Here is a 72,089-nt window from a genome sequence, read left to right on the forward strand (position 1 = left end):
GACTATAACCATTTACTGGGATTTGATAAAGGCATGACTGAGGTGTCTATGAAATGGATGAAATAATCTGTTTTTGAGTTTGCCTTTATATGGAAGGGATCGACACTACCAGGCGCCCGGGTTCGTAGAGTGTGCCAGATTATTATGAGATAGCAAACTACCACCTGAGAAACATGTCTTGTAAGGAAGTATCTTACGGACAGCGCATGTAACTATGCAGTGTGCTCTCTTGTTTTGAGCATGCTTAATGGTATGGGAATTCTCTGCTGGCAAATATGAATATTATGTTTACTGCTTAAAGGCCAAGTTCACTCCAAAAATAACTTACTCTCAATAGAAGCAGAAAAATCAGACAAACCAATTCAAAAAAGGTTGAGCAAAATCGGATATCTAATGAGAAAGTTATGAATTTTTGAAAAAAGTCTGTAAAACTATGGAACAATGAAAATCACAAGACAAATTGGAAATTCACTACCCACTAATTATTTTCTTTATATTGATAATACAAATCTTCACACCGGCATCCAAGTTAGATTGATAGTAATATGTTTTTGTGTGGATGCACTAATGTAGAGTAATTTTTTCAGTTAAATCATAAAAAATATGACTTTTGATGAACTATTTACTATTTAGATAAAAATCAATAATTATGAATATTAAATATTCATAAAATAGTATAAAATTTTCAAAGTTTATAAAAGATTTTGTGCAATGTCATGCATGCAATATGATACAAATTATATAACCTGGGCAAAGGCATGGGGAAGTCAAGTTTTGGGGGATAAAAAGAGAAATTAATGGGATTAAAATATATAAAGCAATAGATAAATAGTGAGGACATGACGTCACAAACAGATTACCAAATTGGTAATTTGTGTACTGATTTCTATTGTTCTATCGTTTAACATACTTTTTCAGAAATTCTTAACTTATTAGTTATCCGATTTTGCTCGAACTTTTGATTGGTATGTCTGATTTTTATTCTATTGAAAGTAAGTTGTTTTTGGAGTGGACTTGTACTTGAAGTGCTATATCGATATCACCAATTACCAATAACATACATAAAATGAGCTGTAAAAAGGTACATTAGCATTTGTCTACATCAATAACCCACTTCTTGTAATGGCCAAAATTACACTGATTGAATCATTGCGCAGCACAAACAGACAACCATTTGGTACAAGGGTCTGAAAATCAGACTAACACTTAATGGATCGTGTCATTGCAATCACTAAAGTTGATTTGACAACTAATGATCAACATTTTCAAGCCCTTTCGTTTTGAGGGAAGTTCTAAAGTTTTATCTTTCAAATGCTGTTGCAATTTAACCTTTTAATTTTTTTGGCCTGCGAATGGGACATTTAAGCACTAGTATAAAACCAACATATTATTATTGTTATTATGAAACTGTAACTGTAACAGATTCGAGAGGTTCTAATAAAGGTATCATTATTTTAAAAAGGTTGTGAAAGCAGTTAAATTGTGTAAAATTTTGGGGGATTACAATGTAAGAGAAAAATGTAAAAATCTCTGAAAAAGTTCTGAAAAATTATCAATGTTTAGGAAGTAAAGGATCATTTTCAATTCTATTAGGAGTGATAAAAGTACTATTTGTTCTATGGTACAATGAACAAAAAAATAACTGTAGTGGGTAATCTGGAAGGAATACCATGACAGTTCTCATCAAACTTTAAACTGATTTTACAATACATGTTAAAAGTGTAATTGTACCTGAAGGATTTTTTTTTTCAACGAAAGGAAGATAAAGCATACAGAGTGAAAGTATAATATAAAGATGCAAGACGTATTTTTGTTAGTGAGTGACAGCTTATTGGCAATGAGCATATCCGTATAAGAGAATAAACTGATTTTACAATACATGTTAAAATTGAAATTGTACCTGAAGAATTTTTTTTGTCAACGAAAGGAAGATAAAGCATACAGAGTGAAAGTATAATATAAAGATGCAAGACGTATTTTTGTTAGTAAGTGACAGCTTATTGGCAATGAGCATATCCGTATAAGAGAATAAACTGATTTTACAATACATGTTAAAATTGAAATTGTACCTGAAGGATTTTTTTGTCAACGAAAGGAAGATAAAGCATACAGAGTGAAAGTATAATATAAAGATGCAAGACATATTTTTGTAAATGAGTGACAGCTTATTGGCAATGAGCATATCCGTATAAGAGAATAAACTGATTTTACAATACATGTTAAAATTGAAATTGTACCTGAAGGATTTTTTTTGTCAACGAAAGGAAGATGAAACATACAGAGTGAAAGTATAATATAATGATGCAAGACATATTTTTGTAAATGAGTGACAGCTTATTGGCAATGAGCATATCCGTGTAAGAGAATGAGCTGAATGAATATAGAGTGAGATGGTGGAGGAATGCCAGAGAGGAAGAGAGAACGGAAGAGTGTGGAAACAAGAAGGAGAGACAGTTGGGAGGAAGACAGAAATGTAAGGGGAGATGGAAAAAAAAAAACTAATGGAAGAGGGGAACGAGTGCCAATGAAGAGAGAGGGAAGGGACGGGGAAGTAAGATGTTTTTTTTGTGTATTTGTGTTTTTACTGATAAGTAATAACAGAAACATCAAACACAAAAATAACAAACGAATATTAACATACCGGTATATACAATGGATAAAGTCAAAGAACATGTATCATAATACATAGGGTCTCTTATCATGTCTATTTACATAAAGTGAACACAGATTATTCAATTGGGATGTCAAATTAGAAGACCATTTTTTTTTTAAATGTAAGCATTACTTGTCCTTCTTTGTGCAATTTTATGCCATGTATCGTAACAGCTGCCTGTATCAACTCCAAATACAAAATTAAAATCTGAATAAACAGTAAAGTGTCGTATGCACTTGTCCATGGCATCAGTGATGTTTATACAAATTAACCTTCTTACATTCACCAAACTGAATCAAGTGCTTTCACAAAACAAGTGCTTGATGGGGAAGTAAGATAGGGAGAAAAAGACAGGGTTGGTGGTAAATACCGGTGGCGAAAATTACCGGCGGTAAATACCGTCCGGTAAATAAGATGGGCGTCCGGTAAATATGTAAAAAAACAGGATTTTAATTCTCTATTTATTAATAATTTTACTTGTTTTTAGCCTTAACAACTGAAAATGTTGTTCTGAAATAATTAGTAGCACAACACTCATAGTAGAAAAACACAAACAGATTTATAAAATCAACACTGCATGCATGTACACACCCAAACACACATACATGTACACAGGGGCGTACGCAGGGGGGGGGGGGGGGGTTTGGGGTTCAAACCCCCCCCCCCCTTTGGTATTTTTATGTGTGTAAACCCCCCCTAAAAAAAAACCCCGCTTTGTTTTGTTTTGTTTGTTGTTTTTTGTTGTTTTTTAAATAAAAAAATAAAAAATTATGCCCAGGGCTAACGTAAAGTGACCTTACCCCCCCCCCCCAACGAAAAAAAATGTCAAATTTTCAAATTTCGAGACAAAAAAAAGAAAAAAAAGTGTCCGCTTACCCCCCCCCCCCCCCCGAGCGACTTTTCGGTTGGCTGAGTCTTTGCGATTTTTTTTTGGACTACCAAAAAAAAAAAAAAAAGTTGGGGGGGGGGGGGGTAAGGTCACCTTTTTTAGGTTAGCCGTGGGCATATATATATATATATTTTTATTTTTTTTTAATAAAAAAAAAAAAAAAAAAATCCAAAGGGGGGGGGGTTTAGGTTTTTTTAGGGGGTGTTTACACACATAAAAATACCAAAGGGGGGGGGGGGGTTTGAACCCCCAACCCCCCCCCCCCTGCGTACGCCCCTGTATATATATGTTCTCTTTCCCACCGTGTGCCCCCCGGCCCCCCCCCCCCCCCCCCGGCAAGAAATTCCTGGATCCGCCCCTGCATGTTGCGCTTTGTAAAATCTAGCTGAAGCTAAACTGTCTGCAGAATCTATCAGTTCTTTATGTAAATTTCACTTTAAATAGACCTTATTGCCGATGTGGGATATAAAACAAATATTAACCTCCTTTACTCGGGCAATGGATAAACTATCATCGCCTTGGTGTTCTCGGGGCTACCATCATCCCTCGCCTTGCATCATGCATGCAGACGAAAGAGGAGGGTCTAAGCTTGACAAATAGACCTATAAGATGTGTCCCTCATAATTAAGTGATTAAGATAATTCTCGGGGTTTTTTTTGTGGTACGCACGTCTGTACAGATATAGGGCGGGTCACAAGTGTGCGTTTTGCAAACCAAAGACGTTATATACTAGGCGCCGCCATATGTGCGCGCTAAATCAGTATAATAATAGCGCGCAGGCGCTGCGCTAGGCTATAGGGTGCGTCGTTTGGAGCACACCTGCAGGTCTATACTGAATATTCATATCGTGACGTCAGCCGTCGCGCCCGCATATATATGAGCTAGCGCGCGCTAGCGCGCCGTATATATACCTCGAACATCATGATCAGGATATCGTGTATGTTGCATACGATACGGTAGCGGTATATACCTAGACCTACTTTACTAGATCTAGGCTTAGATCTAGTTAAGCTGTTTAGCTATATAATATCATCATCATCATCTGACATCAGCAGCAGCAAAATGTCCTCTCCCGACTCAATGAGGATGAGTATAGTAATGAGGCTGATGTGCCCGACCCTTCTCCGCCTCCTCCGCCTCCTTCCCCTCCTCCGCCTCTACCCCCTCGCCCTAGACCTAGGCCGTGGACCGACATCTGGCACCCTGTGTCTGAACGAGCTCCTGCTCTTGGATGGGTCTCAACATTTGAGGAAGCGTGTGAAGTAAAAAAAAAACACTTCGAGGTTTTTTCCTCTCTGACGTTTGTGTCGGAGAGGCATACCGTAATTCCTTTCCAGAAGGTGAGTCATCTTACCTTAAATTCTTAACTGCCTTGTTTGTTTAAAATCATCTAGAATCTAGGTCTAGATCTCGATCAGTAGCAATATGGAATGCTGCCTTTGGCTTTGAAAGCCTATTCACGTTACCCTCAATAGTGCAAAATGCACCCAAAAATTACCCTCCATAAGAATTTTATTTTAATACTAGGGTCTAGTCTTGACTAAGTGCTGAAATGTTGAATCGACGATGCTGTAGTCTATAGATCTAATATAAATGAAAATGATACCCTTTCCAACATCTTTTTTTGGGATGCGGGCATTCATGTTGAGTGTTCACTAAAACAAACTTCAATCAATGCCCTTTTTTTTCCCCCATGCATGATTAGGACCCAAACAAAAGATCAGATTTTCTGATTCCATCATTGAAGGTGATGGTACACCTTTCTTTCTGCGAGGTCGATGGGAGTATTCATGTATGTTTGGGCGAGACAAGCATGCAGCCAGGATCAAGAAAGCAGTAGAGGAGGAAAAAAGACAACATAAGGTAACATAACAATGAATCTTGTTCAGATGGACTGAGCCCCTCAACTGCGTGTCTGTTTACATGCAGTTGAATCATGACTACATCAATCATCCTTTTTTAATTAATGCAAATTATTCCATGACTTGAGGTCCCATCTGTAGCTGTAGATATAGATCTAGATCTAGATACGTTGATCCAAAATGTTAAATTAAACAAAACCACTAGCTATACCCCTTCTTCCACGCGTTTACACTTTTTCCATTACAGCTTTGTTGATGAGTGATCAAAATTGGTTTCGGGAAAGGGAACATAAATTGAAATATGTTGTATGTCAGGTGGTTTCATTTGCAGTGTTTATGGCCTACCATGAATGTTGATATTTTTTTATAAGCATTCATTCTAGGAGTAATTCCAGGCCCTTAGCCAGGGGGGGGGGGGGGGGGGGTTCAGAAATTCAAATTTATAGGATTTGGACAATGTTACTAAGTCCTTTAAGATCTGGTTGACAAATTACCATCAAAACTGAACTTACTGAATTATCAATTTAGGCCTAGCTGACATACAAATTGTGCAATGGTTGAGGTATCATTGTTGACCTTTAACTGCACGTATGCAGTTGAAGATCCACATAGTTTGTAAATAGTTTTATTATGACTATTATTATTATTATTATTTATTCGGCAATTCACACAAAATATAACAATGTAAATATGAGTAGACAAAAATTAAAGGAATGTCAATTATAAATGCACAATCTCACTGGCGGTCCTCTGAGTGCATCAGTTGGCTGCCAGGGAAGAGGAAAGCAAACTTAATCACTGTAATCGTAATGGTCCCTCTTCCTGACCAACTGGTGCAGCCAAAAGACCTGCAAAATCTAGCATGAATGTTTAAATAAAATGTAAAACATTTCATAAACCACAACCTGATAAACCAAACAACTAACAAAAATAAAGCACAAGGAGAAAATGAAGTATGATGTACTAGTTCATGACACGATACTGAGCTTAAAAATGAGGAATTAACTCTGGCTTAAAAACTATTGCATAAAATGTCAAGTAAGGAAACTTCAGCATTGTAGTAAAACTTATAAACCTATCAGGAATGATTTTACTTTAGGTTATATTATACAGTTCTTGGTTTTACAAAAGTGACTATGTAGTTTAACATGCAATTCTTTCCCCTTGTATAACTTTTACTTTACCCAAAGGCAACAAAGGGAGGCTCCGACAAGCCACATTGAAAGAGTGCAGCAGAAAGAAGTTTGCAGGTGGCAGAAAGCACACAACAAGTAAATTATTTGTCTTTAAAAATTTGCTAATCGTATCTGCAAAGAGGGTACCGGTATGTAAACAGCAGCAAATTTGGGGAAGAGCTACAGTTAATTTAATTGGCTTTCTCATTGATTACTTTTTTTTTTTAAATTCTTGTACTTGCATTTACACCTTTCGTGTCATTTTACTGAAGGAATAAGGAATAGAACGTCATATTGTTATTCAGTAATGTTACTGGATACAGGATATGTGCACTTCCTGACAACATGCTCAATGAAGAGAGATTTTAAAACACATAAGGCTTAAATGGTGACATACACAAAACAGTACTATGGGCTATATTTACAAGCCCTGCCTGAAGTTGCTTTCCTTCTTGTAAATACACATTCTGTATCCCCTTTTCTTTACGAAAAGTATACCAGTATGCAGATGATGCATACTGGAGAAGGTCAATAGTGTAACTAGCTAAAGAAAGTCGTATTATGACATTATATTATAATGTAATTGACAACCTCTTGATAGAATCTGTTCTATAAATATATATTTATCATTTCACTTTCCAAAGTACTGTATAGAAATTATGACATCAATCATGTTTATGTTGCAGGCATCATAATTCCTGAATTGGAGGGGCTCAAGATTCAACCGCTTCCTTCACTAAATGACGACAATCGTTATTCAGTATGCGGGGAGACCCTTGAGATTAGAGATTTCAAGTCCTTGCAGTTCCCTAATTGGATAAATGACAAGGTAATTTATCTATCAAAAGATGTTATTATTATCTTACTATAACCAAATATGCATTTGTATCATTTGTAATCAATATAATGCTGAAGGCTCAATGAAGAAAGAAATGTTGAGCATGATTTGCATTTCAATGAGTATAAATGGTTTATTGTAACATTTTCATATATTTTAGATTTCTGTACAGTTTTGTCAATCACATTTCTTGGGGAAGGTGGAAATCATATGTATTGTCTCATCTGTGTAGCAGGAGTGAGATGCATGTCACTTCTCAATTTATTGATCTTACATCAAAGATGTTATGACATATTGGTTGGCCATATTATAGTTAGAAGTCAGAGGGGATTTCTCTGACTGTTTTGCAATTATATAAATGATAATTATATTGCAATTGTACCATGACAAGACAGAGATATCATTCTTTCAGTAACTTTGAAAATGGTTGATTACAGATTTCTCTCTTTTTTGGTAATTCTTTAATTAGTAAATTAGCAAATTAATGCTCATGAAAACAATACTTGCATCACTTTGCACTTTACTGGATTTACCCTGTGGCATACCTCCACTAGGCATCAAGGATGTTGACAGAACACCGTGGTATCTCGTCACCTGTACCCTTTGGTGTAACAAGCTGCAAATCCATGGGAGGAGTGCTGGACGGGCACCCATTAGGTGAAGCTTGCTAACAGCAATGTTGTGGTTCACTAAATCAAATGCCTTGGTGAAGTCAGTTATCACCATAGTTGACACAGTCTGTGGCTTGTCTGCATTACTGTGCAAGGTCAACAAGGTAGTGGGTAGTGGAGACACCTTGTCGGTTGCCAAACTGCTGCTTGTTGATTCCTTGACAGTGTCACCGAACACCCACCAATAGGTCGAAGTTTGTCAATAGCTAGTGGAGATTCCTTGGGAACAAGACAGACAGTTGACTTCTTCCACTGCATATGGACTACTCCTTCGAGCAAGGATTCATTGATGACATCACAAAGTGGGGAGCTCCTTTCATGGATCAACTCTTTGACTTTTAATGTGACCCATGGCTTATTACGATGTACCTTAATTCACTTGGAAGGGAAATAAAGGTTGTTCACTGAGTTGAGATCACTGTAGAAAGCTTCACACTTTGCGTTTGCTCCATTCGCATTATATACTGAAGACCAGTCATGATGGACGATCCAGTCACCAAAGCATCTTACGTCCGTTTGATTTCTGTGTCTTACTTGGTTGGCTTTTGGATGCCATATTACTCCATTGTGGTCACTACGTCCTAAAGGCAATATTAGTTGAACAGGGGAGTAGTGCAGGTGTAAGTTGGTGATCTTATCCAAAATGGCATCTTTTTGTGTTGCCTTGTTAACAACTTGTTTCAGTCTATGACTATTGATAAGTTGCATCAAATCTAATCGGTTAACATCTCAAGTATGATTATTCCTGTGTCTTAATTGATATCTCGCAAAATTCTCATCCGTAGAGTTAATCAAGTGTTGAATGCAGAATGCTACTATCTGGATGATTCGGGGGGTAATATACACCAACGCCACAAAGATAGATGATACAGTGCGGGGTAATCAGTGTGGCTGTAGTCTGATCCAGACAACCTCAAGTTTGGGTGGTACGCTGATAAATGGCACGGGGGTGTTGATCTATGCCATCCAAAAGTGTGAAAAGTGGCTTTTCTTAGCTTACCTAATGTTGCAAAGGGTTTTGAATCTGTCATACTGAGCTTTGACAACTGACCCTACCCACAATACTAAATGTTACTCAGAATTATGGACGTCTGTAATTATGAACAATTTTTTGAAATTAATGGGTCTTTTCAAAGAAAATGTTACGGTATATGTAGTTGTGCATGCAGTTAGGGCTTCAATATTACACCATATCACAGACACTGGTAACATGTAGGAACGTGTATCTCAGATTTAACATTGTTAAACGATCCCTTTAAAGGTAATACAAAGTTTTGGGAAATTTTGAAAATTGGGTGGATAGTGATTCTCTACAATTTTGATATATTTGGATGCCCCTGTGAATGTTTCATAAGCACTAGAAAATTTAGCTCCTGAAACACTTCTGCTTGATGAATTTCGAATAGCCCTGTACAATGGTAGCTGCGACCATGAACATCTCAGAACATGCAGTTATGATATATAATTTCCAAACGGAAATAGCTTATCGGTCAATTTCAGTCAAGAAACATTGTTTTATAGCTTAATTGCTATATTGACCTTGAGAGGGAGCTATACAACATAAATAGTTTATTATTTACAATTTCATAATTTGGACTCGATTTCAACCGCGACAACGATCACTGAATATTGTAGGATCCCACATGCTTCCATTATGTTCATTTGAACCAAATTCATGACCCCATACCAAAACGTTGTATTACCTTTATTAAATCAAACAATACTACAGAGAAATGTTTCTTCTTTAGAAATGTGATAATTCGTCCCTGTTTTCACGAAGTGACGGTAGTGAGGAAAATCATAACGCAAAGTGAATGCAATTTTTTTTCACTACCGTCACTTCGTGAAAACAAGGACGAATTAATAGACAGCATTATAAAGTTATATGTCTCCATATTATATTAAACTCTACTCGGGACATTAGCTGGACATACAGAAACAGGGTGCAGAAGCAGGACCCTTAAGTTAAAATTTTGATTTATATTTTGCTCATCCCTAGCTTGATGTTGAGGATAGATGTCCAAAATACTTTGTTTAATCATAAAAGAGAAATTTTAATATGAATTTTAGTGCAGCCATTGATCAATCGGTTCAGTGACCATTACTTACAATGCAGGTTTTAACAACAACAAGAATCATTTTTTCTTCTTTTCTTTTTGAATTAAAGAAAAAATACAAATTCTAATAAAACAGATGGTGATGTAGCCTTGGATGTCCCTACTGAGGTCCAGTATATTTACGTTTGCTCCTTTATTACTCAGCATGCATAACAATAGCTGGACACAAATATGTCCTGCAACTGATAGTGTCCATGCAGTATTATGTGATTACAGTAAGTGATGTGGGGACATTTTTGTAACATCTATGAAAATATGTTTAAGTGGTACATTTGACATGTTCAGGATATAAATCAATGAGCTTCAGCGACCTGAATTCCTTTTAATGCTGTAGCACTGGAAAGGCAAAGTCAACCTCAACCCTTAACCAAAACCAAAAAATGAGTTTGTATGTATTCAAGTTTCCATCGAGTAACATATAATATTCAAATCCATGAACAAGTTATAGTATTGGTTATCTGTTCATTTCAACAATTCATGTCATAGTGAAAATAATCAGTTAATAGGGCCTGAATATGAAGTTGTCAAAAGCAAAGGGAAATATGTCAGAGCAAATAAATATGATTTTTTTTTATTTTTTTAATTGAACGAAACCCTTCATAGTTTCATTGAGTGCTGTTAAAGATGATTCCTTTTTTGCTCATATAGAAACCAGCATGAGTATTATACATATGTGTTGATGTGATTTCAAGGTTATACCCATCATGTCTTTGTAAAGTTTGTTTTGACTGACAACCGACAAGTATTCAACTCATGCTTATTGTAGATGTAGTCAACACATTGGCTCTAATGAATGCATCAGTAAGTGTTTCAGTATATGCATTTCTTATTTTTTTCAAAAAAAATTCAAAAAAAATAATGATAGTCAAATTGGTAATTACGTGTTGTAATTTGAGGTTTAAGAGTTTAGACAAATATATATAAAAAATATCACTGAAAACAAAATAGATATAAATATAAATATATATAAAGAAATATATGGCTCATAAATTCATTTTAGCATGAGCTATTGAAAAGCCCAAATACGTCGTCAGAAAGATGCTACTGTCATTCGTTCTGCTCTCAATTGTATTTTAACCCAACCCTGCACGCAAGATGGTGAATAATTGTGTGGTTTTTGTTTCGTTTTGTTTTGGGTTGTAATATTTTGTATGGCCAGCCATAAGAACTTTGGGGGGAGGGGGAGCTAACATAATAAAGGGAAAATAGATTACTTATTTTTTATTATTGTTGTGAAATACTTTATATTGGACACTTGATATTTTATATTGTCAGACTGGGCATATTATGTTTAATACTAAAGTCATTTGCTGAAAAAGTTAAATTTGTAAAATCCAATACTGTATGTGGTATCAAAGGGTTTGCAGCATATTTATAATTTTTTTCTGAACCAATCTTTGAAAGAAAACAAATTTTTAAAAAATTTTAAAACTAGTTCTGTGGTAAAGCACATTCTATTTTTTATCAGGTCACATGCGTCACGATTTTTTTCTTCCAGTGTAAATTTGAGTTGATGGAGAAGTTTGTTAACATAATCTTTGTTAAGTACATGAAAATAACGTTCATCGGTTCAGTCTAGAAACTCCACACATAATCTTTCTGATACATTACCATTTTATAATGTGTAACTTAATGGCAATATAATAACACTCAATCAAGCAGAATATTTGTTTGTGATCTTTATTTTTTAGGTTGTTGAAATTGATTTACATGTAAATGTTTATGTAGTTAAATGTTTAAAATGAGCAAAAATTAAGTGGGAACAAAACTTTAAAACATGATCTTATCAAGTTTTATGGAATGAATGGTTAGAACGCAGTTTTTTTGAAGATACTACGGTAAATTATGACCATACACAACAGGTCGTATGAGCTGCACTAGTGGTCGGGTCTGTGATATAAAGAACACATTAATAAAGGAGCAGAACTAGAGGTCGTATGAGAGCTAGAGGCACTGGTGGTCGGGTCTGTGATATAAAGAACACATTAATAAAGGAGCAGAACAAGAGGTCGTATGAGAGGCACTGGTGGTCAGGTCTGTGATATAAAGAACACATTAATAAAGGAGCAGAACTAGAGGTCGTATGAGCGGCACTAGTGGTCGGGTCTGTGATATAAAGAACACATTAATAAAGGAGCAGAACATGACACAAATATAATTGAGAAAATATACATATATTAGCAAGTGTAATTTATGGAGCACACGTAGCGGTCGATGGAGCACATCTCCAAGGCGATTTATATAAACGGACACAAAATGATAAAAATGAGTCAGAAATAATATATCTACATCAATGCTTTCTCTGAGGAGATGTATTAGTGCGATTCCAGATGATATTTATTCACATGACACAAATATAATAGAGAAAATATACATATATTAGCAAGTGTAATTTATGGAGCACATGTAGCGGTCGATGGAGCACATCTCCAAGGCGATTTATATAAACGGACACAAAATGATAAAAATGATTCAGAAATAATATATCTACATCAATGCTTTCTCTGAGGAGATGTATTAGTGCGATTCCAGATGATATTTATTCACATGACACAAATATAATTGAGAAAATATACATATATTAGCAAGTGTAATTTATGGAGCACATGTAGCGGTCGATGGAGCACATCTCCAAGGCGATTTATATAAACGGACACAAAATGATAAAAATGAGTCAGAAATAATATATCTACATCAATGCTTTCTCTGAGGAGATGTATTAGTGCGATTCCAGATGATATTTATTCACATGACACAAATATAATAGAGAAAATATACATATATTAGCAAGTGTAATTTATGGAGCACATGTAGCGGTCGATGGAGCACATCTCCAAGGCGATTTATATAAACGGACACAAAATGATAAAAATGAGTCAGAAATAATATATCTACATCAATGCTTTCTCTGAGGAGATGTATTAGTGCGATTCCAGATGATATTTATTCACATGACACAAATATAATTGAGAAAATATACATATATTAGCAAGTGTAATTTATGGAGCACATGTAGCGGTCGATGGAGCACATCTCCAAGGCGATTTATATAAACGGACACAAAATGATAAAAATGAGTCAGAAATAATATATCTACATCAATGCTTTCTCTGAGGAGATGTATTAGTGCGATTCCAGATGATATTTATTCACATGACACAAATATAATTGAGAAAATATACATATATTAGCAAGTGTAATTTATGGAGCACATGTAGCGGTCGATGGAGCACATCTCCAAGGCGATTTATATAAACGGACACAAAATGATGAAAATGAGTCAGAAATAATATATCTACATCAATGCTTTCTCTGAGGAGATGTATTAGTGCGATTCCAGATGATATTTATTCACATGACGCAAATATAATTGAGAAATATACTTGTATTAGTAGCAAGTGTATTTCATCGAGCACAATCAGCACATGTAATAAAAATAACAATAATGCTACGCTATCCAAAGTGCTTTGCATTGCATGTATGTAGCCATATGTAAAGGACTAAGCGGCGCATGCCTGGCCTGATCGTGACGTCACGATATGAATATTCAGTATAGACCTGTAGGTGTGCTCCAAACGACGCACCCTAGGCGGGTTATATCGCTAGCGCGTTTAATTTGTCGACTAGATCTCTCGATCTCAGATGCTATAGCTATAGCGCGCTAGCTAGCTGGATGTACTCGACTAGGCCTAGATCTAGACTGACTTTAGCTCATTGGATGGAAGGACCCGAGCCTGGATCTATTCTAGGCTAGGAAGATCTATTCTAGATCTAGGCCTTGGCCTACTTTAATTATTGGAAGCTGTACCGAATTCTGATTTTGCTATGGCAACCATGAGTGTCTTTGTCATCTTAATTCTTTTCAACGCTATCCTCAATTTCAAGACAGTCGGACCAGCAGCAGGTAACAAATTTGATCGTCAATCTGTCTATCTTCTGAGTCTATAGGCCTAGATCTATCTAGGCCCTAGTGCCCTTTTTTGTGGTAAAGACCAAAGTTCTCTCGACTCTGGATCAACCTTATCAATATCATGTCTTCTTCTTCTTCCTAAAAAGTGCAGGCTTCATGAAAAGAAGATTAACGCACTGTAGATGATGATAGCCTAATTGATGATGATGATGATGATAATGCTAGTAGGCCTATTACTAATGTCTAGTAATGATGATGATGACAGCGATGACAATAATGATGATAACGTCTAGTCTAGATCTAACTTAGACCTAGAGGTCTATAGACCTCTAGACTCTAAATCTAGACTAGACCTAGTCTAGACCGAATTTTCCGTCTCTTTCGTTCGTTAGCCTCTTATTGGGGTAGGGTCGGTTCTCTCTTTAGAGACGGAAGCCGTTTATACACATGTCCTTGCTAACGCCACGGCCAGTTCTGGTCGTAGCGTTTTGCCCCCAAAATCCCCCAAAATGTCATTTTACCTCGAGCATGTTATATTGTAAATTAGGCCTAGATCTAGGCTATAATAAATCAGTTCCACTTACCAACTTGACTGAAATAATCAGTTTAATAGTCCCTTTTTAGGAAATTATGGGTCAAAATCGGAATCCATGTTGAAAAAGATTTTCAAAATGGATTTCGATTTTGACCCATAATTTCCTAAAAAGGGACTATTAAACTGATTATTTCAGTCAAGTTGGTAAGTGGAACTGATTTATTATAGCCTAGGCCTAATTTACAATATATCATGCTCGAGGTAAAATGACATTTTGGGGGATTTTGGGGCAAAACGCTACGACCAGAACTGGCCGTGGCGTTAGCAAGGACATGTGTATAAACGGCTTCCGTCTCTAAAGAGAGAGCCGACCTTACCCCAATAAGAGGCTAACGAACGAAAGAGACGGAAAATTCGGTCTAGACCTAGTCTAGATCTAGCCTAGAAATCTAGGCCTAGAATAAAATAATGTCAGCTCTTGACTTGTCTTTAGCTTCTCGAATTTTTCTAGAACTGTCTCTAGACTCTAGACTAGATCTAGATCTATAGACCTAGATCTAGATCTAAACCGATCTAGCCTAGGCCTATCTAGACCTAGTCTAGGCTATAGTCTAGACCCTATCTGATATAGGCCTAGATCATAGATGAGCCTAGATCTAGCCTACCCTGGCCTAGACCGACAATTTCTGTCTCTTTCGTTCCTTATCCTCTAGACTAGTCTATTCTAAATTATTGCCTAAAGGCTAAAGTCTAATTTGGGTATGGCGCGGCCGGCTCCTCTCTTTGAGACAGAAACCGACCATAGGTCTGCTGTGCAAACTTTGATGGTTTGATCTAGCCAACAAAATAGTCTAGATCTATTCTAGGGTCTAGATGTTCTAGGACTAGCGGATTCACATCCGTTGCATTTAGACCCTAGACTATTCTGGAAACCATGGGTTAAATCATTCCATTAACTCTTTGCCCGCTTCGTTCGGCTAGCGGAACATACAGCGGGCTGCCAACTTCGACTCAAGTCACATTTCATTCACAATACACACGGAACGCATTTAATTCTATTGTACGCACACACACACAATAGTAACACGTGCTTCGCATTGTATACACATCACACTTCATTGCACCGCTTTCGCAGACATTGTTTACATTGACATTTTACGAGAAAAATTGAGTTTTTGAAACTGCTTTTGCAAATATTCTGATGAGCTAGGATGGCCCCTATTAGGAGGAGACGGGACTTCTTCACTGCTGATCAGGTACGAGAACTTGTGATGGACCCTGTTCCAACAGCCGACTCTGATTCAGAGGAGAGCGAGACTAACTCTGACGAGGAAGATGAGCCTGGTCCCACACGTACACTTTTGCGTAATCCCACAGAACATCTTTTCAATGAACTAACTCAGGACATAAACCTCCATAACAAAGTATTAGATATAAGAGGTATAGAATACCCTTCTAAACGAAAACTTGGATACAAAATGTATAGTTGATAATCTCAAAATGTATGATAATATACATTACAAAAAAAAAAAAAAAAAGGCTATTAATTTCTATACAATATTGCTACACAAAGTTTTTCATTACAGTACACCAATCAAAAGTTATTGCGAGTTGAATAAGCATAGTCCATGCGGAACCCCTCCTAAGGTGGCACCCTAAAAACAATGTGGCACAGGGGGGATTGTGTACGTGGCGGGCAAAGAGTTAAGGTAAACATCAAGGTAATGGACTGATAGCAGTCGATCGCGATAACGGATAAGTGCATTTTATGGACAAAGAGTAAAGTAATAGCCAGTAAACTTCTATTATAGATCTACATGTATGTAGTAAGTGGTAGGACAGGATCAAGTGGGAGAAGAGTAGCATTGGTAAATCTGGACAAATTGGTTAAGTCTGGACAAATTCCTCAAATGTTACAGAAACTGGAAGATTGTCTACATGCCATTCGCTCCTGGTTGACTGAAAACTTTCTTCTCTTGAACGACAACAAGATGGAAGTGCTACACCTGTTTTCTCACCGAAGAAGAAATACAATAGAACTCCCTCCGATTCAAATAACAAATGGTTCTGTAAATTCCTCCAAAACAGTTGTTAACTTAGGTGTCACGTTTGATCAAAACCTTTCAATGTGCCCCCATGTCCTTAGTATCTGTCGTAAAGCATCCTTCGCCCTGAGAAATATTGGTAAAATTCGTAAATTCCTCTCCAAGTCATCCACTGAAATCCTTGTCCACGCATTTATCAGTTCACTCCTTGACAGTTGTAATGGGTCAATATTGCTATTCATAAGGACCGCTATTCATAAGGTTTGCTATTCATAAGGTCCACTATTCATAAGGTCCGCTTTTCATAATTGGAGAAAAGGGTCATTATTCATAAGGGTCATTGTTCATAAGGACCACTATTCATAATCAAAGAAGAGGGTCAGTATTCATAATATTAGAAATGAGGGTCGCTATTCATAACAAGAAATGAGGGTCGCTATTCACAATAGGAGTAAAGGGTTGCTATTCATAATACGAAATGAGGGTCGCTATTCATAATGCAAAATGAGGGTCGCTATTCATAAGAGTCATTATTTATAAGGGCCATTATTCATAATCGATGAAGAGGGTCGCTATTCATAATAGGAGAAGAGGGTCGCTATTCATAATAGAAGAAGAAGGTCGCTATTCATAATGGGAGAAGAAGGTTGCTATTCATAATAAGAAATGAGGGTCGCTATTCATAATACGAAATGAGGGTCGCTATTCATAATGCAAAATGAGGGTCGCTATTCATAAGGGTCATTATTCATAAGGGCCATTATTCATAATCGATGAAGAGGGTCGCTATTCATAATAGGAGTAGAGGGTCGCTATTCATAATAGAAGAAGAAGGTCGCTATTCATAATGGGAGAAGAAGGTCGCTATTCATAATAGTAGAAGAGGGTCGCTATTCATAATACGAAATAAGGATCGCTATTCATACTAGGAGTAGAGGGTCGCTATTCATAATACGAAATGAGGGTCGCTATTCATAACAAGAAATGAGGGTCGCTATTCATAATAGGAGTAAAGGGTTGCTATTCATAATACGAAATGAGGGTCGCTATTCATAATAAGAAATGAGGGTCGCTATTCATAATACAAAATGAGGGTCGCTATTCATAATAGAAGTAGAGGGTCGCTATATTCATAATAGGAGTAGGGTGTCACTATTCATAATACGAAATGAGGGTCGCTATTCATAATAAGTAATGAGGGTCGCTATTCATAAAGAGAAATGAGGGTCGCTATTCATAATAGGAGTAGGGGGTCGCTATTCATAATACAAAATGAGGGTCGCTATTCATAATAAGTAATGAGGGTCGCTATTCATAAAGAGAAATGAGGGTCGCTATTCATAATAGGAGTAGGGGGTCGCTATTCATAATACAAAATGAAGGTCGCTATTCATAATAGGAGTAGGGGGTCGCTATTCATAATACAAAATGAAGGTCGCTATTCATAATAGGAGTAGGGGCCGCTATTCATAATACAAAATGAAGGTCGCTATTCATAATAAGTAATGAGGGTCGCTATTCATAAAGAGAAATGAGGGTCGCTATTCATAATAGGAGTAGGGGGTCGCTATTCATAATACAAAATGAAGGTCGCTATTCATAAAAAGTAATGAGGGTCGCTATTCATAAAGAGAAATGAGGGTCGCTATTCATAATAGGAGTAGGGGGTCGCTATTCATAATCCAAAATGAAGGTCGCTATTCATAAAAAGAAATGAGGGTTGCTATTCATAATAGGAGTAGAGGGTTGCTATTCATAATATACGAAATGAGGGTCGCTATTCATAATAAAAAATGAGGGTCGCTATTCATGATACGTAATGAGGGTCGCTATTCATAATAGGAGTATGCGGCAAGTCTGGAGCAAAGTTTCATCCTGCCGCAGATCTGCCGCGGACTGTTCCTGTGGCATACTGGTATGCGGCAAGTCTGCAGCAAAATTTCATCCTGCCGCAGATCTCCGCAGACTGTTCCTGTGGCATACTGGTATGCGGCAAGTCTGCACCAAAATTTCATCCTGCCGCAGATCTCCGCAGACTGTTCCTGTGGCATACTGGTATGCGGCAAGTCTGCAGCAAAATTTCTTTCTGCCTCATACTTCGGCATACTCTTTGCCGCAGATCTGCAGCAGGTCTGCGGCATACTTTTCACTTTCAAGTATTAGAGAAAAATGATGATTTGTTGTATCATTCTCGACTCTTATTTCTTGTCTGAATTCAGTCCCCCTCCCGCCCCCCCCCCCCCCTCCTGCGCAAAGCGTGTAAGCTTTGACCTTTCATAATTTAATGAAATTATTAGAGAGAGAAGACAATTCGTTGTACCATTCTTGACCCTTTTTCCTTGCTGAATTTGGTGATCCCCCTCCCCCTCCGGCGCGAAGCGCGGAAGCTTTGATGTTTCATTAAATTATTAGAGAAAGAAGAGGATTTGTTGTACCATTCTCGACTATTAATCCTAGTCTGAATTCTATCCCCCCCCCCTCTTGCGCAAAGCGTGTAAGCTTTGACCTTTCATTGTTTAATGCAATTATTAGAGAAAGAAGATATTCGTTGTTCCATTCTCGACTCTTAATCCTTGTCTGAATTCAGTTTCCCCCCTCCTGCGCAAAATGTGGAAGCTTTGATGTTTCATTAAATTATTAGAGAAAGAAGAGGATTTGTTGTACCATTCTCGACCATTTTTCCTTGTCTGATTTGAGTTCCCACCCCTCCCCCTTCTTGCGCAAAGCGCGTAAGCTTTGACCTTTCATAGTTTAATGAAATTATTAGAGTAAGAAGACGATTCGTTGTTCCATTCTCGACTCTGGCTACGCGCCTGCTTTAAAGGGAAAATGAAACAATCATGATTGTGATAGCACACAATAATGTTAGTAGAAATGAAAAAGAACAACAATTATTGCAACAACCATGGATAAATCACGGCCGGGAGCGTGGGCTGAGTGTCATATCATAGTTTTGTGTTATTGGGCGAGGGGGCGTAACGACCAAGCGAGATTTTGCAATGTTGAATGCTGACATTATTATGCACTCTAGGAAATCCCTAAGCCCAATATGTACGTTCTTTCCACTATAATTATATCTTTCTAGCTATATTTCTAAATTTCTTGGGGGACGTGTCCTCCTATCGAGCCCAGGATTGCCGCCCTGTCTATGATTACTACCAACATGAGCTCAAATACAAGCTCAAGCGAGTTTATATCAGCTGAAGCCAAATGACGGGCAAAATAAGAGTTGTGAAGCGGCCCCCCTACCGTTAATTACAAAATTGACTTTGCAGGGCAGGGGCTGTTTTAACATTTAACTTTAATTCCGTGGCTCGAAAGTTACTGTCACTAAGCGCCATTTCCTTGTCTTTCCACCTTTCTCACCCGGCTCCCCCCCCCCCCCCACTCAGTGTTATCTAGGGTACGCGTACGCATTTCCCTCCCTTTGAAAGCACCCCTCTATCTCCGGTGTGTAAAGTCAGTACGGGCCAGATTTTTGTGTATTACGGGCCAGACTTTGTTGCGTGAAAAGTATTCCTTTAACAGAGATTTTGGGGACACGAATTCGGTCCCTCCGACCCCGGAGTGGGAGGAAGGGGGGGGGGGGGTTTCCTTTTCCCCTCTCTCTGTGTTTCTTTTCTCTTCTTTCTTGTCTCTTCTCTTTTCTTTTCTCTTCTCCTTTCTTTTGTCTTCTCCTTTTTTTTCTCTTCTTTTTATCCTTTTTTTTTGCGCCGACAATAGGGGGGGGGGGGGGGCGTGACCGTTTCGGCCCCCCTGGATCCGTCACTGAGTATGCCTGTGGTGTCCAGTGGCGTTTCTGGCGTTTGTTCTCGTTTGGGGGTTGGGTGAGAGGGGCGCAAAAACGTATCTTTTCCCCCTCTTTATTTTCTTTCCCTTTCTTATTTTTGCTGAGGGGAAGGGGGAGGCAAGGGCCTTTCGATCCAAACCTTGTTGGCGGGAAAATCGCAACTGACATCCCGTTTCTTTACTTTTCTTCTTCCTCTTTTTTTCTTTCCCCTTTTTCTCCTCTTTTTTATGGGGGAGGGGGTGGAGGCAAGGCCCCACCCCCCGATTACCTTCTTTCCCCCCATTTCTTTTCTTCTTCCTCTTCTTTCTTTCCTTTCTCTCCTCTTTACCTTTCCCTTCTTTTCCTTCTCTCTCTTTCTCTCTCCTTTTTTTTTGGGGGGGGGGGGCATTTGCCACCTCGCCCCTGGATCCGCGCCTGGATGTACGGACGGTAAACGGTACGAAAAATGACCGGTATAGGCAGGGGCGTCGCTAAAGGGGGGAGGGTGTGGGGGTGCGACACCCCCCCCCCCCCACCTTTCGGGATATTGTTGGTAAAATTGCGCTGCTGTCGGGGGGAAATGAGAAAAGGGGGAGGGGGGAAATGAGAGGGAAAGGAAAAGAGAGAAAACAAGAAAAGGAAAAGATAGGAAAGAAAGGAAAGGGAGAAACCGAGAAACCCCCAAGCTTCCGGGGGCATGCAGACCCCACCAAAGGACCTTAGGCGGGCCCCTGGAAGCTCATCTGACCTTATTTTAATGCTTAAAACACCAGAGCTTCCTTGACCCTCACCTGGGCTTTGCCCCTGGACCCCACGCCAATTTAAACAATATTGCCCAACTTTTTCACAGTGTATATAGGCTAATGGTCTGGTCAAACTCCGTTCGTTTTCGATGTTAGGAAAGATTCAGGAGATCAAGTTTTTGGATAAATCAAGTTGGGTTAATTAATATGATTATTAGTATCCTGAGGCATGATAATTCATGGAAAACTGAATACTTGAAACTCTTCATTGGCTGAAATTGAAGAACTTCTGTGTGCCTGGATCTGACTAAGGCTATATAATTTGTAGTTCCATAAGTCCTACTAAAAGTTACTTTTTACACAAATATTATTTTCATATAAACAATTACTAGTTTCTTAAAATAGCCAACTAAGTCCTTAAATGGCTATGATAATGAGCATGCTTGTTCTACTTAATGTGCCAGTGGCGTAGCCACGATAAGCTTAGTCGGGGGGGGGGGGGCAGGGTGGTGGGGCAAGATTTCCCACGAGCGAGACAAATGACGATAGGATTATGTGTGTTTTCCTTCTTGTTTTCACCGCTGTAGCGGGGGAAATATATATATTATTATGGGGATGTCTATAATTATCAAAGCTAAGAAGTAAAATAATTTTTTAAAAAACATGATACAGGGGATGCAACCGTTCGCATAATGTCTTACGGTAAAAAAAATATTGTATCTGATTCTGAATATCCAACTTCCTTACCAGGCGCGGATCCAGGATTTCTTAGGGGAGGGGGCCCAAATTTTTTTATTATTTTGCTCCCGGAAATTTGAAAATCGCGCCGGCCGAAATGTCGCTCAGTGGGGGGGGGGGGGGGGGGGGGGGGGGGGGTAGTGAGCACATTTTTTTTTTTTTGATCCTCAAAAAAATTTCAATTTGCACCCCCCCCCTTGAGCGCCCGGGCCCCCCCCCCCCTGGATCCGCCACTGTTCCTTACTTATATGGAAAATATGTCGTGCGACATTGTATATTACGAAAAGCTTGAATATGGTATATAACTTAAGTCCCTACAACCCTCTCTCGAAGGCAACACTGATACAACCCCACCGACCCCCACCCTTAGACACACACAGGCTACGCCATCTATGAACTACTTGGACGAGAATTGTCGCTAATATGTACATGTACCAAGGGAATACTGCCGGGAGGGTGGGCAGAATGGCGCAGCGTGGTCAGGCTTACTTGGGGGGGGGGGGCTGGTGACCGGAAAGATGGGACACGTTCATTATTGGGGCACGCCTTTTTTTTCTTCAGAAATGTGAGTTTTCAATTAAAAATTTCTTCAAATGTTTGGGACCATGTGGCCTACCCCACTCCCGGCCTACGCCCCAGCCACGGCCTACGCTGTAGCCATGGGGTATCCTCTATCCAGTATGTCGCTTTCTTATTGACATTTAGTTATTGCTTATGTCATTTTGACTTTTTCGGTATTATGAATAGCGACCCTCATTTTGTATTATGAATAGCGACCCTCTTCTCCTATTATGAATAGCGACTCTCTTCTCCTATTATGAATAGCGACCCTCTGCTCCTATTATGAATAGCAACCCTCTTCTATTATGAATAGCGAACCTCATTTCGTATTATGAATAGCGACCCTCTTCTATTATGAATAGCAACCCTCTTCTATTATAATATGCGAACCTCATTTCGTATTAAGAATAGCGACCCTCTTCTCCTATTATGAACAGCGACCCTCATTTCGTATTATGAATAGCGACCCTCTTTTACCATTATGAATAGCGGACCAGGAAGTACGGGAATTTCCACGTTATGAATAGCGGTCCTTATGAATAGCGGACCTTATGAATAGCGGTCCTTATGAATAGCCAATAGACCCCGTTGTAATAGCTTGCTCCATGGAATTCTGGAAAAAGATATGGCCAAGCTGCAAAGAATCCAGAACTCTGCAGCACGTCTAGTGTCTCTCACCAAAAAACATGACCATATTACACCAACCCTTTAACAATTGCATTGGCTCCCCATTCAATTTCGCGTCCAGTTCAAAGTTCTTCTTTTAACCTTCAAGTCTCTACATGGTCATGCCCCAAATTATCTTTCTGAACTGATTCAATTATACACACCCAATAGGCCCCTTCGTTCTGCAAATCAAACTCTCTTGACCGTTAAAAAAGCAAAAACAAATTTCTTTGATGATAGGTCCTTTTCATGCTCTGCTCCAGGTTTGTGGAATTCTCTCCCAGCCTCCATTCGTTGCATCTCTGATATTACTTTGTTTAGATCAAAATTAAAAACCTACCTAATGGAAAATGCATATTCAACCTAGTTCTTAAATTGTTACCTAGTTCTTAAATGGTTACCTAGTTCTTAAATTGTTACCTAGTTCTTAAATTGTTACCTTACCTTGTTATCTTATGTTTCATAGTTTCACTTCATATTTGTTTTCTTGTCATTGCTCTGTTTAGTTTTAATTGTATCAATATTGTAAAGCGCTCTGATATAAATGTTTTATGAAAAGCGCTATATAAGTAAAAGTTATTATTATTATTATAAACATGGATCACGGTCATCATATTGTGACGCACACAATGGGTAATCCTGGAGACATTCATTTACTTTGGAGACAAAGTCATGGCGTATCTGAAGATGAGTCGGATGCTATAAAGTGTTCAACTGTCTCACCAACACCTTTGCACAGGAGCCATTGCGGATCAACTGCCTTCTGGATTTTGCACAATCTTGTCTGAACCAAATACGTGTTGGAGAGAAGTTGAGCCCTCAGCAAAAGAGCTTGCCGTATCGGGATACTCAGTTCAGCAGACAAAATTCAACACTAGCCTTCAACACTGCTTAGCTTGCCGGAAATATTTTTCAAAGTCAATCCAAATGCTGTGCTGGCTGGTGTTGGTATTCTCACAACACTACATGTAAATCATGTATAGACTAGGACCTTTCTGTGTTCGTTTAACGTATATTTCACCCCCAAATGATCAAGATCACTCGCTTTACTTACCTTATTTTCTAACGTATCAAGTCTGCCAGACAATCAGATTTTTTCCAGAAAATAATTCTTACTAAGGCCACAATCTTAGAAATGATTCAAACATTAAAAGAAATATTTGGTTAATTTACTTCATTTTATTTATATTTTATATTCATAATTTTTCAAATGAAGTAATTCATACCTCAACTGTCATTAATTTGCAATTAAAATACCAGTTTTTACTTGATTTTCCTGTTATCTGCAAAATAGATAAATGTGCCAAAAAGTTAAGTTTTCTCATCATTTTTATCCCATTCATTTTGTCTTTGGAACTCAGTTTCCTCAAAAACTGTCGATTGTGCTTCTGCTCCTTGTATGAATGGAGGGACTTGTGCTGATGGATTTAACAACTTTACTTGCTTCTGTGAAGAAGGCTTTACTGGGAGCATGTGTGAAACAGGTAAGCTAGTATTAGACTAAGTCGACACAGATTATTACCTACTATAAACTTTTTTATGTAGGGCAATTGCTCCTTGCTAATCAAGAAATTAAAGATAAATTGAAAAACCAGAAATAAAAATGACCTATTTTGGACAATATTATCACAGAAAAATATTCATGCTGGTTGGTGCTATTTGATGAATATTTTTCATTTTATCTGAAGGCAGAATACAATGACCTCTCCCAATGCGCATGCTCGAAGCTGATCTGCGTTTGTTGTTACTGTTGCGTGAAGAGCATATACAAATGTAGGAGCATTGAACAGAAAATATATCACCATATATCACCTGTTCTTCGCTCACTTCATTGGCTACCGGTCCATTCTCGCATTACATTTGAAATCCTACTTCTTTCATACAAAATAACGCATAACCTTGCCCCTAAATATCTTCTTGACCTAGTCTATAGTTCCCTTCGATCCTCCTATCCTGCCAGATCCCTCCGTTCATCTTCCTCCATGCAATTAATTGATGGTCCCAAACAAAAACTCGTTATGGTGACCGTGCCTTTTCATCGATTGCCCCCGCCCTCTGAAACAAACTCCCACCCCATATTAAAAATGCCCCATCCATTGAATCACTCAAAACCCTTCTCACAACCCACCTTTTTAATCAGTTATAGTATACTTTTTGGAGACGCACACAAGTAGTTAATTCTATTCAACTCAATTACGGTATATTTATGTTGCTTTTAAGGTATTGAACATGTTGAATAATTATACTAAGTTAGACAGTACCACCTGTACGCTTGCCTGTATAAAGCACCCTATAAATGTAATTATTATTATTAAAATGAATAATTCATGAGGCTTCGGGAGCGTTCAAATGTCTAAACAAAGATGGTGGACCCTCAGGGGCCTGGTGTGACCAAAAATCAACTAGTCTATATGGTCTATGATCTACATGTATGCAGACAATGTCTAGCATAGATCTAGATTTAGAAATAAAACTTGGTGCTGAAACTAAAAGATAAATTTGTTAATGTTTGTCTTCCTTTAAAAAATTTCTTTTCATGTCGTGCGTATCAGAGTACGGCTGTTTTAGACCCTGGTTTTATGGACCTGCATTTGGATACTGTTACCTATGGGAAAGAGTAGATTATAATTGGACCCAAGCCAGAGAATCTTGTATAGATCAAGGACGCGGTGCTGAATTGGCTAGTATACACAGTGCAGAGGAGAATGCTTTTGTATATGGTAAGAATCCAGACCATCGTCTCCAAGTGAGTGGGAGAGGGGAGGGGGTAGGTTTAGGTATATGAGGAGATGACCACTCACAACTTTAATAGAGGAATGGGATTGTTTCCGACTAAGCGCGCCGGAAGCAGTTTGGGATTTTGGGGGGGGGGGGGGGACAAACATTCTAGGGGGCTCACCTTCCAGGGGCAGTGGCATAATGAGGTGTGGGCAGAATAAAAATCTGCATCACCACCACTTTACATGTTACATGCAGGGCCCGCGGAATTTCTTCAAAGTGTAGTATTAATGATCAGGTAGAGCATAATTGGCGTAGGGTCCAGGGCCTGAGCCTCGGCAGGGGGTTAAGGAGCTGAGCCCCCGGAAGCTCAGGGTTTTTAGGCATTGAATTACGGTCAGATAAGCCTATTTTGATACCTTATTTGTTACACTGGCAGGTCACTAATTGGCTGGGGGTCCAGGGGTCTCCTAGGAGCTAATCCCAGGTTTCAGGTCCATTTATTGGCATCACATTAATTTCATCAAGTGGAAGGTCAAAACAGCACCAGATGGGCCCCATAGGTAGCATTTGCATTGGGAATGAATGGGTGTGTCGCCTCCCTCTATTCCATTTACATGCTATGGATGTGATTCACGAATCCTCAACTTACTGTGCCCACAGGTCGGTAACAACTTTTTAATTAGTGCACACTGTTACTGCACTGTGACTACTACTAATCTTTGAAATATTATATATTCTCGAACAGGAATTATGAATTAAATTTTATAAAAATAAACAAGAACTTAACGTTCAAAGTTTAATAATTATTTTATGATTAATTTGAGGGAAGAAAATATACGCCCACCTTTCCATCCCTTTTTTCTAAAAGATCGTCTTAAAGTAATTTTTTGTCAACTTATATTTGGTTGAGGACCAATCTTCAACAGTAGCCACGATTGCTTAAAAATGATCTGCGCATGTGCCGGGCGGGTTCTCATATAGACTCTTCCCTCAAATTATTCATAACATAACGATCAAACTTCAAATGGGTAGTTCTCTTTTAATCTTTCTATTAAACAAGATATTAATGAAAAAGGTCCTCAAGCAATTTTGATGTAATAGATTTGACCTTTCGGATGAACAAAAAGATAATTTTTTTGTATGTGTGTGTTCTATTCCAGCTCAGATAAGAAGGTATGCATGGATTGGATTAAGTGATCAGGTAACAGAAGGAGTGTTCGACTATGCAGATGGAACTCCAGTTGACTACTTAAGTTTTCCTGGTAATTATGTATACCTGTAGTTATTGCTAAACCAAGAAGAAATAGAATGAAGACATCTTTTTAAATAATTGGTAGGTGTCTTATTCTATGGTTGACCTGGGAATTGTTCTATAATTGATCTTAGTCTTGTTCCATAATTGATCTTAGTCTTGTTCTATAATTGATGTGGGTCTTGTTCTATAATTGATCTGAGTCTTGTTTCAATTTCAATTTTTTTTTTCAATTTCAATTTCAATTTATTTTTCCATCTTTAAAATAAAGAACAAATATAACATAGTATTGACACAATGTATTAAAGTTATAATATAAACATAAACAGTTCAATAATTGATCTGGGTCTTGTTCTACAATTCAATAATATTTATATTTAACTTGTTTTAGTAATTGTTATTACACCAAACATATTGGGCTATGTAACTGCCTTGATCTTGTAGTTGATACTTAGGGCTAAAATAATTTGTATCAACACATTTAATAACTCATGCTTGCCTCTCCCCCCCCCCCCAAATATCAGTACAGATGGAATAGTGTCCTTTTTAGTACAATGTTTGTGTCAAAATTAATGATCATACCGGTAATGCAAATTGAGCCATAGAATTGACTGCTTTCTGGGCCTATTGGTTTACTGAAATTCAAATAAATGTATAATGATAGGTAGTAACTTTGAAATTGATCTTCAAATTTTGCCAAAATTACAAATATGTAGCACCGAATGTAACCAATGAAAAGCCAATATAATTCAGCCTCAACAATATTATTTTTGCTAAGTCTTCATCAAGTATAAACCACATGTTTAAAACCTTTTTGTTATTCTTTTTGTTCTGACTATTATCTCTCTCTCTCTCTCTCTATTACAGATAAAAACAAACAGAGTGAAACTCGTGATTGCGTTTATGTGAAACATCTTAGAGTTGATAACTGGTCCCTTCTAGATTGTAGGGCGAATAAAACGTCCATTTGCAAATCTACAACTACTTTTTCTGCCAGTAAGTGTAAATAATCGTAGAGGGCCATGCAACAGGTCTCTTCCTGATCATATAGAGCTCATCATATTAATCCATTCCTCACACAGTCACAGTGTCAAAATTTAGATCAAACAGTATAGGTTAAATCAAACTTATTACACTTCTTTTCCCCATTTTATGCCTCGGACAACTTCAGGTGGTGTCGGATTCATTATGTTTTCAGGCTGTCCTTCCATCCAGGCGCGGATCCAGGGGGGGGGGAGCAGGCCTCTCCCCCCCCCCCCCCCCCCTGGCCAAAAAAAAAAAATTGTGACCAAAATTTATTTTTGTTTCTTGCACAAGGGGGGGGGGGGGGGGTGATTTTCAAATTTCCAGTGGCCAAAAAATAGCCCCCACACGCTTAGATTGAAATTTTTGCCGGGGGTCCTAGCCTAATATGTCCCAAGGAAACTAAAAATGGTGCTTTTATCCGGCAAATAACGATACGGTAATCGATAAATTTGACGCTGAGCCACCTGCATTGGCAGAACAAGGGATTTAAGGAAACAAGAAGATTTTTATGCCTCCGTTACGAAGTAGCCGGAGGCATTATGTTTTCGGGTTGTCCGTCTGTACGTACGTACGTACGTCTGTACGTCCCGTTCTTGTGATCACGTTATCTGAAGAACCGATCGATGGATTCCTGCCAAACTTTGGTCATGTATGTATCTTGCAGAGCCGATGAACTGATTAGATTTTGGGGTCACGAGGTCAAAGGACAAAGGTCACAGGGCTCATTAGGTATGCAAAAACAGCTCGTGATCGCGTTATCTGAAGAACCGATTGATGGATTCCTGCCAAACTTTGGTCATGTATGTATCCTGCAGAGTCAATGAACTGATTAGATTTTGGGGTCATGAGGTTAAAGGTCAAAGGTCACAGGGCTCATTATGTATGCATAAACAGCTTGTGATCGCGTTATCTGAAGAACCGATTGATGGATTGCTGCCAAACTTAGGTCATGTATGTTACTTGCAGAGCCGATGAACTGATTAGATTTAGTGGTCATGAGGTTAAAGGTCAAAGGCCACAGCACACATTATGTATGCAATAATAGCTTGTAATCGCGTTATCTCAAGAACCGATTGATGGATTCCTGCCAAAATTAGGTCATGTATGTTACTTGCAGAGCCAATGAACTGAGTAGATTCTTGGTTCATAAGGTCAAAGGTCAAAGATCATGGGCTCATTATGTATGCAAAAATAGCTTGTGAACGCATTCTCATTAGAACTGACAGATGGATTACTATTTAACTCAGGACATCTTGCAGAGCCAATGAACTGAGTAGACTTTAGGGTCATGAGGTCAAAGATCAAAGGGTCATATATGTATATGAGAAATTGCTTGTAATCACGATATTCTGAGAACCTGTCAATGGATTACAATTGAACTTGAATCCGAAAAATTTCTTCTGTTTTGGTTTGTAAAATTGCTCTATGACGGAGGCATCATTTTCGACTGCGTGCAGTCGAATTCTATCTAGTCTATTCATTAGTTTCTCTAAACTGCACCAGAGAGTTACATCACAGACAATTTCCAGGTGGATTAACAAATCCTTGACAGCTGCCGGGATTGATACATCTTCATATAAATTTCACTCTACACGTGCTGAAGCGGTCTCTGCAGCAAAGAGAGCAGACCTGCCTATTTTCAATATCCTCACCCAGGCAGGGAGGGCTAACAAACAGACATTCAGGAAGTTCTACAATGAACCTTTAGTGAAGGGATAGGGAGCCTTTACAACAGTGATTTTAGAGCAGTAATCCTGTACAAGATGAAAAGTACATCTTTTATTTACCTCTGCTGTCTGGGTACTAGTTTTGCAGAGGTATTTTGCACATGAGCCAAGTGTTACTGCTGTGCTTCAATATTTCATGTAGTCCCTTCAACGAGACTCACAAAGTAAAATAGAAAGATTAAACAAGAACTTAACGTTTGAAGTTTGATCTTTATTTCATGAGAGTGTCGAGGAAGAGATTACATGCCCTCAGCTCCCACCCTATGACTTCAAAAGTAATTTAAGTTCTCTACATCTTTCTATGGGTTCAGCAGTCACATTTGGTGCTTTGAAGTATGTGTGCCTCCGCGCTAAGCGAGATCTCATGTAATCTCTTCCTCGACACTCATGAAAGAAAGATCAAATTTCAAACGATAAGTGCTCGTTTAATCTTTCTATTAATAATAGTCTACATGTATAAGCTAGTGACAGTTAAAATCTATTTGGTCTATGATCTATGCACAAAATGAATAGTGTAGATCATCGTTTCAAAATTAAAATTTTGTGCTTAAAGATAAATTTGCTAACATTTTTCTTTCTTTCTTTAAACAAATTCTTTTTATGTCATGCGTATCAGCTGATGGTTGTGCCACAGGTTGGGTCCATAACCCTGCAACTGGCTACTGTTACTTCTATGAAGAAAGAGGTGGGATGTGGTCTAAAGGCAGAGAATTCTGTTTAGATGCAGGTGCTGACTTAGCTAGCATACACAGTGCAGAGGAGAATGCCTTTATATTTGGTAAGAATATGGACCACATACATGCCAACTGTTCAGATTAAAGAGGAACATTCCTCTTTTTGGGAGAAGATAATTATCATTTTAATGCAGGTGTTCCTCTTCCTGTACAAATTTGTTGTATTGAATAGGAGAGTTAGGATTGTTCCTCTTTGTTTTGAAAATAGCATAATTTGTACAGATTTCTGATTTTCAAATGTTGGCATGTATGGGACCATCGTCTCCAAGTGAAAGGGAGAGGGGAGGGGGGTGGTTTAGGTATATGTGGAGATGACCTCTCACAACTATTAAAAGAGGAATGGGATGTGTTTCCAACATAAAATTGAAATGACATTGCGTTAGGAACCTGAGAGCATTTTTGTTTAAGTGCTGTTGGTACTGGAGAGTTAAAAAAAAGTCTGACACAAGTCTGACACAAAAAAGGAAAGAAGAAAAGGTGCCATCATTTTCTTAGGGTGCCTTTTTACTCCAAGAAACACAGACAGCAACCTTGCAACACACTCTACAGGACCCAAACACTAGCTCCTAGGAGCTAATCCCAGGTTTCAGGTCCATTTATTGGCATCACATTAATTTCATCAAGTGGAAGGTCAAATCTTATTAATAGCACCAGATGGGCCCATGTAGGAGCATTGAACAGAAAATAGATTACATTACATTTGAAATCCTACTTCTTTCATACAAAATAACACATAACCTTGCCCCTAAATATCTTCTTGACCTAGTCTAGATGGGCAGGTATCATTTGCATTGGGAAGGAATGGGTGTGTCACCTCCCTCTATTCCATTTACATGCTATCGATGTGTTACACGTTGTATCAGCCTCAAGACAGTCCAGATTTTGCTGAATTAATCAGAAATCCAGCTTTGGTTCAAGGTTGCTAACACAATATTGCATTGTGGAAGCTTGTTCATAGAGGTGATATTGCCGTTTCTTGTCTCGGCAAATAATTTCAAATGACCATTGCAACTGACATTCAGTCTCTCGCAATTCAAACAAATGAAAGTCTGGAATTTGAAATTGTTTTGCCTGAAAGGTCCCCTTAAGAAGAAAGTGTAGAGTCTTCAGTTCCATTTCACTTCTTGTATTTTACAAAAATATTTTGTTAACATTTTCATAGTTTACAGTATAAATTATATTTGTTTCAAGTACTATTTATACATTTCTCTGCCCTTTCTCATAAAACATTGCAATAATTGCCATTTGAGTTACCAAAATGATATCCTTTTATGAGTTTTAAAAAACAACATCATCACCAAAGCTGGCTACCTGTGAACTGTTACAAGATATTCATACAAATGTGATAAATTTCACCTTTCTGGTGAACAAAAAGATAATCAACACTTTGTTTATGTTTTGTACTCCAGATATGCTTACAGAATTTGTATGGTTAGGATTAAACGATCTGGAAACAGAAGGAGTGTATACTAACTTTTCAGATGGAACTCCAGCTGACTTCGACAATTTTCCTGGTAATTATATATATGCTAAACCATGAATAAATACAATGAAGAAATTTGTTTGATAATTGATTAGTGACTTATTCTATAGTTGATCAGGGACTTTGTCTTGTTTCATAGTTGATTTGAGTCTTGTTTTATCATTAATCTGGGTCTTGTTCTATCATTTATCTGGGTCTTGTTCAATAATTGATCTGGGTCTTGTTTTATAATTGATCTGGGCCTTTGTCTATAATTGATCTGGGTTTGTTCTGTAATTGATCTGGGTTTTGTTCTCTAATTGATCTGGGTCTTGTTCTATAATTGATCTGGGTTTGTTCTATAATTGATCTGGGTCTTGTTTTATAATTGATCTGGGTCAGTCTTGTACTCTTGTTCTGTAATTGATCTGGGTTTTGTTCTCTAATTGATCTGGGTCTTGTTCTATAATTGATCTGGGTTTTGTTCTATAATTGATCTGGGTCTTGTTTTATAATTGATCTGGGTCTTGTACTCTTGTTCTATAATTGATCTGGGTTTTGTACTCTTGTTCTGTAATTGATCTTGGCCTTGTACTCTTGTTCAATAATTGATCTGGGTCTTGTACTCTTGTTCTATAATTGATCTTGGTCTTGTTCTATAATTGATTCGGGCCATGTTCTATAATTGATCTGGGTCATGTACTCTTGTTCTATAATTGATCTGGGTTTTGGTCTACAATTCAATTATCTTTATATTGAATTAGTTTGAGTTTTTATGACACCACCTTTATTGGACTATATAACTGCTATGATCTTGTAGTTGATACTTAGGCTAAAATAAATTTGAATACTATTACTAATATTCATGTATATTTCATCAACACATTTAATAACCCATGCTTGCTTCTCCCAAAAATATGAGTACAGATGGAATATTGTCCTTTTTAGTACAATTTTGTGTCAAAATAAAGGATCATAAATTCAAAGAAATATATCATGATACATGTAGGTATTATCTTTGAAATTGGTCTTTAATTATTTCCCAAATAACAAATATGAAGCACCAAATGTAACCAATGAAAAGCTTGTAGAGTTATGTTATAGTTGTTCATAGTTTGCATAACCTCATAACATTAAATGCCAGTTTGAATTTGTTATTGTTGTATGTCTACTATATTCTTGCTGTCTGTATCTGTTCAATCCTTTAATCCCTTAAAAGAAATTCTATTTGCATTTTCCTTCTTTTAATCTGTATTCTTCTCCCTTATCTCCACACATGAACTACCCTCATGTCTTTCTTTATTCAGATCACCAGAGCATGCAATATTTGTGTAAAATGTCATTGTAACAATATTTATATTATATTGACTGGGCTTGAGGGGTATATCAGAAATATTGACTAATCTAAGATCATATTGCCCCGAGTCGAAGACGAGGGCAATATGGCCTAAGCGCGGTCAATATTTATGATGTACCCCGAAAGAAGCCCTGTCAATATAATTATTATTACCTATATAAGTCATTTTTTAACAAATGATATACAACTTTGGTATCAAGCATGATTTTTACTCACGTGTGTTTGCCGGTCCATCCGATATCAGGTTATTCAGGCAGGTATGTAATAGTGACGTAACAATGATTGTTACCGTGCGTACACTGTAGCGCCTACTCAATACTGCTCGTATGCACTTTAATAAATGATTTAGTACAGTGGTCTACGGGGAAAACCTGGAAGAGAGCAATATCGCAAATATTGCCCGCTCCGTTTCATATTCGGAGCAGCGTGCGAAATACGACTTTTTATTTAGCAGCTAAAATGCCTTGTATGGGTGATAATATAGTATTAATGACTGCTTTGAGAGAAATAGTTGTTTTTATACGCTCAAGGGAAGGTTAGAATTGTGCTATTGCCCCGAGGCGTGCCGAGGGCAATAGCCCAATTGTAACCTTCCCGAGAGCGTATAAAAACAACTATTTCTCGAATATTAAAGCAGTCATTAATACTTTTATATGCCGAAAACAAAAGAGGCAACTAATGACACCACCTTGGCCTTTCTCTAGTTTATCTGCACAGTTGTTTTTTATGAGTGTATCTTTGAGAGTAGACTAGATCTAGATTCTAGTCTAAGCAAGATATTTTTACAATTTTGGGGGTGGACCGGCCCTGTGGGGAATAGAGAGAAGAACCTGCGCTTTCATATGACACCTCACTTATTGAGTATCACCTTCAGGATCACAACAGATAAAGGTTTGAGTCTCGAATTGAAAAAAAACAACTTGACTTTTTTTGCATGGTCGCGCAATGCACGTAGACATTATAGAGACTGCATTGCGTGTAATCTCTATGGGAAGAATATAGCACACAACATCGGGTGCGCGATCAGACACCCTGACAACTAGATCTATTTTCGTCTACGTCTATGCTGGTACTCCATTTTCAGCAACTAAACTAACATGTTTATGGATAATTTCACGTACCCTTTTTGTTGTTCTTGCTGTCAGCGAGTCTTGCATTTGATAAGTTGAAATCTTGGGACAGTTTCTTTAGCCATTTTTGTCTTGTCTTGTATGAAAATACAGACCAATTCTTCACACACGTACGGTATCCTCGATCGCTCAAACCATTTTTTAACATGTAAAACTATGGGGTAACCCTGGAGACTGAACTATTTTCCCGGTAACCATGGTTACTGGGATTTTAGAACTGTTTTAACCATAGTTACTGGGAATTTTACAGAAATAGTTAAAGTTTATGAATGCAATTTCGACCAATCAGATGGCTGGATTTCTTAAGTGAGGTATATAATGTATAATTCAGCCTCAGGGCTACAATGCAATGATTTTTTTAATAACATCAAAATGTTATTTTTGCTTAGTCTTTATCATTAAGTATAAACCACATTTTTAAAACCTTTTTGTTATTCTATTCGTTCTGATTATTCTCTCTCTCTCTCTCTCACACACCCTCTACTACAGCTGACAATTATCAGAATGAAGATCATGATTGCGTTTCTATAAGACATCTTGAGAAAACTGATAGATACTGGTTTTTCTCGGGATGTGACGATACTGTAACATCTATATGCAAAAGACCCCATGAAGTTGTTGCCACTCAAGCTCCTCCCTATTTATTTACAACCACCGATGTTCCTGCTACAACCACCACTATTCCTACTACAACCACCACTATATCTGCTACAACAAGAACAATTGATGCAATGATACTCATAGAACTTCTTCTGTTTCCAAATAATGGTAAGAATTAAGAGACACATTGTAACTACTGTTCATACTCAATGAAGCTTGGTAAGTGACATAAAATAACATCCTACAAATAGAAATACCCAGGTAAGAAGATTCAATGAAAATAGAATTAAAATAGAAATGAAATTTATTTGATAGTGTGTGTTCATTCGATTGTAATCCATCACATAGTTATTCATTTTTTGATGTACCACTCTTTTTGTTTACTCTATATAAGTTGATCGCGTAAATTATTTCTACCATTGTCTGATTGTTATGTATCGCTTTGCGTGTTTAATCTGTATTTGAAATCCAAACTTCTGGTTGCAATAAATGAATTAAATAAGTTTACTTGCATATGCTTACTCCCTGGTGATTGCATCATGTGCCATATTTTCAAAAGTTTGTTTTTTGTTAATGTTTGCTGTTATATCACTGTTTGATATTTTCTCATCTTAATCTGTTCATATTGACAGTGTCCAGTATTGACAACATCTTCAGGGTTAATAACACCATCCTTGTGACTGCATCTGTTTTGGGGTCCTTTCAAGCACTGTCATCTCAAATCTTGTGGTCCATCACAAACCATCTATCGGGCGACTCGGTTCAATACACAGTCTACTCTGAAGATGCAGTGCTTGTCCGGTTCACCACGGCTTCAATTTTCACCATTAAAGCGACGGCTGTCGGGAACTCTCACAATCTGACAGCTACTGCAAACGCAACTGTCAAGCATGTATGCATCAGCAGCCTGACCACGTCTGTGAAGGAGCATTGCGATGCTCCCCATCCCGCTGTGTACCTCAGGGCCTTCGACATTCATATCTCAACCCATATGGAGCTAAATGGAAAGTGCATCGACCCCATGACCCCTGACTTCAAGTGGCGGATTTTCACATCTACTGAAGCTGATGATGTAGTGACTGCTTTTGAAAAGATCACACATGTAAATACATGGTTATTATTTGATGATTTCATCAATATTGTACGAATACATTATCTTTTGGTATAATCTATGTACCGGTACATTTAATTTGTATTTCTTCTCTCAGATGATATTTTTGCATGACGGTTCAGTTGTTATCCTTGCCCTAAACCTATATTTAGGCACAAAATTTATTCACTCTGTACTGAAAGTCGGATTTTTAATTTTTTTTTAAATTTAAGAAAGAATGTTGTTTACTTTTGTGTCAATTAGTTTTAATGCAGGAAGTTCTTGAACTTAATGACCAAGTCCAGTTTGATGTAAAGACATTTTTGAAGATAAAAAAAATAATTTATGTTTATCCCATGAAGTGAAATCAGTTTGTGGTATATTTTCACATATTCTGTCACCGTTAGATGTATACCTCAAGTGGAACTGGATTATAATTATTTGGTTGACATTGTATCCGACTCAAAGGCATGTTTTCCCTATAGATTGATGTATACATTGTGCCCTAAGCTTGTAGTGGAAACCATTTTAGTGCATGATTTGTAATATCTTATACTCTCTCAACAGACTCGTCAAGTGATGATTCCAAGGGGAACTCTACCCTATGGTATTTATAGTCTAAATCTGAATGCTAAAACTCGTCTAAAAACATCGGGTGAAGTGACTGGTGAAAAAGAAATCATCAGTTGGTTGGAGATCCAACCGCCTCCATTGGTAGCTGTTATCAAGGGCGGAGCCTCACGGTCACATGGTACTTCTCCATTATTTTGTTTATGAATGAAATACATTATCATACTTGAAAACATTATTCAAAATATCACCATAAAACATACTCATGAATAAATATATTTTACTTCCAAACTTCAGTTTGATGAGTTTTTGCTTTTTATTAATTATCTCATCATTTTCTTCTTCTTTTTTGTTGTTGCTTTCTCACGTAATATGACCAACTGTTCTTTTGTAAAACATTATCCTTAGGTGTATCTTCAAACTTGATAGTGGATGGCTCGAACTCCTATGACCCGGATGTGCCCCCAGGGTCATCCAGTAACGTGACCTTTCTGTGGTACTGTGTAGTAGTTGATCCTGACGTCATGTACTCATCTCTCGATGAAGCAATACAAAATACAGGTATTTATGCATAATGTTTTTACATGTATGTGAACCACTCATTTAAACATGAAATCGGCATTTAGAGCAATTAAAGCTTAATTTAAAAGAGTATACTATTTACACTTAAGATGTAAAGAGCTTCCACTTCATGTCATATCTAACATAGCTTTTTACGAAAATCAGTAAAACATAACAATGAAATGCTAGCAGAAAAGGTTGTAAATATCTGTGCAATAGCTAACATGTTTTATTCATCTTCTTTTTTAGACAATGCCTGTTTTGAGGATGAAGGAATAATGATGAATTCAACTTCATCTATGATTGAAGTAATTGCCAACAAGCTTAATGCTAATGTGACTATGAACTTCTGGCTCAACATCTCTAAGGAAGGACAAATATCTGGGTTGACACAACAAAGAATCCACTTGACCCTTGGGCTATTACCAGAGATAGAAATCAGGTAATCTACTTAAGATGTTGAAACATTTGTTAAGATTTCCAGCATTCCGCTAGATCTAGAGTTTCATTTAAAAAGATTGTTTACGGCAAGGGGAGTAATAACAAATGGATCAATACAACAATAGATCCAATTGACCCCATGGCTTTTGCCAGAGATAGATTTAAAGGTAATCTACTTAAGATGTTGAAACATTTGTTAAGATTTCCAGCATTCAACTAGATCTAGAGTTTCATTTAAAAAGATTGGTTTCTGCAAAAGGAGTAATAAAAAAAATGGATCAATACAACAACAAATATAGTTGACTCCATGGCTTTTGCCAGAGATAGAAATAAAGGTAATCTACTTAAGATGTTAAAACATTTGTTAAGATTTCCAGCATTCCACTAGATCTAGAGTTTCATTTAAAAAGGTTGGTTACGGCAAGGGGAGTAATAACCAATGGATCAATACAACAACAAATATAGTTGACTCCATGACTTTTTTTTGCCAGAGATGGATATTGGGTAATCTACTCAAGATATGAAACAATTATACAAAAATTTAAAAAATTGACATATTCCAAAGCTCTTCAAACATTTTGTATGCATTACTTAGGCAAGGAGTGAGAGAACTAGTGTGTCATTTTACCATAGTATACAGTGGACTGCAAGCTTTATTAACATACCCATTCGTCACCTAATTGACTCTAGATGTAAAACCAATTATTAAATATCTATAGATAAGTGTATTTTAGGTTTTACAGGGCAAAGGTACAGTAAGAATAGGAAAAACTGCTGAATCATCGCAACATGAGATTCAGTTGAAACCACAGATAATGGTACAGAAATCATGTAATCTACTCGAGATGTGGAAACATTCATTGGAAATTTTGTGACCAGGGGGGTGTTTCACAAAGATCCGAAGTCGAACTTAACTCTAAGTTGGACTTAAATATTATGGAGAGCCATTTGTAGCCTTAAAATAAAATATCTCAAAAGCGAAAATTCAAGTATTTTAGACTTTTTATAAATTCCACATCAAGGACATGAATCTCTTTGATAATAGAAAATATAAATGCTTTGAATCAATGTTTTATGCCTTTTAAGATAACTTTTACCAAATATTTTAATAGATGTTAACAGCTTTCCATAATTTTTAAGTCCAACATAGAGATAAGTTCAACTTAGAATCTTTGTGAAACACCCCCTGGTCTTATAAACACTTACAATCAACTGCAACTTATTTGGGATTGATATCAATCGCAACTATGTAATAAGAGATTGGTGACTGAATTTGTGATTGGTGGAGAACTCGCGATCAACTCTTTATAGAAAGAGGCCCTGAATATGTTAAGCTTATTCAGCTTTGATGATAATTTTGTAAAGGGGTCTGTTGTTAAAGAAGCTCTAAATTGCTCCAGCACACTCATCAAATAATGAACGATTACAGATTACAGGCTAAATGATAGTAACTTCCATCATAACATACATAACTATGTCTTCTTTTTCAAGACTACACAAACAGTCCTTTTCAGGACTACAAACCCTCAAGAAAGATTACCGAGAGTCCTTTTCAGGACTCCTCAATCCTCTCTCTCTCACATGGTGCACCCGCAAGCCTACTGTATATCTACATCACCATGCAAGCCGACACTTACAAGCAGCATTCTATGTCTTCTTTGTATCCATAGTTGCATCAGTAACTGCAACATGTACATCTTCACAGCTGAGCGTCTGGTCCTACATGCCTCATGCACCAACTGTGACAGTGAGAATGAAGATGTATCCTTCCGATGGAGTCTTGAGTCGAATCATACCTCTGTTATAGGTGACTTGTCTTCACAGACTACTACAGGTCTTGACCAACCCTACCTGGTCCTCAAACCGCTCACATTTGATTCCATATCTGAAATGGGTAGCATCATTCTACGAGTTACTGGTAAGTACACCAAACTTTGAAATGTGAGGCCTGTAATATGTTGGAAACTGTAGTTACTGGTGTTATTCCTTCTGACCATACTTTGTCATTAAACCTCGTAACACTTTATTTCATGTTCGAGAGTTTCCAAGCCAAGCTTTGAAATGTTGGGCTTGCAGTACTTCAAAAATTGTAGCTGCTAATGGAATTTCTTTTTACCTCAACCTGTTCAGTTTTTTTTTAAAGCACTATCATGCAAGTTAAAGGTTAGTACTCAATCATAGAGATGTTAGACTTGAAATTTGTGGGTGTTGATGTCATATTCTTTTCGTAGCTGATATGTGTGAAGAGTACATGGAAATTATGCTAACCGTATGGTACTTGTAGTATTTGAAATTAGATGAATTCTTGATGTTGCAAAGACAAAGCAAACTATTTGTAGTTGCATAGTACTTGAAAGTTCTCCTTATATTTGATATGATTTTTAGGTGATTAAATATGACTGTTCAACTTCATAAAGGAATTATTATTATTGAGGTCATCCTTTACTCATTATGTTTCCACTTTCTTTTTACAGGTTCCCAGTCCGATTCTGATGGCTATGCTGAATTTAGCGTTGACTTGCCCCACAATGCGCCACCCGCATTAGGCTCCTGTGTCGTGACACCTGACGAGGGATATGCCCTACAAACTGATTTCACTGTCACATGTTCTAATTTCACTGATGTGGATGAGCCTTTGACATACCAGATCATTTTATTCAGCCACGTGGATGTAGTGGATTGGATGTTTGTGGGCAGAGGAGAAGGTACGTTTCTAAAATAACAATAGGGTGCTTTAGCGACGCGACGGAAGGCAAAGAGGACGGGAGAATTCACTCAACCGAGATCAAATAATGTAGGCAGTACGGATTCTGTCTATTGAAATACTATTATTCTTATCAGGTGAATGAAATAATTTGTATTGAGGCACTTCACAAAGACTTATGCATTAAATTTGGTTACATTACGAAACTAGTCTATTGTACAGCGATACAACTCTTCCGTCAAGTTTAAGGAACGAACGCTATTATGGCTAAGAACGGTCGTGAAAATCAACAAGACGAAGAAAATTCTGGTCGCACATGCGCAGATTGATTATTTTGCTCGGTTACCCTCATCTTCGCTTCCGCCGTGTTTGCGAAAGTGCTCTATAGACAGGTTACAAATGAAGACAGGAGCATAGTACAAGACGATCTCGGTTGAGTGATTTCTCCCGTCTTTGCCTTCCTCGCGTTGCTAAAGCGCCCTTGTGATGTAGCTGTAAGACTTAGACCAAAAGGCAGGAGGGGGTGGGGGGGGGGGGGGGGGGGTATGACACCATTCACACTTTTCATTAGATCTTGGGGAAAACAAAAGCTGAGTCGACAATGTGATTGTAAAGGCATGAGTGATTTGTCTAGAAATGGGAACATTATTTCCAGCTTAACCCATTTCCAGTTGATTGACTTCAAACAATTAATAGCTCAAGAAAATGTCAAGTAGGAAAATGTTTGATAGAATTGTTGATAGCTTTAGTCACAGATTAACGGAAACTACAAAGTTCTTATCTTCCTTTCCATGTGATATAAAATACTGTGAATATCTGACATAAGTTTTTTTTAATTCCAGTACACCTAAAGAGTATTTTACATGATGTTTTCTTTTATATTTATGAATGAGAGAAACGCAAATTTCATCTTTGGCTTAGTTGTGTATTTTCTCTTCTTCTTCACGGATTGTTTGTTTAATTTATATGCAGGGTTTCAACTATATGAAGGCAGTGCGCCGATCAAAGATGGTCTGTATCTCCCAGTTGGAGTTGGTACTGATGATCATGATATTTTACTCCAAGTTAATGTGAGAGATTGTAACATGGCCAGTACATCAGTCTACATAAGTGCTACAGTGAGTATATGGCAACATTCATCTTTTCTATTCTAGTATTGATATAAATGGAGCTACTGACAGCTCTATTTTTATTAATTGCTGTAAACAGACAAATCTCAATACTTAAGTTTGCGGACGAGAAGATTTCAGTTAAGATTATTGAGTTTTATTTCTAAAAACAGACTTAATAAAAACCGGTAAGATCCCATGCACTTACAATTAAATACTGCTTTATTTTTAGTCCATGGACAAATCTAGTGTGGCCCTTTAGAAAGGTGTACTGATGAGTGCGCCTGAAAGTCAAGTTAATCTCTGGACTATTTGATGACATTTGGATGTCGTCTGTGCATGCAGAGCAAATGTTTAGTTTTCTAATTAATATGAATAAACAATGGGATGATTTTTAGCACAGTGTGAGTGCTCATACAAGTATAAAAATTGATGACATTTTGAAAATATGTGTGATGAACTGTTTAAAGCGTGCAGCTAGTTTTTTTTCACATCCCCTTTCCTTTTTTTACTTCATTTATTTACACATACAATTTTCATTTTTCTGTACTCGGTTTTACCACATCATGACCGAATGAAGCCTATGATGATTTCTCTTCTTAAAAATTCCAGGTTCACCCTCCAACTCTGGATGCTGTAGGGATGAACCTTGTACAGGAGTTACTGGATATGGCATTGCTAGTTGAAACCAATGTGAATGCATTGTTAGCAGTAGGAGATCCAGGACAAGCTGCACAACTCATCAGTGCTCTTGGGTCCATTCTTAATTCCATTGGAGATGAGGATGATTCTGAGGAAGGGAGGGAAACCAGGTCAGAGGTATGGAACCAAGATAATATCTCTTCTTTTTATGCCTCCGCAGCGAAGTAGCCGGAGGCATTATGTTTTCGGGTTGTCCCGCCGTCCGTATATATACGTACGTCCCGTTCTCGTGATCGAAATACGTGGCTTACGTGGCAAGTATTGATTATGTTTTTTGGTAAACTCATTCCTGTGTACACGTATGGATAAACTGGCCTTGTGCACGGAGAGGAAATTACCCGCTAACTCACAGCACTGGTAATTAGGAAGACTACAGGGAGGGGCATGATGGCCTCTTTGCCATTACTCTTTCTTTTGTTTGCCCATCATCTTTGGGGGATTGCATCTATCAAAACATTTTCTATATGAATCACATAAGTGTAGGTACTCTAATCAGATGATGAATTTGATTTGAAATACTAGATAAAGTATAAAGTGAAACATGTTTTTTTTTTTTTTTTAACTATAAGATGTTATTATATAATTGACTTGGATAGTCTAAAATTTATCAGACACTTGGCTTTAGTGACTGACATAGACCCACTTACATACATGTATAGTTTGGGGTACTTTAGCTATGGTTGACTCTCTGCTCCAATATCAAGTGGAGAAAGAGGGTTGATCTTCACCTCTGATGAAGCTTAGCTTTCTTATTTTTCTTTCAAGATACGCTCTTTTCTTGTTGACTGTGTGGCCGCCATACCGGTAGAGTCTATGACATCCCTGAAGCAGAGCTCGGCTGCCCTAGCTGTCGTAACTCACAACAAGCAAGAGATTTCTACTCACACACAGGTGGGCAAATTAAAATGATACAATGATTTACTTTCTGACTGTTCATGTACAGTTGACTACTAAGTTATTAATACGTTCCCTTACCAGGTTTTGTAATTTAGTAAGTAAGAGAAGAAAAAAAAGATTTGCCCCAATTTATGTTTCTTGAGAATTGATATAATAAAGCTTACATCTAACAGTTTTTAACACAGTCCCTTATTAGACCAGTCTGATGTCTGATACAGATAATAATTGATATTAATTGATGTTGGGAGAGTATTTATTTATATATATATATATATATATATATATATATATATATATATATAGATATGTTATTATATTTTATTAAAGGTATTTTATATGAAAATGTTGAACATATTTATTTTCTCCCCTAAACCAGATGCTAGCTGCAAATACACTATCAGAAATGACATCATTCGTCAAATCAAAATCTGGGTCTTATACTCAAGCTCAGGAGAATATTGAGTCAGCAGGTACCATTTTGGTGGAGGGGTTGTCAAATATCTTAAGTGCTGCCAAGGAAACAGAAAGACTTCTTTCAGACGACACTTCTCAAGAGAGAGAAGATCACAAGGTAAAATCTGATAAGATATTTGTCTACTTTTTTTCTCTTTAAAAAAAATATATTTCTCTGTTGTTTCTTCTGAATAACATTACAGATTTCATAAAAACCCTTGTTAGTGGAGCAATGCTTTTCTATGCCAGAAATGGCAAAGGCTATTCCACTGTAATATATACCAGCTCGCTGTATACCTTTAAACGCAAGTTCCTCTTAAACACTTACTTAATTCATCCCATTGCTCCCTGATATATAATGCTCTTTTTTTTCCTTCATCTTATTTTCGCCTCTCTTGTGTGTGTGGTTTTTTTTCCCTTCTTTTTCCCCCTTTAATTTTGATTATTTTTAACATAATCTCATGCTCAATAGACTGTTCTTATATATAAAAGGGAATCTACATTGTACAAGCTTAGCTGTTTACTAGATTCCCCTATATTTCATCACAAATATATTTGTCTAATTTTAGTCTAAATACCATGCAATTTTATTTATATCTCCATATGTTAATTCAAGTGTATTTTTTTTTTTACTTTCATTGCTTGACATTTTTTTAAAAACCTATTGAAAGAACAATTCTTTTCATTCTTATTGTTTATTGCTTTTGATTTATGTAGTGAATGGGAATGTGAAATATGAAATAAAACTAAACTGAAAAAGAAACTGTTAAAGGTGTTATAGGTGCTTTTGTGCACCTCATAGTAAGATTGCTCAAAAAAATTGAAGCCACCGTATTGAAATTTCTTGCTCTGGCTTGGGGAAGCATATCCCCTCCCCTGTATAAAAATGGTGCCAAAGCTTTATACAGCCTTTATTCTACAGAACTGGCTATTAAATTTAGGGTGTAGGTTTTATTCTCGTCATAACGTTTTCACAATGTTTTCAATATTGTAAGTAGTATTATTTATTTTATCTTGTAATTGGCAAATATATGTATGCAATCATATATCATATCATACCATAAATCACTGCTCCCCTTGAAGAACTTGATTGAAGTTGCTGTGTCCACAATCAATGACATACAAGATGCGATAGTAGCCGGCAAGATTCCCAGTGAAGCAGCGACCATCATTACATCTCCTGCCCTCAGCATAGCAGTAGGCAGTATCAGCAGAGACGAGCTTGCAGAGGCTACCTTTGGAGGTCCTGAGGATCTTGGTAGCTTTAGAATGCCTTCTCAAGATGTACTGAATCAAGCAATGGAACATGCTCTTGGGACAACTGTTAGCATGAAGGTAACTGTCCGGTTGCAACTTTTATATGTATACTTGCCTCTTTTTTTATGGAATGATTGTGACAATATGGTTTATTCTTTAATAATAGATAAAGTTTATATCTTCTGAGAACTTAACTGATTGATCTCTATGACTCCTCGGATTCTGAAAAAATTTAATCTATGAAGAATAAATCATATTGTTACAATCTTTTAATGAAATAGATTTTAAAATAAGTCATTCCAAATTGATGGGCAACAGTGTATATTCGGATAATGTTAAAAGAAATAAAAATGTGACTTTAGGATGTCAGTTTTTGTCTACCCCATCAATATATTCTGCTTTTACATGATAATTAATCAAACCATTGTTGCTTTAGTGAGCACCTGTATTTAAGAATGAATGCATACTCATTGCTATAAATAAAGAGGGCACAAACATATACAAATACTTGGATTGATTGAACAATGTGTAATGAACTATATGTAGGATCATATAATACCAGTTTGTTTTTTGTGCATTTAAGGACAGTGCTATATCTTCATTAGATCTGAATATACTCCATGTTGTAGTCTGTACAGTTTGGCAGACTATCTCTCCTCCCTTTTGTCATTCTAAATGAGAATTATATTAAGAATTAACGGTTGCATTATGGCATATCACTCCCCAGTTTAAAAGCAAAATTTTAGAATGTAGCATTTAAGTTTTTGAATTTGATGTATGAAGTCAAATTTTGTTATCGATTTTTTTTTTCTTCATTTTTTTGTAGTAGTCGGCATTGGAGCTTGCCAAATATCTCATATTCAAATGTCACTAAATCTATATGTTCCATAGTATACATTATTGGACTCTTGACTTATAGTTGTGATATTCCATGGGTTGCTTTATTTCATTTCAGATGTCAGCAATGAAATGGAACCCATTTAGTTGGCCGGGAGCTGGTGGAGAATCTATCAAGTCTAGCATCGTAGGAATCCAACTGGAAGCGGATCAAATGCTAGAGTGTAAGATCATCCATAACAGTTTGAATCAAATATACTACAGTTACTTTCTGAAGAGTTCTCTTTGCTCACATAAGATATCAAATTGATTTTGCATGATATCATTTGTTTGGAGCCAGAAGGTTGTTCACTTGTAGGCTTTAACAGATTGAATGCCCTTCTTGCTCCAAACAGACAATATTTATGTATATGTTGAACTTTACTTTTAAATCACTGTGGAGGTACGTGCTATGGTAAGGTGGTTTATTCACATGACTCTCAATCAAAGGGTTGTGGGTTCAAATGCCAGCCTGACATTGTTACCCACTTTGCTTAGAGCTCTACACATTTTCAGGCTGTTCAGGTATGACTGGGGTAATACTGTTAGAGCACCATGACCGTTAAAGTGTAATAGGCATGAGCGCTGTACTAGAAGCCAACATTATCATTAGATATAAATACAGTGAAACCTGTCTACAAAGACCACCCAATTAGGGAGACAAGAAAGGGGATCTTTACAGGCAGGTGGTCTTTATGTACAGGTTCCTTTAGTACATGTTTCAATAAGAAACCATTTTCAAGGTAAACAAACAAATGTGGTCTTTGTAGACAGGTGGTCTTTCTATACAGGTGGTCACTAAAGCAGGTTTGACTGTATAAAGCTTTTCTCATTCCAATTATTACAGTCCATGATTTGACTGCTGACATCGATGTGTACCTACCAATGAGAGAAACTCTGTCAGCAGATCCTGTCTCGGTCCATATCACCAAGACTTCCTCCGATTCCGTCCTTATCGACCATTCATCCTTGCCTGTGGATGGAGCTTTGCATCTTACAGTCATAGCTGAGAATGAGCCCATGGTTGCCCTGTCTATATGCACAGCCAGAATCAGCATTACTGAGTCTAGCTGTGTAGGAAGTGATACCCTGCTGGGTGTCAGCAATGAGGACCCGGACACTGATGCTAATTTCACATGGACTGTCCCTCTGGTTGACTTGAAAGGTTAGTCTTCGGAATACCTGATTTATGGTCATTTATTTTACTGAACAATTTCTTTAAAGCCCCACTGCACTACTTATAGCTATTTGCGCCCTCTATATAGCAAATATTGCCTAATTGGTGATGGTCACCTTTTTCTTATGTTAATTGAGAGCTGATTTATGGGATAACCACCTGTCAGTGACCATGCATGGAGGTCTAATCCCTCCCAGCAAAACTAGTGCAGAGGGCCTTTAAAAACCGGGATTTTGTATTCTATTCAATATTTGTTTTACTATGGTGTTTGGAATAGACAATTTGCGATTCAATGCAAATTTATCCTAGGTCACTAGCTACAATAATACAATTATAGCGACAAAATGCAACCTAAAAAAAATATTATGTTGGATATATAGAGAGATGCAGTTGCATTCAAATTGTTTTCTATGAAAAGGAATATTTACAGGAAGAAAAAAAAGACAGCTAATTATTTTAAAAATCATTGTTTTAATATCTTAGAGGAATATAAACATATATGCATGGCACATAGATATTATGACCTGATTATTATCCATATTCAACAAGTTTTATTTCAGTTTCTTTTCACTAGCTCCTGATTCATTATAAGCATTTAATGTCTAATTGTTTGTGTTCATATTATTTATTTTATGCAGCTGCAGATGGGATCATGATTAGACTATACGATAGTGAAGATCAGCCTGGCTATGAAAATGACAACATCACCCTGTCTGTTTTCATGCATACATTACAGTGCAATTTTTGGAATGAAGACCAGCAAGAATGGGACAGCACAGGATGCAAGGTATGGGACTACAGGGCCATCGTCGATCTTTAATGCACATTTAAGTTGTAACTTATTCCTTGAAAATCTAGCAATAAGGTTTAAGCTACCCTGCTTTCAAATATATGCCTGATATTAGTTTTCTCAGTTTGAATTCAAGTCTTTGCCATGACCTTTAATATGGAATACATTCTTTATGAGTTTTGAAGAATTTCTTTTTGAAGAAACAATTTCTAAAGATAGTAATCTGATATTGATTGCTGTGTACAACATGAATTTTGAATGCTGTTGTATTTCATGTTTTGCATGCTTCAAATGTAATATGAATTCCTTGATAAAATGCAAAGCAGTTTACATAGTAATCATATTTCTTGATCTGTATACCCCAAATATAGTAAGGAGTTGTGATTGATTCAATAAATATAAGAGGTCAAGTTGAGATTTGTAGAAATTATAGCCACATCTACACATAAGAAATAAGCAAATGTATATTGGGATTGATGGTAACTATACATGACAGTCACCCTGGTCCCACCCCTACATGCTGATGACCTTGTATTAGTTGTCATTAATGCCACCTTATTTTCAACTCCATTTTGCACAGGTTGGTCCTCTTTCGAAGCCCTCCACAACCCACTGCCTCTGCAATCACCTGGCCAGCTTCTTTGGATCCTCCATCTTGGTACCCCCAAACCATGCCCAGCCAGTGATAGGTGGCCATAAGCTTACCGGGGTGGATTTCTTGATTTGTGTCCTAATAGGCTATGGCATATATTGTGTAGCATTGGTTATTCGTGTTGTAGGGTGTTCATTTGTCATCAGAGTTCACAAAGTTTTGTAGAATTGTAGCAATTTAGACAGTAGAGTATGTACAAAAGAAGTTAACAAATAGCAAAGGCTAGTTGATGTTGACCCATTTTAATAGATCATATATTCAATTTTGTTATTGAATAACAAAGTCAGTATTTCTGCTGAGCATTTAAGTTTTCCATAGTTGAAGACACTGTCGGAAGTGAAAAATGAAATAGATGAATTATAACTCAACGGAAAGCTTATATTAAGCCAAAAATTGCCCCATTTTAATATCATGGCCTTTAAGGTGGGTTAATTTCTTTTAGAATGATACCTCATACACCCGTATAATTGCCAGAGACATAGTACAAATCCCAGATTGAAAATCCCAAATATTTGAAATCATTTTGGCTTTCTCACCCGAAATCCTAATAAAGGATGCCAAAATGACACATGCAAATGGGTATGGTTTGGAGGCTGCACCCGCACACCCCTCACCAAATGAAATCGCAGTATACTGAGTATCCTTTCATTAACATATTCAAATGGCTTTTGTCTTTACTCTAATAGCACAAATGTTGTCTTGTATACATTGAAATCCATTGTGATTAATACATTTATAGCTCATATTTAGTTCAATTTTTTTTTTTTTAATGTGATTTTCCAATGGGTTGGGTCTTATAATTTCTAGATATTGTTTGCCAAATCACTGATTAGTCTCCAAATATTTTTGTTAAGAGGATGTTTGTAAATGTATGTGTTTTTAGCCCTTGGTTGATACAGGCACGTACTGCCTTAGATTTGGTACAAATTCTTCAGAACTTAGTTAATTCCTGTTATTCGATTTTAAGTCTTATATAAAAAATTTGACATCAATTGGAGGACTTTAAATGTGATTTTTTTTCATGAACCTGTATGATAGTTTGTATTAGAGTAAACAGATTTGGTATATAAGATGTTTTGCTGTCATGGAAATCTTTATTAGGCTTATATCTATTTTAGATTGAGAACGAAAAAGCTTTTTCACACGATCCAAGTCCTCGTTTACAGTATAAGTTTACACTATAAATAAAGCCATTCACTCTTGCCCTACCTGTAAATCCTCAAATTTGTATCTAGTCAACTCCAAAATACTTATTGCTCATAAATCCATAAGACACCATGGTCCAGACCTAAGGAACTCTCTCCCAGATTCTATTTAATCATGTTGCTCCCTCTACTCACTTAAGGCCAAAGTTAAAACGATGTTATTATCAGAATATTCAAGGTAACATTGCTGTGTAAACTCTCCAATCTTTAAAATGTCATCTCTTCCTTCATTCGAATCATCATCCTCCACATCATCTGCATCGTCAATATCATCATCTTTATAATTTGTATTTTCAATTACTTATCCATTCTGCTTAATAAATGTGTTAATCTATTTCATGAGTCTTGTCTGGGGCTGTCTTATTTTCAAGCAATCTGCTTACAATGACAGTCCTTCTTCTGCAAATAATGTTATGTTGGATGAAATTTAGTATTCATGACAGTGTATCATTTTGTTTTTGAAAATGACAATTGTTATATATATTTGCTTATTCATGATTCATTGTCAGAAAAATACTTAATGTATTTTGTATTACTATATTGTTATTGAAAAACTGTGTACTTATATGAATGCAGAAGAAAATCAAATATGAAGAGCATTTTGATTAATTTTTTGAAAAGAGTAGGTATTAAAAATTATATTGAGTTGATATCAACCAGAACAAATCTCAAATATGATATTCTCAATTTACATGTTGCATTAAGAAGGAAAAATGAATTGGTGTTGTTATCAATGTACTGTGTTTTTTTTTATGTCAACCTTGAATTTTGCAATGAATAAATGAAAATGTTATTATTCATACCTTGTAAAACTTTCTGTAGCGTTCAATTGTTCATGGTATTTCAATATAGGTTTTAAAAACAAGAGACAAAATTTATGAAAAAGTAACATGTACTGTAATATGTTCAAGCTATGATGAATTGACGATTGTTTAATTTAAGATGTTGTTTAAAAAAATTATGTGCAGGCAGGTGCAAAAAAGAAAATCTAAAAAAAAAATTACGAAACATTAAGATTAAAATCAATTTATTGTTTTTCTGATTTTTTAGTGTATTCATCACCAAAAATAATGTCACGTTCAGGGATAAGGGACAGTCTACTAATATTGAAAAAGAAAAAAATAATAATGCATAATTATATATCCTACACTATAAAGGGACTTATATTATTTATTATTATTATTATCAATATCATGTTATTATTATTGCTATTATCATTATCATTACTATTATTCTATTATTTATGCATGCATGTTCACAATTTCACAATTCATTGGATTTAACAACACATGAACAAGAATGTAATATTACAAATCATTTTCAATTTTACAATCCATGATTTGAATCGACTTCACATGAAAAAGAATATAACAATGTTTAATCAAAGACAAGTTGCAACTATTATACAGTTTAAAGAATGAACACACAAATTAAAGGTGATGATATTGTTACAACACCTTTCAAATATATAATATATGACAAATAAAATTCCTAAAGGGTTGTGCATGAACTATTTACAAAGAACAAGAAAAAAAGAAGTATATTGTTAAGTCTAGTAAAATCATAATAGTCATAGTAGATCATAAGAGAATTACATTTATGTTTAATTTAATGAGAACTGATATTTTGCATCATTTGAAATGATAATTCATTTGAGTGCTCTTTTAGGAGTTTGGTGATTTTAAATTTCGAATAAGAAAATTCCATACATCTGGACCCCGGCCTTGCTATATGTCTGATTGATTTTTGGGCTAATGTAGTGTGCGGATTGACCACATGTAAATTTGATGACTTCCTTGTTGAATATGATGGGATATGGAACATTGAAGATAATGAAGCAGGTAACAATTTGGTATTGAAGTGGAGCATAAAGTTGGCGATTTGGAGGAACTAGTTATAATATCACCATAATATCATATAATAATATCTTAATATCATCATCAGTATTATAATAATAATATATGATAATATCAGTGCACAACTTATTTATTCGGCAAAGATAAAATCAAGAAGACGGTGCATGAATACAGAGGAGATGGATCGAGACATATGAATGCCGGAAAAAGAAAAAGAAAAAGAAAAGAAAGAGATTAAAAAACGTTTTTCTTTTCAATTCATGTAAATATTGAGATGGAATTAACAAATAATGAACTGCAATTTAAAGAGTTTTAGAGTAATCAAAAGAGAAAAGAAAGGTGACCCTTACCGAAAAGGCAGGTTATAATATCACCATAATATCATATAATAATATCTTAATATCATCATCAGTATTATAATAATAATATATGATAATATCAGTGCACAACTTATTTATTCGGCAAAGATAAAATCAAGAAGACGGTGCATGAATACAGAGGAGATGGATCGAGACATATGAATGCCGGAAAAAGAAAAAGAAAAAGAAAAGAAAGAGATTAAAAAACGTTTTTCTTTTCAATTCATGTAAATATTGAGATGGAATTAACAAATAATGAACTGCAATTTAAAGAGTTTTAGAGTAATCAAAAGAGAAAAGAAAGGTAGGAGTAAAATAGAAGAGGAAAGAAAAGAAGGATATCGAGGAGAAATAGAAAGTACATGTATAAACTATAAAAAGTAATGAGAGAAGTATTGTCGCTTTGTGTATATGCAACTCCAGAAGAAAGGAAGCACGTAGGTGATGAATGGATCGATGTCCTCGGACCAGAGGCCGATATTGCACGTAAACATGATTGATCATCTTCTTCTTTTACATAGCTAGCTATCTAGCTACGCGCGCTATGTACCCGGTACCGTAGTGGCAGCTAGACGAGCAAGAGAGATATTTGCAAGACGTTGCCTTGTTTTACCGGTAAACCACTCTTATTTTATTCAACTAAAGAGATAGTGCCTTGGCCTTGTTGCTATTGAATTAATATGTTATTTACATTTGCGTAAAAACTGCGCAAATAGCAGACTCGATCAGGTCTCTGGCAGAATATGGAACAATACAGTCCCACCCCATTTGTTTCGTGTAAGAATATCAGTTGGGATGTGTTCATCATGTACAAAACGAAATACAAATCAGAAAGTTGTTACTAGTTCAGTCATTGTATAAGGCAGACACTCAATCAGAGTCAGTTGAATTTAGCTAGTTTTCTAACTAGTCTAGACCTATTCATTAGCATTAAAAGTTAGAGCCACAGTGCGTCAATCATCATTTCATGAAGCCTGCGCACTGATCCAGCAAAGCTAAAGGCAAAGCATTAACAGTTTTTAATACACAGCCAGGATAGTAATGCAGCTATAGTCTATGTGTGGAAGCCTGCACTTTTCATTTTCAGGAAGAAGAAGAGCTAGAAAGAGTTCCACATGGACCCCCCCCCCCCCCCCCCCCGCTAAATATTATTACACTTTCTTTATATCTCTCATTGTCTAACCCTGTTTTATAGTCTGAAACATATCGATATATTTTTTCAATTTTAGTGGGGGTTACATATATGGAACTCTAGCCGCAGACCCTTATGTCAGTCAAAGGCAGAATTCTAGGCATATCTATCTATAATCCGTAAATGTCTCTTCATAAAACAAAATATTGGTGTTTTGAAATTGTAGTCTAACTATTGTTTTAGATCTGCTCTAATTGTTTTTAAGGTCCTCATCTTTCCTCTCATTTCTATAGGTACCCTGTGCTCAAAAGTTGCTTGTGCCTATTGACGATGTGCCTAAAGTAGATATACATATATTGAAAGCAAAATGTTTGATCAATTCAAGGAGAAGATACATTCTGTCCAGCTTGACTTGAATGCTGGGTAAGTACATTACTTTGATCAGGGGGGTGTTTCACAAAGATTCTAAATTCAAACTTGACTCTAAGTTGTACTTAAATATTATGGAGAGCCATTTGTTGCTTTAAAATAAAATATATTCAAGAGCAAAAGTTTAAGTATTTTAGAGTTTTCATGAATTCCATATCAAGTACAGGAAATCTCCTTGATAATAGAAAATATGAATGATTTGAATCAACATTTTATGCCTTTTAAAGTCCAACTTAGAGATAAATTCAACTTAAGATCTTTGTGAAACACCCGCCTGACAGGACAAGGATTATTTGAGGGCTGATTTGATCAGCTTCTACTTCTTCATATTGGCGACACTGATATGTTTCTCTTATTCATACATGTGTCTGATAAAACGTCCGACTCCTAAATCTTAATTAAGTGATTGGTTCAACACTGATAATTTTGTGCAATAGATGCATGCTGCATCAACTTGATTGCAGATACGGTACATGTAGATGATAAAATGAACTTATTCGGATGACTCATTTATATAATTATGGAAGGACTTGACGGAAGTTATTTATGTAGAAATGTTGAAAACTTACTACTTTAAAGCTTATCTGCCGTAGTTTACAGGAGGGATTAGACTGCCCTGCAAGGTCACTGGACAGGTGGTTATCTCATCAACTCAGCTCTCAGTTAACTTAAGAAAAAGAGGATCATAGGGGACCAATGGTCACCGATTAGGCATTGTTTGTTTTATAGAGGGCGCAAGTAGCTACAAGTAGTGCAGTGGGCCATTATTGTTATTATAATTGTTATAATTGTTGAATTGAATGAGAATAGAAAACTCAGGTCAACAAATCGATGTAATTTAAATACATGTACAATCTGACAAGTACTTGGAAACATTTGTGTGATATAATCACTGTACATATGAAAATAAATCAATTGTAATTTTCAGGGGGGACATCTCTCTCAAATTGTTGTACACTATCATTTCCGTGATTCCATCTTTAGCCTGATCCCATTTTCTATTGGACAGTACTCACAGTAGGCCTGCCGCCTACTCCAAATAAATGATGTTATAGGTTCTCCAAAACTTTTTTTTTTTAATGAAATTTCTGTCACTTTATGTATGAGAACAAACTTTTCTTCAGTGATTTGATAATGGAATAATGCAGTTAAATGTTTTTGTTTTTTCTTTACAGGTTGAAGTCGCTCAGTGAGAAGGCTCGAGAGGTTGGACGATCAAAGAAGTAAGTGATTTTCCTGCTCAGTCAAGGCTCATTCAGATGTGTCGCGGTAAACCTCCACAAAACAGCTGCCACGTTTTTTAGATGTGTATTAATGAATGGCATCTGAATGCAAAGAAGGACTTGCGCATATTCACTGAGCTCTGTGTTATCTTGTAACATCACATCATCATTTGTATTTTAAAATCGCCTGGTTTTGCCACATGATAACTGAATGAGCCTTATTATATTTGTGTAGGTTGATGTATATTATAATGTTCTTCATTTTTATTTGATTTGGCAAATCTGTTGATCTTAATGAATTGTTACTATAATATCGACTCTGTTGTAATTCAGTATGAATCAGAAACATTCCTATATTGTCTTTACAAGATTTTGCTATGTGTTTCTTGTACTACTAGGGTAGTCTGATTTTCAGACCCTTATACTGCATAGTCGTACCTTTTGTGCTGAGTAAAGACTCAATAAGTTTAATTTTGGTCATTATAAGAAGGGGGTCATTAATGTGTACAAATGTTAACGTCTCTTTTACAGCTAATTTATCTTTGTTATTAACAAATTTGTAAAAAGTCTGTTAGTCACAATAGTGTCTAACAGTGAGGTCTAAAGAGTAGAGAGTAAATGTTTCCCTTGCGTAACTAGGTATTACTGCTAACCGTTAAAAGTTTAAATTTCACAGATAGAACATATGTGACCTACTCATGATTCCTGCAAAGTTCTACAGAATTTGATGTTGGCTGCAAAAGGAATACACTACTTAAAATAGCTGAATATGATGGCATTTCATATTTGTTGAACATGCCTTTCAGTTTTTGTTATGTAAATTGATTATGACAGAAAGTTTATTTGGGTCTATGAATCCTATTTTTAATGTACAGTAGAATGAGATTCAAAATAATATTCATATTTCATGTGATAGTCAATTGCTCATGATCATTTTTTTTCTTGTTTTAACATTTGTAGACTCCCTGGTGAATTGCATGTTCTTGACAGCAAAACAGCTGAGTAAGTTCCTATCTAATTTGTATAGCATTTTAATGGAAGAGTGTTTTGATATGACTTTTGTTTTTTTTGTCATTTCTCATCGTTTTCTTCTGTGAATTTATTTTTGTTCAATTCAGGGATAGGAAAATTTACTTGTCTGTAGTTGATAGAGGTCATGTCCTTTCTCATTGTTTAGGTCCTTGGATATTCTGCCTATCTGTAGAAAGCACCATTTTGTATTTCAAGAGATGAACAGATCTGGAAATTTTTCGATAACTTTAAATCAGTACCGGTAATACAGAGGATTATCTTCTTGCACTCATGAACACAGAGAAAAACAAACATGTGGAAAACATAACAAGCCATGACTAGATGCTGCGTATTTTAAGTAGCAAGATGCTAGCCTTGATTACCAGACAGTTTCCTATGGCCAATATTCAATAAACTTCTTAATCATGAAATTTAAGAACTTTTTCTGATCTTTTTGCTAAGAGTAAAGTGTTTGCAAAAATGTGTATTCTATTAAAGCATTGGGGCTAAGAATTGTGCCCTAAGAGTAAGATATTCTTAGATTTTATCTAAGAGAAAGGGCTGAAATAGCTTGTTGTATTCTATTACAATCGAAATATCTCAGATACATAAGAATTCTACCCTATATTTAAGATTTTTTAATTTTTATACGCAAATTGAGCTGCAGTTGAGTCGCTCGACTTGACCAATTTTGCTTTCCAACATTACGTCATCGGGTCTAAGAGCTTTGTCTTATATGTCCGATCTAAGCTAAGACAAAGTGCTCACCATGTTTATAATATGGCTAATGCAACTTTCTTGAACTAGACAAATTCTTAGATTTGAGAAAAATGTCTTAGAAGTTAATTTAATACCGGCCCCTTGCTTTAATGTGCGGTATACAAATATCTTATTATTATTATTATTATTATAATACCAGTGGTCTGACAAAGTGATAGTTGGCACAGATTGTGGCCAGTGGAATAACCCCGGTGGGACCCTTCCAAGTCCTAATTATTTAGCTGCTTTTATTCTTATCTTTATTTTTCAGTCTTTCGGCGTTGAAACCAGAATGTATAGATGCTGGAGATGAAATCCTCAACAGGTAAATTATGGGGAAAAAATACTTATACTTTTTATTAAAACATGATCTATTCCCTTCAAAATATTCATCATTACCTGCTCTTGAAAAAATAAAGATTGATATATTGGTATCAAATAGTTTCAGATTATTATTTGGTTGTCATGGAAAACAAATATAAATGTCTTTTTGCTTCTCACTTATTTAAAGTTGTCAGATAAGGGGTAGTTTATTGTTATGTTGCATGTTTTTAAGCCGGGATAGGATAAGAAAATAACAACTTTGTGAGTTTTGCTGAAATATTTTTCTCACAAGGACCATGACTTTTCCTATGACTGGTTCTTCTTGAAATTGAAAGGAATAACAGTTTTAAAAGAAATAGAACAGAGAAAATATGGATTAGTGCCAGAAGATTATAGAATTTACATACAAAGAGTAAAAACATTTTAAGAGGTTCTGGTGTGGCAAGTTTGATCAAATTGTTATTATGCAATCTACTTTTGAAGGTTTCAACTGATGTGGACTCAAATTCATACCAACATTGAATTTTCTGCAGACAAAGCTATGGTAAGGTAAAACAGTTGATTTTCAGTCATAAATATGAGTCTAGTAAATATCAACCTCACAGTTCATGATAACAAATTATTTCCTTTATAGATTTCCTTTATATTCACAACTGATGAAAGGCTGTACTGTACAAAACATATTCATCATTACTGCAAATATATAACACAGAATAGAGTTGTATTCAGATATCTCTTAAAACAGTTGAATAATCTACCATAAGAGGATCTTGAAAAAAATATCAAGCAAATGCTTTGATAATGACTCCAGCAAGTTATTGATATTATTTGTTAAAATTTGCTAGGCCTTTGCTAGCTTTATAATAAACACAGCCCTATATGAGTGTTTATTGTGATGGCTTTCAAGTGTAAATGTAAAAAGTATTCTATAACAGTTTTTGAAGGCGTGAGCTTCCCTGTGCACATTGTATGTGTTTGAAACCCAGCTACAGCACTAACAATCCTTTGCAAATTATTCATTTGCATTTGCCACTCTCCACCTTAGTGAAGTGATTAGCCGGTTTCTTTCAATCCCTTACCTGAGAATACTTGCTGCTGCCACAACTTCTCTGCATAATTTTTTTTTAAAATCTGTTAACATTTAAATGTTTGGAATGGTATACAGCGATTTACGTTCACCTAGAATTAAATCAAATGATAATAACATAGTTGGGAGAATTTAGGAAGCAATCGGATCAGTTTTCCCAGTTTTTATCATTAATAATGGTCTGTTTCCACTCAAGTTTTCAGATTATCATTAATTGTACATCTAGCATCAAAGTCACTCCCTTAGCACCATTTCTCTCATTTGAACAATGTTACTAAGACCCCTTACTAATTCTCTATTATTTTATGCTCATAGAAAAGTGACAAGGCTATCCTCGAGTTGGTAGAGCAGCATGACAAACAGATCCATGTTTGGAAGCAGCTACAGACCAGACTACAAGAAGTACCCGGCATGGTGACCCAGATACAGAACCTGGCAGTCACTCTAGGTAAGTCATACACTGTATGATGAGGTTCTCAGTCCTACGACATATGTTCTGGCAACAATCTCTATAGATATTGAATATTGTTTTAAGCTCATATTTGTAGTAATATATGGAGACATGGAACCTCCATCACAGAGAGCTAAATAATATTTGTTTGTTTTGGGTGATTGGTGCCCTTTAATTTATCTCACTTCATAATGTGATGTATAGACATGTAGTGAACACTGTATTCAATAAAAATGATAACATCAATAATCATTATATTTTGGGATGGTTTAGTGCTTAGTGCATCAACAGTTGTCTCTAAGTGCTTTACACACATATCTTTACCCTGGTTATCGGATAGAGGCTTGCCAGCTCACAATGCACGCACATTCTCCACTCCCTAGGTATCATTCTGGCCAGGCACCATTTTTCAGATTCTCATGATACTGAGCAAACTACAATGACTTTTGCTTGCTACCGGGTACCCATTTAACACCTGGGTGGGGAGAAGCAATGTAGGTGAAATGCCTTGCTTAAAGGGATTGGGTAACTTTGTCTCAGATTCTGAAACAAAATCCTGGATTTAGCTCATGCTGCAATGATAATTATAAACCTTTAGGCCAGTCAGGAACCCCATGACTTTTACAAGCCTGTCTGATTATCAAGATATCCATGATTGGAAATCGAAATTTAAAAATTTGTTTTGCTAACGTTTTTTATAACACTGTAGTCTATTGGGGGAATTGAGTATGGTAAAACCGGTCACTCAAAGATTTTTATTTTTTTGAGGCACTTCATGATCATTTTGAAGTGCAATTTTTTTAGGGCTTTAATATTACACCATATCACAGACACTGATAACATAAGGACATAAGTGCCATGCTCGGATTTTACATGTCACAGTACAAATACTCATGATTGTTATATTGATGTACTCTTTGTTCGGATAATAAACTTCAAACTCAGGTAAGCTGGAAGCCAACTTTGAGGAGATTGAGAGTATGCTAGAGAGTCTTGGTGACACCTGTGAGGAGGAGGAGTTGCTAGGCAACAAGAAGATACAGCTGGCAGAGTTAATGAAATACAAGGAGCAAAAATCGTAAGTCATGCAAGAATATTCTGTTGAAAAATGTTGTTGGCTTGAACAGCTGCCCAAAGTGTTATGTCCATGTAGCAAAAGAATGTTAATCAGACTGTATGAGTATTATGATAATTCTAGAAGGGAAACATTTATGTGATGAGATTTGTATTGAGTTGACCAAAATCATGGTGTACTTTTTCTAGGATGAATTTTGTGGCTAAAATGAAAACTGTTTACAGGAAGAATGTTTGCATGTTCCGCATGCCCTCTTGTAAAAAGATAAATTATTGATCCACATCACCCATTTATCAGTCCATGGGAAAGTCTTGAACTCCGACCCTCTTCTTGGGTTGTATTTATATAACACTAAGTGGCTTCTGTTTTGTAACTACATTTGTATATGGGCATTCCATATACCAAACAGATGAAATCACAAAACTCTAAATGAAATTTGTCAACATTTATTGTCTCTTGTCAAAAAGGTCTATTCAGAGAGGTATGTAAAGTAAGATGTTTTTATCTCAGTGTGAAATTTACTGTGCATGGTAAAAGGCTCCTTTAGAATGCTTTACTACTCCAGGTTATGAACTTGAAATTTTAGTTTGTGCAATTCCCATGTTTGTGTATGAAGGTGGCTTAATATATATATACTCTTCTTATTCCCCATTCAGAAAAGAGAGGCAACATAGAAGAGGTGAGATTTTCCAAGTAACTTATAAGTAGTGGTGAAATTTTGTTGACGAGCGGGTTCAGTTTTTACTCTGATTTCAAAAGTATATGATCATAGAAAAGGCATATGGTATTGATGTATTAAAGAAAACGATGTACAGTAGCCATCTTTGATAATAATGTGTGTTAAATAGCCATGCATGTAATAATGATATATAATTGTAACATTATTTTTAAATTTCACTATTATAGTGAGTGGTAATTAGTATTTTTTGTTGGTAATCATTTTCCATATTATTATAAACTTTAACAAAAGGTTAACAAATTAAACCAATAACAAAATCAAAAAATATTTATCAAGATTTTGTGAAGGAGCTTTAAATCAAAATTAGTATTTGTTCCTACAGTTACATGTTGTTTGTTTGGAGCTAGCAGGGCATTAGATGTAACCTAAATGTGCGTGACTAAGTTCTAAACCTGCCTTTTTAATGATTTACAGAACGCCTGCTAGATGAATACAACCAGAAGTTCCGTCGAGTAGAAGACGAGGAGGATGCTAAGAAGAAAGAGAGACAGAAAGCCTTCCAAGAAGTCTTTGCTGCTGACATGGATCACTACCGAACACATGGAAAAATGTCAGGTATTACTACTTGACATACTTATTATGTTTGTTGTTGTGGTTCATTATTGTCAGTATGTGTAGCCATGTTTATAGTAGCTGTAATATGAATATCATCCTCTTTCCATCATGGGTAATTTAGTATATATACAGTCAAACCTGACCACCTGTCTACAAAGACTACATTGTCTGTTTCCCTTGAAAATGGTTTCTCATTGAAACATGTACTAAAGGAACCTGTCTACAAAGACCACTTTCTATGTTTCCCTTGGGCAGTCGCTATAGATAGGTTTGACTGTACACTACTCTGATACTCTCACTTAATGTTCTTTTCATCTGGGAAGGAAAATGCTTACAACTCTTTTCAAATAGTTTTTAATTCGGGGAGGGGGGGGGGTGGGGAGGGTGCTTTGTCAGTCTAGAAGCAAATTTGTATAACTCCATCATCCTGAGTATTCCCTCTTCCCCTCTTCACAGGCGCACACCTAGTGATGTAATCTCTAATTCTTCGTATTACTACTGGCAACATTACTTTTAGTGCATGGATCACTATCCTGTCAAAGAGTTATCGGTCTCTTGGTATGAAGCAGTTGAATTAGTTTTGTTCCTTTATCACGCTATTTTCCTTCTTCCACAGCACCAGTGACTCAATTATCCCAGGAATTAGAAAACAGACTCGATGAGTTTGAGCTTTCCATCGGTAGAGATGACCAACAAGCCCTAGATGACTTCCTGGGACCCGATGATGATGACGACGACAGCGATGTTGATCGGAGGTCGGTCAGAAAAAGAGTTCCTTTGGTCAAGGATGATGTAGAGGATAAGAAATATAATGAGGGTAATGATGATGAGGATGAAGAAGAGGAGGAATTTCAAGTCAACTCTACGGAAGGCACCGCATCAGTGGAAGAGGATGAATCTAAAGTCATCTCTACGGAAGGCACCGCATCAGTGGACGAGGTAGGGCGGATAGAAAATGGACAGAGTGGAGACAAAGAGCAACAAGGAGAAGAGAGTAAAGGAAGTGGTTCTTTAAACCCAGAGGATGCAGACGCCAAAGATAAAGGAGATTCACTTCAAGATCAAGCACATGTCGAGGAGGATGCCAAAGGTAAAAAATGCATCAATGAATGTTCACGTTAAAAATGAGAGACATTTTTATTGTTTGCTTATTGTCAGTTTCGCATAATTCATAATCTTTTTGTTGTTCAATTTTGCATTTATCTATTCTTGTAACGTGGAGGGAATAAATTATGAAATTTTCAGACGAGACATAGTCTAATTTTCTAATAATAGGTTATTATTGCATGTATTGTCTCTGTCAGTTTCTCATTTCGTCTGTTTGGAACTACAAGGGCGTTAACTCATCTTGGTACAGATATATCATGACCCAGGTGATGAGCAAGCTTTTCAGGTCTCAACATTTAAAGTAACAAGGAAGACCTTTAAAGTCTTTTTACAAGTGGGTTTGTAACTTTCACTCTTGACTTTCTGCCAAGTCCATGGTTGCCACACATGCGATCGGGTGAAGACAGGTACCCCTTGAAGACAAGAGTTACTAACTTCCTCCTGGCTCCCAACCAGATGATTTAAGCTCTTCCAATTTTTATGTCATGGACCAGTGATCTATCTTTCAGTATGAAGGATCACTTTGAATAACCACGTTGTAAGACTCCTGGGGGGTGTTTCACAAAGATCTTAAGTTGAACTTATCTCTAAGTTGGACTTAACAATTATGGAAAGCTGTTGGCATCTATGAAAATATTTGGAAAAGTTATTTTCCAAATAGGCATAAAATGTTGATTCAAATCATTCATATTTTCTATTACCAAAGAAATTTCATGTTCTTGATGTGGAATTTAAACAAAGTCTAAATAATTTGATTTTTTGCTTTTGAATATATTTGATTTTAAGGCTACAAATGGCTCTCCATAATCTTTAAGTCCAACTTAGAGTTAAGTTCGACTTAGGATCTTTGTGAAACACCCCCCTGGTGTGTGGGAGGTATTTCAATAGAATTATACCTTCTCCCTTCGGTTCTTGACATCTTGTAGATTCCACAGAAGCTCCCAGCGACAAGCAACAACTCCCGGAGGACGCAGCTACCAAAGACAGCCTCCAAGAGGATGACTTTGGAACCCCAGATGAAGATGATGACTTTGGAACACCAGATGAAGATGCAGACGAATCGTCAACGAAGTCGTAGCAGTTCACTGGATCTTGCATGGATAACAGGCCCACCTCCCTCTTAATGGCACCTTAAAGGTATAGACCAGTTCTGGTCATGCGATTGCATTGTGAAAGAAACGTTGTGGAATCGATCAGTAAATATATATATGGGACTACGGGATATCTATCCAGGCTGGATGGATATAATAATCTACAAAATATATCAATTAGTAGGCGGTTTACCGGCAACATTTGTATCATCACGTATTAGTCAAAACATATTCTTTTACATGATTGGTCATAAGAGCTTTCATTTCATTTTTTGAGATGGGGGCGTTTCCAAAACTGGTCTATACCTTTAAAGCTTTATATTAATCAACTCATTCTGGTGTTCTAGCTAGGACACGTACTGAAGACAATTGCTCTGTGGTCAGTTTCCTATAAACCCTAATTCATAACTTTAGCCTAATGTAAAACCTAATTTCTGTGCTTAGCCAAACCCTAATATCTGATTATCATCATAACAATAATTCTGATTATTAAAAGAAAGAAGACAAGAGTTTCATGTTTTCTGAACCACCATTGATTCTATTTCAGAAGAAATTTACAGATCAAAGAAAGAAAAATATTTTGTGGTCCATTAATGTTTTCTGCTAAAAAAAATTTTAAAATTTTTTTATTTCATGTAATCATCAATCAAAGTGTAAGTTGGAAACTAGTATTTACTTTTGCAATATTTTTTGGAGATGTTGATAAAAATGATTTTGAAATTGTGGTGCTGCATTTAAGACTATGCATCTAATTCTAGAATACCAACTACCGGTAGTATTGGTAGTATTTTTGTGAGTGAAATCATATACTGACCATGACCAAACTTGTAGGTGTAGATGAGAGTCCTTAAAAGGTTTTTGCAATGAATTTTTGTGGTTAAATTATGGATTTTAAGCCTTATGAACGTAAAAAGATTAAAGAGTATAAATCTTAATAGTAGTCTTTGTGCAATGCTTGATGGAAAAAGCTTTGAATTATGCTTATGTAATGTCACGTGCTGTACATGTATTATTATTATTATTATTATTTGTCAACGGTAACAGTTTGGAAAAAGTCAACTTATACTATTGCCACAAATATATAACATATATATATATGTTCACTGTATGTGCGCAATACTGATCTCTGATAAACTTGTATATTACATGAAATTATTTGCAACTCTCTAAAAATCAATATATTGTTATCTCAGGAGAGACGAACTAAGATTGCCTAGGTTCAAAATGTGTACATCCCTTTGGATTGCCAGCAGTTTTAGGCCAAGGGTACTAAACACCAAGTTGCCTACTGGTAATCACTATTCAAGCATGTGTAAAAAGTAACTAATGGCACCCTGCATAATAATTTTGCAGGTACCTTTGTATTTAAATGTATGGAAGCTAAGACAGTATTTAATCATGTAGAAGAAACGTCCCTTATACATGCAGGTATTAAGAGTAAAGTTCTTAAAGGGGGAAGTCCACTGTGATATTTAATCTTTTTTTTTTATAATGCAGAATAATGAGAGAAACAGATTATGGATGTAACTTTTGAGCAAAAGCTTAATTACAAGATGAATAAGACTGCATCATTCTCTAATATGCCTCTAACTAAAGGTTCATTCATTGATCAATTATCCTGTGACCTTTAACATCAGACTTCAAGAACCCATATGCTTTTCGTTTCATGGTTTTAATGGTTTTCCATTCTTAATATTAATCTGGACCACATTAGTTCAATTGTTTTGTTGAATAATCACAGTTAATAAGATATTTTCTAGGATTTTTACTCTCATGACCCTGTAATCTTTCATCTTTGACCACTCACCCTTTAAATATAATCAGTTCAGCCTTGCATGCTCATACAAACTTCCAGGGATGCCAGTTAGAATTGATCAGAGGGCCTGAAAATCACCTAGAATGAGCTAGTTTGTACACATAAAAGCCTAAACTATGGTATGAAAATAACTCGCCAGGCTATTCAGGCTATTACCTAAACACTGGCAACCCTGTAGAACAGAAATTATCTGCATCTGAAGAAAGAAATCATCAAGTTCATCATCAAGTCTTCATAAAAAGCCTTGTCCAGTCTCTCTCTTTCTCTCTCTCTTTAATAGAGAATCGTACTCCAGGAATCCTATTCCTTTCTTGTAGACGTCATAAGTGTTGTCGTTGTTGTTGTGTTTTTTTTGGGGGGGGATGTTTCAATGTTTGCAGCTCATATTTTCAGAAAGAAGTTGGCAAATACGTCATGAATACTTGCTATTAAAAACTGAAATGTCTTCCACTGTGTGAATTAGGCCTACAATTAAGGTACAGTTCACATCATTGAATTTTAGAATGTAGTATAATTATCATGTCATCATCATGTAGGTCGCCTATATGTGTGTACTGATGTTATAACATGTACTGACCGTACTGTAATTTTCATGAAACGAGCAATTTCCAGTACTACCAAATTATATAATTGTACAAAGCATGTATAATAAAAGATAACTTTATTGATATTTCTTTGCAAATCATAAACGTATTTATGGGTGTGTGTGTATTTCTTTTGCTTATGGCATGTACATGTAGCATAAATCAATATGAGATTACAAAGAGTGTATAGCCATTTGTTAGAAATACAGTATAACAGACTTTTGTGACAAAGTATCCATAAAATCTGTTTGTTTTAATATGGAAAGCTATTTTTATTCAAAATTGTTCACAAAACATTTTGTAAACATTCAGAAAGACCTGGTTTATTATGAAAGTGTGCAATTGGATAGAGAACATATGGTGTAACAAAAAAACAAAAACAAAAAAAAAAATCCATTTTTTTTTTTAAAGCTAGCATACTATTTCAATTCAAAGGTACTTCTGAGGAAAAGACAATTACACATCTGTATTGGTTATTCATCATCATGATAATACTTTAAATTTTTTTTTAATGTCACATTTATTTAGTTATTTGAATAAAACATCATTAACGAGGCATGCCCTCCCCAATCAATCATAAACATCATCATGATAATACTTTTAATTTTTTTTAATGTCACATTTATTTATTTATTTGAATAAAACATCATTAACGAGGCATGCCCTCCCCCAATCAATCATCATAATCATCAACATATAACAAGGTCATTTAATTCATATATCTAGGCCGGTTCAGTGACACAAAGACGTAACTCCATATTTTGCCAAAATGAGTATTTGATATCAAAATGTTCAGAAAAATGTGGGCTTTCCACCTAACATCCCATTGAAGTCAAAGGCTAGTGAAACATAGACTTAAGGCCCAAGTGCTCAGTGACACATAAACCACTTTTTCTCAAAATGGCCAAAATGGAGTTACGTCTGTGCGTCACTGACCCCTTGATATGTTAATAATACCTATAGACCCTAATTCTTTGTAGCATGTAAAAAATATGCAATGTATGCACAACCTACTATATTTTTACATCAATTCACTGGTATGTGCAAGTATTCTACAATTCAATTATCAAATTTCAAAGACAATACATGTATACAAAAATTACATAAATAAACTTTTAAATTTCAAATCAAACATTCACCAAGAACAAAATATGAATAAAGAAAGAAAGGGGGAAAATTCAAATGATCTTGGAATTCCCAAAGATCAAACTCAATGAACCAAGTATGAAAAAAATGTTTTGAACAAGTTGGTATACATGTATTTCTACAAAGAATAAGAACAAACAAATGTCTAACATTTAGGAGGGGCAGCATGTAGAGTTTGTAGTAAATTATCAAGTAATACAAAAATGATGGAGAGCATTCGGTCCAGAAAAATTTAAATTGGTCAAGGTGGTAAGAAACTTTAAATTCATCGACATTATCATACATTTTCATAACTTTTCTATAAAAAGGCACCTTTGAAAATTCTTCTGTACAAAAAAGAAAGAAAGCGGAAATCAGCCTCATCATTAGTATTGGCTTAAAGCTAAAGAACAACAAATTACAATCAATGAATCAATTCGTGACATTATTCTATAACAATTCCAAAGTCAAGCAAGGGAAACCGCTTGTGCAGTGCTTTGCCGACTGACAAAGGTCTACCGGTAAATAGATTTTGATTAATTTGGATAACGGATGAACTTTACCCTGAATAAAAGTCGGAAGAGACAACCATCACCCTGTATTACTAACTATGATGTTACTTTATAATTCATGTACATGTAGTATATATCGTTGGCTGTCTGCATGAAGACTGAAAGAGCATTGCATTGTCAGTGTGACATTTCACTTTTCACAAATGTTGCAAATGTTAACTAGCAAAAATTCCCATCCACCAAAATGGATTCATTTTCGTCCGTGTGTTGGGAATAATCGGCCGCAAAAATGAAATGATCGCAAAAGAGTTAGGTTCCTCCCTATCCCAATATTATGGTGTAAAAGTTACTACCACATGGTCTACGATAAGTATACAGAAGTGTCAACCCCCAATGATGTATATACTGTACAGGTAGCTTAGTTTATTAAACCCCGACTTGCCACAATTGATCCAATACTTAAAAACTTACATGAACACTTGTCCAAATCACAATATAAGTGGCTCAACAATACTGAAGTATCTTAGTAAAGATTGCAACAGAAGCTTAGCATTTCTCTGTGGTCAGTAAAAGAATTAATTTGGCAAGTGAAAATCTGACAAAAATAATGCATTTTCACATAATCTTACAACTAGGGATTCAAATACTAGCTGCAATTATACGGTGGTACCAGGGAGATGACCCTGACACAACCAAAGACTTTTGTGAATTCTGATAATCCACAATAGTGATTCGATCTAATTCTACTTCATGTTTTTCCAAGCATACATTATATACCTTTTGTGAATCTTCATCACTTTATACAGAAGGAGTGAAAGTTTCACGCATGTTAAGGTTTCCTTTTCCATACTCGACATTCTCCTTCTTTGAAACAGAAACAGGATAACCACTTGAATGGCCAAAACATGTTATTCATGCATCATCCAATCTAAATGTTACTGGTACCACTACCCGATGGAACAAAATTCCTGCATTTCTAAGAAACAGCACATTACTCAAGAAATTAAAAACCTCCTAAAATACACACCTCTAACTATTTAAATGACCTGTATATTAAATAGACTATTGGCCAGCACTAGAATATGATACATGTACTACACATATCCAATTATAACTACCGGTATTGGAGGTACAATATCAGGGCTAAAAGGAGGTGTCCAATCCAAATAGGACTACCTTGCTCTCAATACCCTTAAAACAGTTTTACAACCATAATGAACTAAACAATTGCTATTGTGTAAAGAAAAATAAACACTACATTTAATAGTAAACATCACAAAGAATGTTCATTCTACTCTTAAGCATTCATTATATCTGTATGGTAAACAATACATGTACCGGTAGTTTAATATTAGGTAAGCTACTAGTTAAGCTACAACATTCCTACAATAAAACCCATGTACTGTAACAGCTCAGGTTTATGTTCTTTTAGTACGAGTACACATAGTGCTTTAAGTGTATGCACATTTACCTTTATCTTTGTAAATGTATGTATAATCATTTATAGGATAATATATTTAACAAACTGTAAAGACAAGACAACTGATTTCTTTTTAAACTGATCATAAATTAAATTTCAAATAATAACAAAACAAGGAACGTGTGTAGGCACATTTGTTTAAAAAGAGCTGTGTAAATACCATGATTTGTCACTTAAGATGCAATTTTTTGAATTAAAAATACACATACCAGCTACATGTACATATATTTCAAACTACATATTTATATGAAAAGATAACATATTTTCAAAGTTACAATCTTCCTGTCCAAAAAGGGTCTTGTATAAAATGCACCACATCACAAAATTTGACGGAGCCTTGCATAAATTTTGTTTGTGACTGAGATCACGATCTATCTCGAGAAAATAGCAAATGTTTGTATTTTTTTTTACTCTATCTCTGCAGTGGACAGGTTTGTACAAATCTCTCATTTAAAAGTTAGCCTCATAAGAGCTCCGTGAGTTGTAACCACATCAAACATATAGAGCAAACTGATCATCAAAAATAACAAAGACTTCTTGAAAATTCCTTTTCAAGAAAGGTAAATAGCAAATCAAATATTTATCTACACGAGGTGTACACGTACATGTACATCAAATAATAAAAATAAAGAAATGGTTAACTATAGCACACAGGTGAGTCAGGTATAAATCATTGCATGATTTTGCATATATATCATAATTTTGCTATACATGGACATAATTTCATTATTATACAAATGAATTGAATGCACAATGCGCTCTACATTTCTGCCATTGGCAGTTCCTCACGTCTTTATTTACACATGTCGCTACAAATAAGACATATAAAAGTATTTTATCTATATTGCTGAGAGGATATATCACAAAAGGAAATCACGATTGGATTATACATGTATAGCAGTATAGAAATACAAAAATTTAACAAAATTAGCTGCATCTCAACAGCATGGCACAATGATAAATTATTTTGTCAGAAACACTGCATTTTTTAGAAGACAGAAGTCAACAGTGTACAGATGACAGCATACAAATTCTTAAATATATAAAAGAATCATTTTGTTATGTTATAACAAAGATTTTCAGCCAGTCAGCCAGTGTTCACACAGCCTCCACATATCAGTATCCAGTCAACTTCTCAATACATTCTTGTATTTTACAGGGGCTGGGGGACTACACTTGACAGCCTACATTTGACAACCCCTAATACAGGCTCAAAAATAAATATCTAAATTTACAATTTAATGTTTGTACATGTATATGCGTAGTTTTCACTCACGGGAACTGTAAGTATATTGAAATGGTTACATTCATTTTTTTAAAACAGCTTTAACAGTATTTACAGTACACCTGTAAATACCCCAGTAACACCAACAATACTGAAACAAGACTAACAATAAACTGCACATCCCGTGTCCGGGTGGTCCTTGGACGTCCAATACAGCTGATAGGTCTTCGGCTTGCTAGCCACTGACCTCTTTAACATTAAATAAAACATTTAACTTGTAAAATCCAATTTCTCCAAATCTATTTACCAGTACTTAGAAAAGTCAATCTAATTTGAAAGGAAAAAAATCCTAGCAGAAGAGGCGTAAATATTCACCCCTGAATGATAAATGCCCATAAACCTAAAAAACAACAACATATAATTACAACCTGTACATCACCCCCAAATGGTCAAGCTTTTGGTCAGTTTGGTAGTGTGACAGGTGTAGAGGCCTATCTACATGTACATGTACATGTACATGTTACGTGTAAGCCCAGTTGATCGAGTACACATATACCAGCCTCCACGCATGCAGCCTTCAAAAGTCAGATACTAGTGTACATGTATCACAATACTCATTCAGCAAGGTCAATATGGACAGTTTGACAGGTGGTTCCATTCATATATCAGAAATAACTCTTTCCCCTTTTCAATGGTTTCTACCACTTCCTGTGACTGTGCAGTGTAATATCAGAATAATCATTAAAACCTCAGTGATTCTAAATGTGCATGCATTGAGGCACATTCAGATATGACAAGGTAAACTGCCACCCCCTCCCTCCCCCCTTCTCCAAAAGGTGTATTTTACGTGTCAACTGCTCACAATTAATTACACTTTATGTCATCGCAACAACAACAAACAAAGGCTGCAGTTCAGTTCATCACTGCATATTTAACCAAGGCCATACTGAAGCATTGATGATCAATTAATCAAGGAGGGAGACTGGAGAGGTTATTAAAAATGATAAATAACTCATAAAAGTGTTAACAAAAGTTGATGGAGGTAATTAGGCACTTCCAAAACACAATAAAGGAAGTTATTTGTGTGTGTGTTTAATACAATATGGGAGAACATAGCCTAATTGTGACCCCCTTCTCTCTCTCTCTTAATCTGCGGCTCAGTTAAGTTGAAAGGATATTCAATGTATCATAAACTGCCATTTCAGAAAAGGTAAATAAATATGACCAAATAATCTGAACCGATTGAGTTAAAAAATAAATTGTCTTCCAAATGTCCAACTCTGCAAGAATTTGTAAGCAATGTGGGATTTATAAAAAATGTATCATGTACCTGTATATTAGCACAAATGATATGCACCTGTTACAGATCTACATTGTTGTATTCTTCCTCTCTTTCTTTCTTCTGTTTGTGTACTGACATTGTTCTTTTCCTCTTCCCACTTTGAAGGCCAGATATAATATACACCGCTGCCTAAACACTGGATGTTACATATCAGAACACGAGTCAAGTTCGGGTAGCTAAGATTTAGAAAATGACTGGCAAAATATTTAGAATTACCACTGTCTGGGTTGTATATCTATCATCCACAAGATTTTATGAATTCTAAATGGAAATAGCATTTCAAAATGATTTTCAAACGCAATAATAAAGTTATGCATGATGACCAACAATGAGTTATCGGCTCCTTCCTTTCTCATTTCTGAATACCAAACACAAGCTGGCTTTAAATCCTTCCAATCTGTTTCCCCACGCCTGAGTATCATCTGGCTTTTGTACATTCTTATCTTTTTCAGTATTGTATTGTATTTTATGTACTTCTAAAACTTGCCTGTAAAATCTGAACAACGATTCAACGATTGGCTGGTAGTCATATTTTGTTTTTATACCATGAATTAATTAATAATAATAAAAAACCAACCTTTAACACATGTATCTTCGATATGCATAATAAGGTTGCTTTTTAGTATTATTACACATCACAATATACATGCAAAATTTGCAAATGATCTTCAATTTCAAGTTTCCATATTACATCAAGCACTTATGCAAAAAATATCTTTATTACAAAATGCTTGTATTCTTTTACTAAAATCTATACTGAGCAAAATAAAAAGGCTGTATGCCAACAAAATTGTCTTGATTGCATATCTTAGAACTAGGTTTAAGCATAAAAAGATGAACAACTTGTTTTCATACTTGGCTTTACTGGCTATCATTTCTAAAAAAGTTCCTCACATACCTAAGAAATCGTTCCTAGACACAGAAGTCATTTGTTTCAGATTTCTTTGCCAACTGATCCAGAGAAGTTGGATAACAGTACTCACATGATGGTTTGTGCTTTTAACTATCACTGTTCAGAAGTCATTGAAGATTCACACTTTCGTTTCACATTATGATTAGTACAGAATAAATGCATCAAAATGAAATACTTCCTGTGACTATGTTTCGTTCACAGGCATGGATTTTGTTTCCCTTACATAACC

At 36.1% G+C, this 72,089-nt stretch overlaps 4 protein-coding genes and 1 long non-coding RNA gene across 5 annotated transcripts in view; 4 read left to right on the forward strand and 1 right to left on the reverse strand.

Annotated features, from left to right (window-relative positions):
* The window catches only part of LOC115920319 (transmembrane protein 70, mitochondrial-like), a 3,053-nt gene extending 2,648 nt beyond the window's left edge, over positions 1–405 (forward strand). Inside the window, exon 2 of the mRNA XM_030975880.1 lies at positions 1–405. This exon is cut by the window's left edge and continues 588 nt beyond it. Within this exon, the coding sequence (XP_030831740.1) occupies positions 1–66 (66 nt within the window). The 3' untranslated portion in view covers positions 67–405.
* Positions 406–4,865: 4,460 nt separating this feature from the next.
* Positions 4,866–7,657, forward strand: LOC105438363. Its single transcript, XR_970930.2, has 4 exons — positions 4,866–4,882; positions 5,248–5,405; positions 6,595–6,675; positions 7,266–7,657. It is a non-coding gene; the product is annotated as an uncharacterized LOC105438363 (long non-coding RNA).
* Positions 7,658–13,862: 6,205 nt separating this feature from the next.
* rej (sperm receptor for egg jelly) lies at positions 13,863–49,688 on the forward strand (the record flags this gene model as incomplete). The annotated part of the gene is given in 23 exon segments (NM_214608.1): positions 13,863–14,109; positions 24,534–24,656; positions 25,725–25,892; positions 27,054–27,155; positions 28,013–28,141; positions 30,515–30,676; positions 32,042–32,146; positions 35,071–35,349; positions 35,814–36,283; positions 36,839–37,022; positions 37,250–37,402; positions 37,652–37,844; positions 39,514–39,761; positions 40,318–40,548; positions 41,520–41,665; positions 42,269–42,475; positions 43,124–43,249; positions 43,632–43,826; positions 44,792–45,043; positions 45,921–46,026; positions 46,689–47,006; positions 47,657–47,805; positions 48,389–49,688. Coding segments are annotated over 23 exon segments (4,353 nt in total). The 3' UTR covers positions 48,626–49,688.
* A 2,745-nt stretch (positions 49,689–52,433) lies between these two features.
* Positions 52,434–63,000, forward strand: LOC100889866 (dysbindin). Its single transcript, XM_003726550.3, has 12 exons — positions 52,434–52,495; positions 53,306–53,435; positions 54,617–54,664; positions 55,625–55,666; positions 56,706–56,759; positions 57,242–57,302; positions 58,161–58,293; positions 59,242–59,374; positions 60,028–60,050; positions 60,525–60,665; positions 61,282–61,755; positions 62,699–63,000. Exons 2-12 carry the CDS (start codon positions 53,380–53,382, stop codon positions 62,848–62,850), a joined length of 1,317 nt encoding a protein of 438 aa, XP_003726598.2. The 5' UTR covers positions 52,434–52,495; positions 53,306–53,379; the 3' UTR covers positions 62,851–63,000.
* Positions 63,001–66,984: 3,984 nt separating this feature from the next.
* The window catches only part of LOC582950 (dermatan-sulfate epimerase-like protein), an 11,909-nt gene continuing 6,804 nt past the window's right edge, over positions 66,985–72,089 (reverse strand). The window contains exon 3 of the mRNA XM_782879.5: positions 66,985–72,089. This exon is cut by the window's right edge and continues 179 nt beyond it. Coding sequence (XP_787972.4) covers positions 72,045–72,089 — 45 coding nt within the window. The 3' untranslated portion in view covers positions 66,985–72,044.

The sequence above is a fragment of the Strongylocentrotus purpuratus genome, unplaced genomic scaffold (assembly GCF_000002235.5).
Source record: "Strongylocentrotus purpuratus isolate Spur 01 unplaced genomic scaffold, Spur_5.0 spur5_scaffold_8, whole genome shotgun sequence".
NCBI lineage: Eukaryota > Metazoa > Echinodermata > Echinoidea > Camarodonta > Strongylocentrotidae > Strongylocentrotus > Strongylocentrotus purpuratus.

Bases quoted from the DNA above. Each gene is read 5' to 3' on its own strand.
- LOC100889866 (XM_003726550.3), top strand. From the start codon at position 53,380: ATGTTTGATCAATTCAAGGAGAAGATACATTCTGTCCAGCTTGACTTG. The intron at 56,760-57,241 runs GTAAATTATGGG...CTACTTTTGAAG, and splicing joins GGAGATGAAATCCTCAACAG to GTTTCAACTGATGTGGACTC. The intron at 59,375-60,027 runs GTAAGTCATGCA...TTCCCCATTCAG, and splicing joins AAATACAAGGAGCAAAAATC to AAAAGAGAGGCAACATAGAA.